Raw genomic sequence first — 72,089 nt, forward strand, 5'->3', positions numbered from 1 at the left:
TTGAGGTCACTGGCATCTAGAGCTCTCGCTTGTAGGCATTATTTCCTAAAGTTAATGTGAGTTAGAGGAAAGACACATTTTCTATATTAATGCTATGGCTCTTGGCACCAACTACAGCCAAAAAAAAGAAAAAGTTAGATAGAATGCCTGTATTTTCTACTTCCTGGACTTCCTCCAAGTACATTTACACTTTCATGCAATCTTTAGAATAAAATAAATATTAATGACATGTATCAAAAAAAATTTTTAAAGTGCCTCTGGAAACAACCTAGCACACAAACAGGTATTTCCACCTTAATAGCCAACTCACCCCCAAATCAGCTCATAATCACATGATGTTATAAGAATTTAGGTTATGTGAGATTTTAATCATCTCCCAATGTTTTTAGACTTTCTCATAGAGTTGAGTCTAATGTCAGTTGATCAATTTGACTTATGTAGAATGAGTCATTTATCAAGTCAGAGGAATCCAGACATGCAAGCTGTTTTGTATACCATTGACCAAAGGAGAGACCATATGGTAACTCAGGGCTGTACCAACATGCATTTAAGATACTTACTACTGCACCACAGTTACATATTTTCATGTTAAAGAATGAAAATGGTTAAAGAAGTCCAGGCACATTCTATGATGGGTAGTAAACTAAAAACCACCTTGAAGAGAGTCCAAGTCTTTAAACTCACCTTTTTTTTAAGTTCATCAGTACCAAGGGAAAAAACTGATTATGTCAATTTTCTGTTCTATAAGCATAGTACATTCCAAAATGTCTAACAGCAGATTTTGAGAAGGACTGCAGAGATCAAGCTGTAAGCCAAAATCTTGCATCTGCATCATTTAATGATCATGGATTTGCTGAGGTGAGGAATGATTGCCTATTTACACTATTAGATAAGTTTTCTTACTGTTAGAATATTAATCACAAAATTTCAGGTTTTACCTTTTCTTTTACCCAATCTACATCCAAGATAACTCTGGCTAAGTTTTTCTTTACTATATTACAATAGTTTATAAAATAATAGGTAGTCAGGTAGGGCTTAAACGAATACCTGAAATTGGCAGCAGGAGCTAGAGAGTGGTTAAGAATTCTTCCAAAGTCTATCGTGTATCATCTTACACAACACCAATTGGTTAGGAACTTATGAAATAACAATATTTTCAATAGTGTTAAAATAGAAAGTCAATGTGTTTTACAAAAAGGAGCTATTATTAAAAGTCAGTAATTGAGAGGGCATAACACTCATTAATTTCATGGTGAGGGAATAAAACAGTGGCCAAGTATACTTAAATATAATGTCAAAACATAAACCATTTAATATTTCACATAATTTCATTATCCCACATATTATCTCATTTTCATCGTTTCATTAACAAAAGTCAAACTCATGTACAATTACATAAAACATCCAAATGCATTTCTTTTTCTTTATATAAAATTTTAATGTGATTTTGCCTTGTTCTATTTGACACCTGGCGAGTCTAAATAATTTTTCTTTTTAATCAGTTTTGGACTTTGGCAGCTTCTTTAAAAATTTGATTTAAATAATTCTTTTCATATCTTTTTTTCATTTTTGTTACCTTGACAAGATTTGGACAAAAGAAAAACCACAAAGGATGCAAAATAAAGCAATGTCATCAGAAATTAAATTAAGAATTGTAATAGATAATATACAAATCTTTGAGAATTCCCTAATAAAATAAACGGAAAACCCTGTTTATCTCAAAATGATAATTCATTTACAGTGAAGCTCAGTCAATTACAGTACTAATAGGAGAAAAATAAGATGGCTATCTTACTTTTTATTCTCAAGTATCCTAATGAGTTACGAGAAAAAAACTAATAACAATTCAAATAGTCAATGTCTATTCTACAAATGTGAGGTCAGAACTGAGTCTCAAAGGTGATGAGAATTCTTAAAAGCAAAACATAAGACAACAAAATCTTTCAAACTGGGAATGTACTATATTTAGCACTGCAAACACTGTGTATATGGGCATGTGTTTGCAATAACATATATATTTTTTCCATACCACATCTTTGCAGATTTCTTTCTATCAGTAACAGGAAATTTTCCAAATATTACACGAAAGATATTTCTCAAAGTCACCATATACAATTTTTACAAGAAATTTTAAAAAATGTAATTGAGTTTATATCATCAGCCTATTTCAGTCCCATGAACTGGCTTAAAATATAATCATTTCAAGACTATATAATATTTTAATATTGAAAATATATTAATATTTTTGGCTTTGAAAGAAAATCTAAAAATTTTAGGACAAAAACAAAATAATTACATTAAAGTCATCTTCCAGGATATTGACCATACCATATTAATTCCCACACACAAATATACACATATGACAATAAAAGCCTCCAAGACTTTGAAGGTCATTTTCCTACAAAATATTAATTTAATATCTTTATGTATCAGTTTCTAGAAGGTTTTGTTAATTCTTGTTATTTTTATAATGATAAAGTAAAACACTCTTGATATCCACATATAGATTAAAGTGTGAAGAGATTCAGGAAACATTCCACTAAAGATTGACATTTTGATAGATTATAGGTCCCAAAATATCAAAATATTTATTATTTCAAAAAGAATAGAATTGCCAAATTATCAACTTACCAACTTAGTCTCAAAGGATGTTAATGAACAGCAGTATTTTTTCATGAATTAGTCTGAAAAACATGAGAGGAACATGTAAAAACCAGAAAGAAAGATGCTGGCTCACTGGGATTCTAAAAATAACATAGCAGGCATTTCCTGCTGAACACCAGCAAATTTTTCCTGAAAATTTAGACTTATATATAAAAATACTAATTGGAATATTATTTCCAAGCAGGTAATTTATACATTGACAGCAAACTTCCCATCTATTTCCCCAAAATACAATTAAAATAGCAAACCATGCATATAGACACACATACACCTACAAAACTATCTGTTGTGTTTACTCTGACCACCAAAGTATCTATGCTGTTAACAATTGCTTTGTATGTTTATAATAACATTTCTCTTTTCCTTTGCTCTCTTCTCCACAAATTTATCCAGCATATTTGAGTTTTTTGATACTCGCTGTACACATTAACAAAAGTATGGATTAAGTGTGCAATGAAATGTGGAAATACATTCTGAACAAACACACATTTGCAAAAATCATGACACAGAGTATGACACTGTGATGCCTTTCTTAAAGCAAACAACATCCAAGACAGACACACCTTTGTGGATACACAGTGAGTTTTTCAAATAGCTACATACAATTTCTAGTTGCTACCAACTGAATTTAGAATACAATTCTAGACTTTTCCTCTATATATATTTAATATTTTATATATACTTTGAGACAAAATATAAATGTTTTCATGTAAACATTAGTCAAAAACACTGAACTGAGAGATATGTATGGTCTATGATATATTGTTATAAAAATCCAAGCATTGGTTTACTGGATTAAATACTAACACAGAAGGAAATTTTGGTCTACTTTTATATCTGCTCAAGGATTTGGAACTGACAGTACATACATACATCACATTGAGAAAACAGAATAATAGGGACAGAAAGTTAAAGCCTTGCTAAGGGACAAAAAGTGGACATATATTAAGAAATGCTTGGACATCAACAAAGATATTGATATTTAATTTTACACACTGTGATAGCAATAATGCCAGCTACCTCCCTCGATTCAAGTTTGACATGTTCCAAAGCAATATTTACAAATACTTATCTTACAAAGCAATTATTAGGAGCATTTCTCATAAATATGTTTATGTATTGTAAAATTTCCCTCCTCAAGTCAGACCACCTGGGATAAAATCCTATGTCACATGACATTCAATAAACTGAGAATTTACCATGCCTTTGTTAAATAGCCTATACTTTACATAACAACATTGAGCTCTCAAGGTGATTCTGAATATTAAATTAGCTAACGAGGGTCTGATTTACAATCCAACAGGATAATAGGTCTCAAGAAACATTTCCCCCAACCCCACTTATCCTCTTCCATTTTAGCTATGCTTAGCTTGGAAGTTTGCAAACAAATTTCATAATTTGTTCTACTGAAAGTAAATTCTCATTCATCATTATTGCAAAATTGTTTAAAGCACCATATCTAATTGTATGTAAATGCATATATGTCTCTTCAGTTTCCAATTTAGGGAATAAAAGCTTTTTTACCACGCACTTTTCTATGATCAATTAAGCAAAATACAGTTTTTCCGAAGCCTATTTGAAGTACAGCCTTAGTGGAATTTTTTTTTTTCAGTTGTTGCACAGATTATTTTTCTTTTCAAGAAAAACAAATGTACTTCAAGTTTCTAGTTCTGCATATAAGGAGCCTGGAAGTTGTCATGCTACCCTAACAACAGGTTTAAAAAAACAAAACAAAACAAAACTGAACAGACTGAAAAATCTACAACTCTTCTTGGATCCAGAAGAGACGGTAGAACACAAAAAAACTACTACCCTCAAGACAGGAGAGACAAACAGGCAAATGCATACAGGCAGGCACATCTTACCAGAGCAGAAACTCAGGAGCAGAACCATTGAAGGAACCAGTGCCAAGGTAGGAAGATCTGTACCGTAATTGATGAATTGCTGGAGGCTCAGTGCCAAGTCTGAGAGTTAAAAACTCCACAATATTGTGAAATTTATCTCTAGGAGCTTAACAAGGTTCCCATTTTAAATATCAGAGAAAAATCCTTTCCAGCTTCTGTCAGGAGGCTGAGGAAAGAAACCATTTTGAAATACGTCAGAAGATTCTGTTTTTCTTAATAAGGAGTGTCCTCAGCAGAAACTAGTTAACCAGAGCCTAACCTACTGGGGTATTACCAGAGCTTATCTGACCTGGGGAAGGGAAATAAGCAACTGCAGCTGGTTCTAGCCTTACATGCGGGGAAGAGGAATAAACAACTCTAGCCCACTCTAGCTATCCTGACCCAGCTGAGAGGGAGAGAAAAAGCTGAGAAACACAGTTTACGATCTGTAGGCATACACTAAAAACTAAGACCTAATCAGCATAGCACTACAGAATGCTTCATCTCCTCTCACACCTCACCACCACATTACTAAAGGTCTATTGACAGCAGTTCCATTTACCCAGTGCATCACATCTGGTTATCATGAAAAACAAAAAATGGAAATGCATACCAAAAGGCAAAAACACAATTTAAAGAGAGAGAGCAAGCATTGGAACCAGGCATGGCAGGGATATTGGTATTATTAGACTGGGAATTGGAAAGAACTGTGATTAATATGCTAAGGGCTCTAATGGATAAAGTAGACAGCATACAAAAACAGATGGAAAATATAAGCAGAGAAGTGGAAATCCTAAGAAAGAACCCCAAATAAATGCTAGAGATTAAAAAGAGTGGAACAGAAATAACGACTGCCGCTGAAGGACTTGCTAGTAGATTGGGCACAGGTGAAGAAAGAATCTGCACTAGAGAATATATCACTAGGATCCTCAAAAACTGAAAAGCAATTAAAAAACTGAAGTGAGATTCCAAGGACTGTGGGACAACTACAAAAGATATACATGTAGAAGGAGAAGAAAAAGAGAAATAAAAAACAGAAGAAATATTTGAACCATAATTGATAATTTCTCCAAATTAATATCTGACACCAAACCAAAGATCCAGAAACTTGGAGTGTTGCCAGAGCTGCTCCGGGAGTTTGTTCAAAACCCTGCAACTCCCACCTTTAGCAGGAGTTAACATAAATCTTTAAGTTAAGGGGTCCAGAGACAAGAAAGGAAGCTACAAACAAACAAACAAACGAAAACCCAGATGGAACCAGCTGGAACGAGACCCTGAGTCTCATTATATACAATTTTACTACATGAGCACATTAAATGACACACGTACCGGTGGCCAGGACTGGACATTAAGGACCATAAAAGTATACAAAGATGGTGGTGCCCACTCCCTCAGGGAAAAAGCCCCACCCCTGTCCCATAGACGAATGCAGTTGCCTCCCCATCATCAGTCTCACTCCTCCTCTCTTTGGCTTTACTCTTTATGACTAAATCACTCTCTCCAGGTGAACAAGAAGTTGATCTGTGAACTTAGTTCCTGAGTCTCCATTCTTTGGCCACTGAATAGAGTTTGTGCTGTGTCGATCTCAGCTTCAGTTTTGTTATTTGCCTACTCAAACTCCAAAGGAAAAAGAACCCTCCCACTCAGAGGCACAGAGCCTCGGCTGGCCAGGCTGGGGCCCAAGCAGGGTCCATTTGACTCAATTTGGTAACAAGAGAACACCAAGAAGGATAAATATCAAAAAAAATTATAACTCAGCACATCTTTTTCAAAAATAAAGAAAAAATCTTCTAAAAGAAGCCAGAGGAAAAATACGCTTTATCTAGAGAAGAATAAAGATAATAACATCCAACTTCTCTTCAGAAAGCATGAAAGCAAGAAGAGAAAAAACAGAAATATTTAAGGTGTTGAGAGAAAACAACCACCAAATTAGAATTCTGTACGCTGTGAAATTATCTTTCAAATGTAAAGGAGATATAAAGATTTTTTTGGACAAACAAAAATAGAGGGAATTTGGTGCTAGTGGACCTGCCTTAAGAGAAAAGTTAGAAGAAGTTCTATAGAGAAAAGGAAAATAATGTAGGTTAATAGGTTATTACCCTGGATCTATATAAAGGAAGAGCATGAAAGGAATACATAAAGATAAAACAGAAACTTTTATTTTTCTTATTCTTCATTGATCTAATAGATAACAGTTTGTTCAAAATAAAAACAGTTATAATGTATTCAGTTATGTATGCTTATGTATATATTATATATATATGCTTATTTATGCTTGTATATAAGTGAAAGGATGACAGCAATGGTATAAGGGATGAGAGGAAATCAGGCTTATTTTGTTTTTAAAAGGTGTGCCTATTACACATGAAGCGGTATAGTACTATTTGAAAGTGGACAGGGGTTAATTGCAAAGATATATTGAAAACTCTAATATATTGAAAAATCTAAGACAACCACTAAAAAAAAGTGAAAAAAGAAATATAAGTGAAGTATTAAAAGGAGAGGAAATAGAATCATATTATATGCTCAAAAAAGCAGATGAACAAGGAGAGAAAATGGAATCATATAAAACTATAAAAGGCCCAAAAGGAGTGAAGGACAAAAATAGGAATAAAGAATAAGAGCAACAAAGAGAAAACAGTAACAAATATGGTAGGTATTAATCCAACTGTATTAATAATTAGTTGGAATGTCAATGGTCTAAATGTACCAATTAAAAGACAGAGATTGCTAGAGTGGATCAAAAATATGACTTGACCATATGTCATCTATAAGAAACTCACTTTAAAAATAAAGACATACATAGATTAAGAGTAAATGGATGGAGAAAAATATACCATGTTAACACTAAGGAAATGAAAGCAGGAGTAGCTCTATTAACTTCAGACACAGCACACATCAAGGAAAGCCATCAGGGATACAGAAGGACACTACGTAATGATAAAGGGGTTAACTTTAAAAAATTTTATTGGAGTATAATTGCTTTAAATGTTGTGTTAGTTTCTGCTCAACAATGAAGTGAATCAGCTATATGTATACATATATCCCCTCCCTCTTGACCTCTTTCCCACCCCATCTATGTCATCACAGAGCACTGAGCGGAACTCCCTGTGCTATACAGCAGGTTCCTACTAGCTACCTATTTTACACATGGTAGTGTATTTAAGTCCAACCTAATCTCCCAATTCATCCCACTCTCCCTTCCGCCTCCCATGTCCACACATCCATTCTCTATGTCTGCGTCTCTAATCCTGTCCTGCAAATAGGTTCATCTGTAGCATTTTTCTAGATGTCACATATATACATTAATATACGATATTTGTGTTTCTCTTTCTCACTTCACTCTGTATGACAGACTCTAGGTCCAACCACATCTCTACAAATGACCAAATTTTGTTCCTTTTTATAGATAATATTCCATTGTATATATGTACCATGTCTTTTGTATCCATTCATCTGTCGATGGACATTTAGGTTGTTTCCATGTCATGACTATTGTAAATAGTGCTGCAATTAACATTAGGGTACGTCTGTCTTTTTGAATTATGGTTTTCTCAGGGTATAAGCCCTGTAGTAGGATTGCTGGGTCATACAGTAGTTCTATTTTTAGTTTTCTAAGGAACTTCCATATTGTTCTCCATAGTGGCTGTATCAATTTACATTCCCACCAACAGTGCAAGAGGGTTCTCTGTTCTCCACACCCTCTCCAGCATTTATTGTTTGTAGGCTTTTTGATGAAGGCCATTCTGACCAGTGTGAGGTGCTACCTCATTGTAGTTTTGATTTGCATTTCTCTAATAATTAGTGATGTCGAGCATCTTTTCACGTGCCTCTTGGCCATCTGTATGTCTTTTTTGGAAAAATGTCTATTTAGGTCTTGTGACCATTTTTTGGTTTGTTTTTTGGTTTTTAGTTTTTTTTTTTTTTTTTTTTTTTTTTTTTTTTTTTTTTGCTGTTGAGCTGCATGAGCTGTTTGTATATATTAGAGATTAATCGTTTGTCAGTTACTTCGATTACAAATATTTTCTCCCATTCTGAGGGTTGTCTTTTTGCCTGGTTTATGGTTTCCTTTGCTCTGCAAAATCTTTTAAGTTTCATTAGTCCCATTTGTTTATTTTTGTTTTTATTTTCATTACCCTAGGAGGTGGGTCAAAAAAGATCTTGCTGTGATTTATGTCAGAGTGTTTTTCCTGTGTTTTACTCTAAGAGTTTTAAAGTGTCTGGTCTAACAGTTAGGACTCTAATCCATTTTGAGTTTATTTTTGTGTATGGTGTTAGGAAGTGTTCTAATTTCATTCTTTTACATGTAATTGTCCAGTTTTCCCAGCAACACTTATTGAAGAGGCTGTCTTTTCTCCATTGTGTATTCTTGCCTCTTTTGTCATAGATTAGATGACCATATGTGTGTGGGTTTATCTCTGGGCTTTCTATCCTGTTCCATTGATCTATATTTCTGTTTTTGTGCCAGTACCATACTGTCTTGACTACTGTAGCTTTGTAGTATGGTCTGAAGTCAGGGAGCCTGATTCCTCCAGTTCCATTTTTCTTCCTCAAAATTGCTTTGGCTATTCGAGGTCTTTTGTGTTTCCATACAAATTATAAAACTTTTTGTTCTAATTCTGTGAAAAATGCCATTGCTAATTTGATAGGGATTGCACTGAATCTATAGATTGCTTTGGATAGTATAGTCATTTTCATGTTGATTCTTCCAATCCAAGAACATTGTGTATCTCTCCATCTGTTTGTGTCATCTTTGATTTCTTTCATCAGTGTTTCATAGTTTTCTGATTACAGGTCTTTTGCCTCCTTAGGTAGGTTTATTCCTAGGTATTTTATTCATTTTGTTGCAGTGGTAAATGGGATTATTTCCTTAATTTCTCTTTCTAATCTTTTGTTGTTAGTGTATAGGAATGCAAGAGATTTCTGTGTATTAATTGTGTATCTTGCAACTTTACCAAATTCATTGATTAACTCTAGTAGTTTTCTGGTGGCATTTTTAGGATTTTCTATGCATAGTGTCTTGTCATCTGCAAACAGTGACAGTTTTACTTCTTCTTTTCCAATTTGTATTCCTTATATTTCTTTTTCTTCTCTGATTGCCATGACTAGGACTTCCAAAACTATGTTGAATAAGGGTGGACATCCTTATCTTGTTCCTGATCTTAGAGGAAATGCTTTCATTGAGAATGATGTTTGCTGTGGATTTATCATATATGGCCTTTATTATGTTGAGGTAAGTTCCCTCTATGCCCACTTTCTGGAGAGGCTTTATCATAAATGGGTATTGAATTTTGTCAAAAGCTTTTTCTGCACCTATTGAGTTGATCATATGGCTTTTATTTTTTAATTTGTTAATATGGTGTATCACATTGATTGATTTGCATATATTGAAGAATTCTTGCACCCCTGGGATAAATCTCATTTGATCATGCTGTATGATCCTTTTAATGTGTTGTTTGATTTGGTTTGCTAGTATTTTGTTGAGGATTTTTACGTCTATGTTCATCAGTGATATTGGTCTGCAATTTTCTTTTTTTGTGTTATCTTTGTCTTATTTTGGTATCAGGGTGATGGTAGCCTCATAGAATGAGTTTGGGAGTTTTCCACCCCCTGCAATTTTTTGGAAGAGCTTGAGAGGATAGATGTTAGCTCTTCTCCCTATGTTTGATAGAATTTTCCTGCGAGACCATCTGGTCCTGGACTTTGGTTTGTTGGAAGATTTTTAATTACAACTTCAATTTTGTTACTTGTGTTTTGTCTGTTTATATTTACTAATTCTTCTTGGTTTAGTTCTGGAAAGTTACACCTTTCTAAGAATTTGTCCATTTCTTCCAAGTTGTCCATTTTATTGGTGTAGAGTTGCTTGTAGTAGTCTCTTATGATCGTTGTATTTCTGTGGTGTCATTTGTGAATTCTCCTTTTTCATTTCTAATTTTATTGATTTGAGTCCCCTCTCTTTTTTTCTTGATGGGTCTGGCTAAAGTTTATCAATTTTGTTTATCTTTTCACAGAACCAACTTTTAGTTTTATTGATCTTTGCTATTGTTTTCTTCATTTCTATTTCATTTATTTCTGCTCTGATCTTTATGATTTCTTTCTTTCTACTAACTTTTGAGTCTTTTTGTTCTTTTTTCTCTAGTCTCTTTAGGTGTAAGTTTAGATTGTTTGTTTGAGATTTTTCTTGTTTCTTGAGATGAGATTGAATTGCTATAAACTTCCCTCATAGAACTGCTTTTTTGCTGTGTCCCATGGGTTTTGGGTCATCGTGTTTTTGTTGTCATTTGTTTTTATGTATTTTTTTATTTCTTCTTTGATTTCTTCAGTGATCTCTTGGTTATTTCGTAGTGCATTGTTTCGCATCCAGGTGTTTGTGTTTTTTACATTTTTTTTTTCCTGTAATTGGTTTCTAATCTCATAGTGTTGTGGTCAGAAATGATGTTCAATACAATTTCAATTTTCTTAAAATTTCAGAGGCTTGATTTGTCACCCAAGATGTGATCTATCATGGAGAATGTTTTTACAGAAGGCCTAAAAATTCTTAACATGTATGTGCCTAACAGCAGAGCATCAAACAATGTGAGTCAAAAACTTATAGAGTTTCAGGATAAATAGATGAACCCACTATCATAGTTGGAGACTTTAACACACCTCTGCAAGTAATGGACAGATCCAGAAAATCAATAAGGACACAGCTGAAATCACCAACACTATCAATTAAATGGATACAATTAACATCATACACTACTTTATCCCAGTACAGCAGCACACACAGTTTTCTCAAGCCCACATGAAACATTCACAAAGATAGACCACATTGTGAGCCACAAAACACACCTTAACAAATTTAAAAGAACAGAAATAATGTAATGTCTGTTCTTAGACTACATGGAATTAAACCAGAAATAAATAGCAGGAAGATAACTGGATGATCCCTAAATACATGAAGATTAAACAATACACTTCTAAATAACCCATGGGTCAAATGACATCTCAAGAGAAATTTAAAAAATATTTTTAACTAAATGAAAATGCAGAAAAAAACTTATCAAAATTTGTGGGATGCAGCAAATAAGTGCTTAGAGGAACTTTTATAGCATTAAATGTACACACTAGATAAGAAGAAATATCTAAAATCCAACTATATAAGAACTTTTCACCATAGAAAACTAGAAAAATAAGAGCAAATTAAATTCAAAATAAGCAGAAGTTGAAAGCAGAAAATCACAAGAGAAAATCATTGGAACAAAGAGCTGATACTTTGAAAAATTTGATAAAATTAATAAATTTTAGCCAGAATATCCAAAACAATATTAAAGGAGAAGAACAAAGTTGGAAGAGTGACACTATCCAACTTTAAGATTTAATATAAAGCTACAGTAATCAAGACAATGTGGTACTGGCAAAAGGATAGATTAATAAATCAATGGTTTAGAATAGGAAGTCCAGAAATAGACTCTGAGAAATATAGGACACTGATCTTTTACAAAAGAACAATGGCAATAAAATGGAGCAAAGAAAGTTCCTTTAACAACTACTGCTGGAACAACGCAACATCCACATGCAAAACAATGAATTTAGAAACAGACCTTACACCTTTCTCAAAAATTAACTCAAAATGTATCATAGACTTAAATGTACATGAAACTATAAAACTCCTGAAAGATAATGTAAGAGAAAACCTAAATGATCTCTGATATAGTGAGGCTTGTACAACATCCATACAACCACAGGTGATGCCTATGGTGATGTTTTGACACAACACTAAGGAACAATCCACAAAGTAAACAAATGATAAGCCAGACTTCATTAAAATTAAAAAGATTTGCTCTGTGAAAGTCAATGTAAAGAAAATGAGAAGACACGCCACAGACTGGGAGAAAATCTTTGCAAAAAGACACATATGATAAAAAACTGTTATCTAAAATATACAAAGAACTTTTAAAACTCAACAGTAAGAAAACAGACTGCTGAAAAAATGAGCCAAAGACCTTAACAGACACCTTACCAAAGAAGATATACAGATGGCAAATAAGCATATGAAAATTTGCTCTACATCATATATCACCAGAGAAATGCAAATTAAAATAACAATGAGATACCACTATATATCTATTCTCTATTAGAATGCCCATATTCCAAAACACTGTGACAACATCAAATGCTGGTGAGGATGTGGAGTAACAGAAACTCTTACACATTGTTGGTGGTGATGCAAAATGTTACAGCCACTTTGGAAGACAATTTCTTACAATATGATACAGCAATTGTGCTCATTGATATTTTCCCAAAGGAGTTAACAATCTGTGTCCACAGAAAAACCTGTATATGGATGTCTATAAAAGTTTTATTCATAATAGCCCAGACGTGTTAGCAACCATGATGTCCTTCATTAAGTTTATGGTTAAACCGTGGTACATCCAGACAAGGAATATTATTCATGCTAAAAGGAAGTGACCAAGCCATGAAAGGAATGGAGGAAATTTAAAAGCACATACACAGTGAAAGAAGCCAATCTGAGATGGCTTCATACTGTGTTATTCCAACTACGTGACATTCTGGAAAAGGCAAAACTATGGAGACAATAAAAGATAAGTGGTTGCCCCAGGTAGTGGTGTGTGGGGAGTGGAGACGAATAGGCAGAGCACAGAGGATTTTTAGGGCAATGAAAATACTCTGTATGATATTATAATAATGGAGGTGTGTCATTACATATTTTTCTAAGCCTATAGAATGTTCAACACTAGAAGTAAAACCTAAGGTGAACTATGGACTTTGGGTAATTATGACGTGTTAATGTAGGTTCATCCTTGGTAAAAAATGTACCATTCTAGAGAATAATATTGATAAAATGGGGGAGGCTGTGCATGTGTGGGGGATGAGGGAATATGGGGAATCTCTGTAGCCTCCTCTCAATTTTATTGTAAATCTAATTTTTTTTTTTAAAGTCTTAGAAAATAACAAATTCCAATTGATATTCCATATAAAGTAAAATAACAAAATCACATATTTGACATTTATATTTAATGTTTAATTTAAATTTATTAAATTTAATTATTTGATCTTACTAATTATTATAAAAACTGCTATTACTTATGTTGGATATATAATATGGACTTTATTACAGTAAACAGTTCTGAGTCTTAATTGAAATGTAATTAAACTTGTAATGTAACCTCCGTGCACATAATTATCTTTAGTATCTAACTGCCAATTTAAAAAAATTTCTTAACAAACTAACATTTAATGATTGTGTTTTAATAGTAATTAAAAATTTTTAAATATAAATTTTCACAAGTCTACCTGTAAAAAATAAATGAAATTACAACAAGTGGGAGGAGTAAGTTCTGGTGCCCTTTTATATTTAAAGAGGATTTTCCTTATTTAAAATAATATTTTGGCATGTTAAAAGGTGCAATTCAATTCTTTTAATATAAAACTATTCTGCTTAATATAGAACTAAATTCCTATGTTCAATAATATTCTCATCTGAGAGGGTAAAGAAGAAAAAACCCACTAATTTGCAAGCTAATGACACATTGACAAAATAACATAGCATGATATGAACTGCAAAATGTTGAGACTTTAAATCAGTCAAAAGATAACACGTTATTTAAAACCAAAATTTTCCAGGCATGGTATTACCTGATACTCTAACTTTTTGGAATGTGTAAAATAAAATAATTTGTCAATCATAGAAAGTTCAGAGTGCAATTTTTAACCCTTAAGAGAAGATAGGCATACTAGCAATGTTTCAGATTTATGTGGGACTTAAATGGAATATGAGCAATTTAGGTCTAAAATTGAACTTCCAAAGCTTTTTTAGCACAATGTCCATGATTGTCTAGAGATTTTCATCAAAAGATCAAAATGATGAGGTGATTATGCACAGATTCAAAATTTCAATCACACCATCTGTAGGTAGTCTCAATAATGAGCTCCTCATTGACTAAAGGGAATGAAAAATCGGCAGGCTGGTGTCTTGCAAAATTAGGGGAAATACTACATCTAGGGTAGTTTCTCAAATCATGAAATTAGTTTTTTAAATAATTTCTCTCAAATAATTAGCCCTTTTTAAACATGAAAATAAGTACTATGAAGATAAAACTAAGGGAGTATTTTCAGTGTCACACATTACATGATCAAATGTATAATTATGTATCTGAAGTTTTGCAAATTATAAATAATTTTCACATTTCAAATATAATCTTGATTTACAAAATCTTTACTAATAAACATATTTTAAACCTGGTATAGCGGAGATGGCAGTTAGAGTGTCCACTCACCTTCCCTTTCTCCTATGTTGCTCAGCCAGCACAATGACCGTGATTGAAAGATCATTAGATTTTGCAGGTGAAATGGATAATCTTTAGGCCTAAAGTTCTTTGGAAATTTTTTTTTTTATGGGCTATAATTGGTTAGACTACAGTGAAGACTAAGAACTACAGCATCCTGCTAATAAATTGCCAGGCCTGTGTATCTTACAGCAATGATCATCAATCAATCCATTTAATAGTTAAAGTGAACATATTCCCTGGAGAAATGATGGGAGAGAGTACTAATATAAACCACTCAAATGATTCAGAGTTTGCAAGATTAAAAAAAATCATTAAAAATTATAGTATTTGTCACAGGTCAATAATATCCACAGGCACCTATCAAAATAAAATTCAGAAGCACTTCAGAGGCACATTTCCAAAACTTAGGTAGCACAACAATCTTGTTGACTGTAAGTATATATTCCACTGAATACAATGTTAGTTTAAATCATGGATAGCAACAGCTGGTGATTATAGCACATGGAAAGTAAAATGAATGACAGCAATGAATCAAAAGATGGGAGGGAAGGATTGGGAACATTCTGTTGTAAGGTATCTATGCTACCACATGAGATGATCTGCTACATTAATAAAAAATGAATACTATCAACTCTAGGCAACTGATATGCTAGAAAGGAGATTAAAATGGAATCATATAACATGTTCAGTTAAAACCAGGTAAGAGAGCAAAAGAAACCTCTGTCAATAAATAGAAAACAATTACAAACATGGCTTATGCTAATCCAACTTTAAATGTGAATGGTCTAAAGATACTAATTAAAAGACAGAGATTGTCAGAGCTTATTTAAACAATAGCAACTATATGAGGTCTACAAGAAACATACTTTACTTATAAAGACTAAGATAGATACAAGTAAAGGGATGAACTTCTGTTTCTTTCTGGAAAAAAAAAATGTCATACTTTTCCCTATTCCTCTTCACAAATACAATGAAAAGTCCTGGACAATTATATATAAAACAAGTCTAAGAAGATTCTGAAAGGTGCAGGAACTTCAGTGTATACAGAATAACATGGTGATGAGTTCTTTGGGTTTTCTTTTTACTTCATATATTCCAAACTTGGGAGTTGAAGAACCCAGCAAACTGAGAATGCCTAAAGGCACAGGACAAAAAAGATCTCCAACAAAACCTGCCCTTTCTGGATAAAGGAACAGCCTAGCAAGACAGACATATGAGACAATACAGCTCTACTGCAGTAAAACAGCACAGGAAAGAGCATGACCCTCAACTCCACGTATGCCAGCAAGTACTGAATGGAGAGCCTATATCACCTTCCTGAGACTCTCATGAACTTCTCAACGCTACTGCTAGAGTGTTTTCAGAGAACTCCCAAGACAGAAACTGGACTTTCATGTCCAATTACCAGTAATAAGGTTCTTTTTCCACTGTGATATCAGTGGAGATCATGTGGAGAGCTTGGACTTTTTGACCCATCTGGGTACAATGTGCTGCCCTTTATCCCCACCTTTGGGGTGGTATCAAGGGAGGCCTAGAAAAGTGTCAGGACTTTTAACATCACCCAGTGGAAACAAGGTTACTTCTGTAGAGATGTCAGTGGAGACCAGGTGGGGAACCCAAATTCCCATGCCTGGCCAAGGGTAATGAGGAGCTCCCTCCTCACTGGGTATCAGCTGAAAACCAGCAGTGAATCTGGAATTCTAGCCCCACCCAGGGACAGTGAAGTACCCTCCTTCCCTTACCGAAGTGCTAGTAGAAAAAGCCAGTTTAAACACCAAGTTCAGATAAGATCCAGAGTCTCACAACATAATGCCGAAATGTCCAGGTTTCAATCATTTCATACATAGAACCAGGAGGATCTCAAACTGAATGAGATGAATCAATCATAGATACCTACACCAAGAAGAAAGAGATATTGAATAATTTCACAAAGATTTGAAGGTAGTGATCACAAAAATTGTTCAAGGAGCAATTACAAATATGACTTAAACAAATAAAAAAATAGAACCCCACCCCTCCAAAAAATAGAAAGTCTCAGGATATGAAAAGATATAAAAGAAAAAAATACAACTTTAGAACTGAGAAATAGCATATCTGAAATAAAAATCTCAATGGATTTTTTAGAAGAAAGATATTGACAAGGTGGATCAAAAAATATGACTCAACTATATGCTGACAGCAAGAAACTCTCTGCAAATATAATTACATGGAAGATTGAAGTAAAATAATAAAAAGATATTATGCAAATATTAATCAAAGGAAAACAAGAGTGGCTATATTAATATCAAATAAATTCAACTTCAGAGCAAAGAAAATCACTGGGGAGAGAGAAAGAAAGAGAGAGAGAGAGAAAGATTGTATCGTGATGAAAGTGTCAATCCAGCAGAAAAATATTAAAAACTTACGTGGGTATGCACCCAGCAGTAGAGATGAAAAGTATGCAAAGCAAAATTTGATAGAACTGAAAGGAGAAACAGAGATGTCCATATTTGGTTAACGTTAAAGATTTTGATACTCCTTGCAAAACAATTGATAGGACAACTAGAGAGAGATTCAGCAAGTATATAGAAAAACTCAAGGACACCATTAATCACAAGACTCCAATCAAAATTCATAGAACACTCCATGAAAAGGCACAGAAGACACATTCTTTTCAGGTGCTAACAAAACTTGTAACAAGTTACATTATATCCTGGGTCATAAAATAAACTCAAATATTTACAAGGATTGAAATCATACAAAGTGTGTTCTCTACCCACAGTGGAAATAAATTAGTAATCAGTAACAGAAAGACAACAAGGAAATCTCAAAACACTAAACAACAGATCAAATTCATTCATGTTTCAAAGAGATAATCTTTAGGGAAGTATGAAATACTTTGAAATGAATAACAGTGAAAATATATCAATTGTCAGAGACAAGGCTAAAGCAGCCTTGAGAGGGCTATTACAGCACAAAGTGCATACATTAAAAAGAATAGCCTGCCATGCATACAGAGGCTTCTTATTGTTGAAAAGTGAGTTTCCAGACCCCTGCCTCCAGCCCCTGCTCCAGATGAGCAACCTATGTCCCCATCACGGAGGAGAAGATTCTGGTAGCAAAGTGCAGAAACCCTTGCTCATTAGGCTTCCAGATCCCTGCTGGCTGCAGCAGTGAGACTTCTCCACCCTTGACAATTAGAGCGATGAGGTATAAGAACCAGGTCTGGAAATGGAGAGCAGCTCGAAACAGTAGTCTGAGCAGCGTTACAGACATCTTTGGCATAGAGGAGATGGTCATCCATGAGAGGTGCAGCGAGGAAAAGATCCAGAAGCCAGATGACCACTCAGGCAGCACAGCCCGGACCCAGCCACCTACCCAGGCCAGTATCACCCCAGGAGCTGACTGAGCTCTTCACAAGGCCACGGGCCTATTGCTGGAAGCTGGTACCAGAGAGAAGTTTGGCCCCAGCAAGCCTCTTGAGGTCCCCGGCATCGACCACCTGCATATTCAGCCATCAACATCCCCAGCTCTGCCCCACCCGTGACCTCGGTGCCCTGGTCACCCATGATGCCACCTCCTCGTGAATATTTTGGATACTACCCCTTTATCAAATGGGTATCTTGCAAATATTTTGCCTAGGCTGTGCTGTATCTTTTCTTTCTCTTAATAGAGTCTTTCAAACATTCAACATCATTATTTTCCCATGGATTATGCCATGCTTTTGATTTTGTTATCTGAACTCTCATTACAGAAGCCCCTAAATTAATTATTTTGTTGAAGCTTTCACTGTTTTTCTCCGACTATACAAATATGCAGTGCTGTCTTATTTTAGAATGCCTGTTTTTGCATCAGAGTAAGTGGAGAAAATAGGCAAATTCATTATTGAGTAAGAAACTAAGAAAATGAACTGTTTTTGTTGAAGTAACATCCCATTCTTGAAGATGAAAAAGATTCTATGCTCTCACAGGTCTGGTTATGCTCAGCTGGCAAGGAGTCTAAAGTAGCCTCATTAGGAGGCTATATCAACATTAAGTTAACTTTTTTCAAAGCCTCAGAGGAAGTTTGGCCAATTTATAATAGTTTAAGGGATCCTCTAGTGTAGATTATAATGTTCTTGGTTGTATTTTCAGTTAAAAGACAAAAAGGTAATATTGCTTCAATGAGCTTTGCCTCCAGAAAAGTGGAGCCTCTACAGAACTACATATCAGAATTGGGACTTATTATCATTAACTGGAAAATTAAGAAATGTAGATAGCAGATGAAATAATTCTAGGAGCAATCTTTCTAGTTATTGTTCTGCTTTCCTATTATTTAGCTTAGGGTTACTTAGGGGCAAAGATTTTGAGTCACTCTAAGCACACCTTCCTAGCTGAGGCTGAAAATGATGACATTCTGCTTCCTGTTTCAGCCCTTACACTATAAACAAATGTTCTTTTTTCAGTCTATTTAGTGCCAGTTTTTCACATTTTTCTGCATTTTTGTTGGTAATTTCACTGTCTAGTGTCCCTAAGCACAGGAAGGCTGTTATTGTAACAGAGGATATATTTTGGATATTCATTGATAAAATCCACATCCATGCGAGCCATGGATAAAACTGAAGCCCACAGAGTTTAAATAACTTGCTCAGGTTACACAGCTGGAGTTGATATATAAACTCTCTTGCACTTTCAGCTACTGTGTTATACAAAATGTTAATAAAACCCTCCAGGAGAAAGATACTGCCCTCTCAAGTGATGAGCTATGTTGATCATTCTAAATAAAATGAAAGAAAGCAAAAATGAGAAAAGAAAAACATTTTATCTTTTTGCAATTCAAAATGTATCTATTGTCACACCATGAATTCATTTTAGGTGCAATGCATTACTTTTAGGAATAAAAGTAACTTCAGACATTTTTATATTTTCAGGATTATTGGAGTAATTTTACTTATGTATAATTGATTTTAAGTGGATTTCACTCTAAAAATTGACAATTACAGAAATAGTTTTACTATTTTTTTATTATGTTTACATTAGATGTTTAACATGAAAATCAGTTAGACATTTGGATTGGTGAAATTATTAAGGTATATTATCGTGTTTAACGTCACTGATTTGACTATGGCACCTTAAATTAAATATATTAAATGAAAATCTAACATACTATATTCATTAACCAATTAAATACTTGCTAAGATATAAAATGATTCTATAAAAAGCAAAGTTATTCTGAGCATAAATCACATTTGGCTCCACACCTCTATTCAGTCTTAATAAAGCCTTACCAAGCACACTAAGAATCAGTGAAGGAGTTTACCAGCAGAATACAATAGTTGTACAATTATCTCGTTTATTTAGAAGATAGCCTTGCTTTCTTTCATGGAAGTAATTGCATGGCTATATGCCTGTGAAACAATAAATTATATTATTTTCCCAGTAGAATCACAAAGAGGAAACAAGATACATTAAATCAATTTTAGTTTTCCGTTGTGCAAAAAAATTTAATCTTCCTTTCAGGAAATCATGACCTTTTATTTGCATTATTAACTAGTTATATGTCGGGGATGAGTCAATTCTCTTTGGAAATTACATTTGAGCTCTAAACATCTTCCTCTTTATGTTAGATAAAATATTAATAGCGTATGAACTAAATTGTGTTTTTATGATCTTCTAGTTTATGAAAATAAGTTTAATTTCAAACATGCTAAGTTACTGATAAGAGCCCTGAAATTATGGATATGAATTTCCACTGGCATAAAAATCCACTTTATGTGTAACTGTAAAAGTATTCTGAATTTTTAGGGCAAAACCATGCACTTTGATTGTCCTTTGAAAAGATGAAGTCATTGCACAGAACTGTTAATGTCCTGCCAAGTAGTTAGAGAAATTTTGATATAACCCTAAATTCTTCCTATATTAAAATGTACATTAAATATATATTTTAAAATTACACACACACACACACACACACACACACATAGTGGTAAACCCCATCTACTCCAACACCCTACAATACTACTGCTTTCTGAGAACAAGGGACAAGGTTGTCTACTAATTCTCAGAGAAGTAGAGGTGCTTTAGGTAATTTCCAGGGTGAAGGATCTTGGTGAGTGTACAGAGAGAGGGTACAGGGAGAAAGTAAAGACAGCTTACACATAGTTCAGAAAACTAAGTTTCTCCTGGAACTGATCTATATTTGGTTTCACCTAAAAATTTGAAATAACCCCCAATTTCAAACTAGAGTGAATTGAACACATGCAGCGTGAAAAATTAGATGTGAAAATCCCTAAATCTACGCTCAGCTAGGTCCACGGTAACCACTGATTATCTGGGGTGTCTAATATCAGAGAGGCAGCTTCCTTTCTTTTGATAGTGAAACCTTGAGGTGAATTAACATACCTGAAGCTCTTATTAGGAACAAAGAAACACAAATCGGAATTTTCTTTCCTAGTAAAATGTGTTTACTGAACGTAAACAATCATCATGATGAGAAGAGAAGAAAGGGTAGATACTCTATAGAACAAAGGATCTCTGCAGGAAAATACTGTCTCTACAGAAATGTGTAGGGATATTTTCAGGGACATCACTTTGATTTAGTAGTCTGAGGACAGAGAAGATAGAAAGTTTGTAAGCTATGGAACCTCTTTCCAAATCAAAGATTTGTTCTAAGTCCCACATAGTATTTAAATACCTGTCAACTATTCAAGGCACCTGCCAGGCCGGCATAAAAAAAACCACTATTCTACATTTAAGCACAAGACACTCTGGCACAGTTTTAATATGCAGTGAATTTCCCAGGGCTGCAACCACTATGTAAATTGAGGACAGACTTTTTTTCTATTTGCTACAGGGTACATAGTGGGAACTCATTAAATATTTAAGTAATTGATTGAATAAGATACAGGGAAAATACACTAGAACAGTGAGGTGTTTTTCAAAATAGGCTAAATAACATAAATCAGTAAGAACAAAATATATACATAATCTATAAAAGAACACGTTGTATGTTATCATGCTAATGTTTTTAACTTACCCTAGAAAGTGATCAATTTGAGGGTAGAAGTATTCCTTATTAAACTCTTGGTTCCCATAACTTAACCTATATATGATCTATTTTTCTATCAATCTACCTATCTACCTATATAAACGCTAAAGACATTGAACAAAAAATAAATGGGAAGGACAGATTAACATCTAGGCTCCTCTGCTTATGTTATGCGTCGTGCAAGCATATAAACAAATATGTCAAGCTGCACACCTATTTATACATATTTATTGGTATTTTTAGTCAGAAAACTAGTTAAAAGTCTTATTTACAGCAGTATGAGTCTCAGATTATTCCTTGTTTATACATACAGAAAAAAAAAAGGAAAGCATTAATTATAACTAAAATACTGTTATTTAGACCACATTATTGAGATCTGGCAGTTTTCTTTTCCTTAGAAGGGAATAACTCCCTTTGATTTGGGCTACCAGTATCCAGGACATACTAAAATTGCAGGTTTTTAATTAAAATATAATTATATTTCCATCAGATCTTCTACATTGTGTATGGTTTCAGAAGGGCTGTTTCTAAGGGATTTTGAAGTCCACATAAAAATTATAAAGATGGAGATGATCATAAAACTGCATGCATGATAATTGTAAATGTTCCTATTGCCTCAGAATGTTAATTAGAGGTTCTTTTTTTTTTAAGTGCTATGTGTACCACCATGACTCCTAAGAGAGTAACAGAATGCCAGAGATTCCTTAGAGAGAGTATTTTTTAAAAGAAATGTATAGGAGTAGAGATCATCAACTGCCTCCTACTTCAGCCAGATGAGAATTAAAAACAAGAAAGTCCCTGGGATAACTCTGTGTGTGTGTGTGTGTGTGTGTGTGTGTGTGTGGTCTTTTTTAATAGCTCTCCCTTTCTGCCTGACCAGAAGCAGGATAAACAGAAGACAAGGAGAGGGGCAAAGGGGGTGGAGAGGAGAAACGCAAATGCAGAGACAATATTCCATCCTACCTAGAGCCATTCCTTTGCTACTTGTCAGGCCTCGGATAAGGAAAGGGAATGAATAGAAACTTTAAATTGGATGTGAGTTCAAAATTTGATTTATACGAGACAAGTTTTCTAAATAGCTATAAGTGATGAAGCAACTCTCTTCAATTAACTAAGCCCCAAATTGGGATTATAGATTTGCTTTATATTAATATCTGCTCCTTGTTAAAAGGAAAAAAAAAATTATCTTCATTAGTCAAAAATTTCAAACACATGTAGAAGAGGGTTTTGAGACTTCAATGCATAGACATGAACTATATCATGCATAAAAGAGTGCTTGTTTGTTGCAGTCTTTTCTGACACATAAATATGGTGTGATCAGGCAGATCACTAGGAATGCGTTGATTTGACAGAAAACTGCTCATTTATTTTCTTAAAAAAGGATCTGATTTGAAACACACTTTAAGATTTTTCATACTATAAATGTGTTTAAGCAACTTATCATTTCGAAACAAAACACTTCAAGAATCAACAAACCTCTTTTTAAAACAATATTTTTAATTGAAGTATAGTTCATTTACAATGTTGTGGTAGTTTCAAGTGTACAGCAAGTGATTCAGATATGTACATATATATATTCTTTTTCAGATTTTTTTTCCATTATAGGTTATTACAAGATATTGAATATAGTTCCCTGTGTTATACAGTAGGTCCTCATTGTTTATCTATTTTATATATAGTAGTGTATATATGTTAATCCGAATCTCCTAATTTATCCCTTACCCACTTTCCTCTTTGGTAACTATAAGTTTATTTTCTATGTCTGTGAGTATATTTTTGTTTTGTAAATAAATTCATTTGTAACAATTTTTAGATTCCACATATAAGTAATATCATATAACATTTGCCTTTCTCTGTATGACTTACTTCACTTAGTCTGATAATCTCTAGGTCCATCCACGTAGCTGCAAATGGCATTATTTCATTCTTGTTTATGGCTGAGTAATAGTCCATTGTATATGTATACCTCATGTTCTTTATCCCTTCATCTGTCAATGAACATTTAGGTTGCTTCCATGTCTTGTTTATTATAAATAGTGCTTCTATTTGGGGTGCATGTATCTTTTCAAATTAGTTTTTGTCTTTTTTGGATATATGCCCAGGAGCAGGATTGCTGGATCATATGGTAGCTCTATTTTTAGCTTTTTAAGGAACATCCAAACTGTTCTCCATTGTGGCTGAACCAATTTACATTCGCACTAACAACAGAGGAGGGTTCCCTTTTCTCCACACCCTACCCAGAATTTATTATTGGTAGACTTTTTGATGATGGCCATTTTGACAAGTGAGAGGTGAATACCATATTATAGTTTTGATTTTTATTTCTCTATTAATTAGAGATGTTGAGCATCTTTTCATGTGCCTGTTGGCCATTTGTCTGTTTTCTTTGGAGAAATGTCTATTTCTATCTTCTGCCCAATTTTTGATTGGGTTGTTTGCTTGTTTTTTTTTTTTAAATATTGAGTTGTATAAGCTGTTTGTATATTTTGGAAATTAATATCAATATTTCTGAAACTATTAAAATTTTTTTCATAGGAAAGAACGTGTCCAAACTCATTCCATGAGGCCATCATCATCCTGACACCAAAATGAGGCAAAGATAGCACTGAAAAAGAAAATTACAAGCCAATATCACTGATGAACATAGACGCAAAAATCCTCAACAAAATTCTAACAAACCAAATCCAACAATACATTAAAAGGATCATACACCATGGTCAATTGAGATTTATCCCAGGGATGTAAGGATTCCTCAATACCTGCAAATCAATCAATGTAATACACCACATTAACAAATTGAAGAATAAAAACCATATGATCATCTCAATAGATACAGAAAAACTTTTGATAAAATTCAACAAATCTTTTAAATAAGTGAATAATAATCGACATGCTCTTCTCAAAATCCAACAATTAAAAATAAATTTAAATTTGTAATATAAGGGTTATTTTCCTCTGTATTTTTTTATTCATGGAAAAATTACATGAGGGAGGTAAATGTCTTAAAGAGGCTTTCTTCATGATTCAGTGTAATCTCTACTGTGGCAAAGAATAGGGAAATATTCTATATTTCTTGTGGATTTCAAAAGTGGTTCCTGCAGTATAACCAGTGGATCTGTAAATACTGTGACATGAATGATGTAGGTGAACAAGCTGTTTGAAGTTCCATTGGCCACTGGAACTCAGCTGTTTTCCCATCTGAAAATTCTGATCCGCTTCTTCCATCCTAACGACAACAGACTGTATCCCTGGGCAACTGTGCTTAGGGTTTTTCCTTGGTTTCATAGTAAATACTTTGATATATATCTTGTATCCTGTGACAAATGATAATGACCCAGTAAAATTGAATCCGTTTTTTTTTTCTTTTCAAACCACAGGGATGTCATCATCATTATCATCACCACCATCATTATCATCATCATTATCATCATCACCTTGTCATCAGGGCAGCATCTAATTTTAGTTGGTGCTACGCTCTGTAAAAACAGTCAAGGTTTTTTTGCCTTTTTGCCTTGGAATGTGTATATAGATTTGATGATACACATCCCATCAACCCAAACATAAGTTTGTTCTAAAATCATCTCAGAATGTATAAGCAAAGAGTTCAATAAAGCTGTTGCCCCAAACCTTCAACCTGGTCAAACATCAGATTGTAAGCCCTTGGGAACAAGGATACCAGAGACACCTGTTCCAATGACTTGAAGTCAAAAATTACTAGGAATCATTGGTCCAAAGACAAAGGCTAGAATGTCCATTGGCAGCAAACACTATGTGTGAGTCTGAGACTTGCTTTCAAGTTCAGGCTGACCCAATTTGAGCAGAGACAACTGACATGTGAGTTGCTGATGGAATTAGGACAACAGACATGCCACCTTGCTATCATCATTATCTTCCATCTAGCTGTTTTCCAACACCAATGACACTCAGAGACTGAGTATGGGTGACAGTGGACTCTATATCAGCTACCAGTTGCACAGTCCTAGAGAAATCTTGATGGCTTTTTGGCGAGCTTCATTTTATTCTGCTTCTTTTTGGAAAATGTTCTCACCTGCCCCCCCCTCCCTCTCTCTCTCCCTTCCTATACCAGTTCTTGCTTTCATTTGGTATCTGTGGCTTTTTAAAATGGATAGTGCTTACAGCACAATGGAATGCAAACATCCGCTGAGCTCAGCACATCTGTAGTGGTGCTGACATGTGTTTCTGCAACGATTTGAAGGCTCTCAGTGCTCTGAGGATGAGGAGCTTGGGCCCAGAGTGTCTCCCACAGCCTGTCTACAGGATAAGGCTTAAAGGAGGTCTGGCCAGAGTAGGGTAGCATCTGTGGGATTCAGCCACCAGCAGCCTTCCTGAGACACAGAGGCCAGAGCACAAATACCTATAAAGTGGCCAAGTGCCTCTATCTCAAGATCCTGTCAAGGGGTTTCCCTGGTAGCAGAGTGGTTAGGAATCCACCTGCCAGTGCAGGGGGCACAGGTTTGAGCCCTGGTCCAGAGGATCCCGCAAGTCGCAAAGCAACTAGGTCTGTGAGCCACAGCTACTGAACCTGCGCTCTGGAACCCATGAGCCACAGCTACTGAGCCCGCGTGCCAAGAGCCCAGGCTCCACAACAAGAGAGGCCACCGTAATGAGGAGCCTGCGCACCACAACGAAGAGTAGCCCCTGCTCGCCACAACTAGAGAAAGCCTGCGTGCAGCAATGAAGACCCAATGCAGCCAAAAATAAATAAATAAAATACATAAATTTATTTTTTAAAAAAAGATCTTGTCAAGGGGCAGACAGAGAGTATTCAATAGACAAGAGTGGTGAGGAAGAAAGATCATTTGTTATTTTGTCTTATTGAGTTTAGTCAATTTAAACAGACCAGTTTCTGGAGTAAAAATGAGCATAACAATTATTATTTTGGAATGCTTACTAGATAATTTTCTTCAGTTTTTAAAATGGGTTAGGCTCAAATGCTATAAGTCCCATCTCATCCATTCTGCTTATTAGCTACATTACCTTGGACAGATGGCTTTAACCGTTTAAATTTCTCAGTTTCCTCATCTGTAAATGAGAATAATAATAGTGCCAACTTCACATGATTATCGTGAAAATGAAATTGAGATCCTGTAAGTCCTCAGTTAATATTAACCACTATTGTTAATCCTTGAAACAACACTAGGAAGGATATTGTTTTTACAAGTAGAGAAACATATGTAGAAAAATGTATCTTTCAAAAGCTTCCATAGAACTCAGTATTTGAACTCAATTTATGTTATGCCTGAGCACAAGTTCTTAACCATTGAACTATAGTCCCTCTCCTTTCAGGTCAGGTACTCCTTGGATGTGAAGCTACTAATCCTGATCAGAAAGCTATTTTCTAATGCTATGAAGTTATCATTTCAGAATGAAATATAAGCTGAAACAACAAGGAAAATAATCCAGAGAGCAGTGTTTAGAGCATTAATCTAGAAATGGATCCCCCAATGGCATCTTTTTAAAAGCGAACTAATTTCCACCCAATCCCTTGTTTAATCCCAGACACTCTAATAATCTTTCAAATTCCCCCATTTCCTAAAATAGATAAGATGACTATAATCAGATATATTACCTTGAGACTGGTGTGAGGAATAATTCAGTATAAGAGATTTATTAAAATATGTAGGATAGATTTTGTTATCCTATATGTCTAAAGGTTCATAATAGAAGTTGTTAAACATGTTTCTAATTTTCCAACGATTATTTATACAGTGAAACTTTATGCTATCAGCATGGGGGATATTGCATCTGGAGTCAAACTGATTGAGGTCACATATTTCATGAATGTTCTCTTCCTATGTTTTATGGTCAACTAATTGTTTTATTTAAAAAATTTTTAAATTGCAACCAAATTTCAACAGAATAAGACATTTTAAAATAGTGTATACTACATTTAAAGGCATTACATTTTAATTTATATTTCATTTATTTATATTTTCATTATTTAAAATAAAAATATAGTTTTTATTTAAAAACAATTAAAAACTAGTTTTATTTTATTTAATTCTCATTGCCATCATAAAAATTATATAGGTACAAATATGTTTTACCAAAAAAGCCCTCCAAACTTCCACCAAAATATATGGAATCATATTCTGGCTCATGGTAGTTGAATTTCTAGCAGATTTTCTATGATGTTTAAATAAATAATCCATTAATAAAATGAGTAGCCAAATATTTAGGGAAACTTTAAAATATGCCAGGAGCTGTACTAAGAACTAAGGGTACTAAGATCAATTAGAAGTCACTCTTGCCTTGAAGAGATCCTATTCTAGTTGTTGAGAAAGACACTTGAAGTACTAATTAGAATCCATCGTGTTAAAGGGTAGGATTAGTTAAAAAGAGAAAACTCTATGGGAAGACACAGAAGGGATTGTCTGACTCATTATGGGTGTACTCTGCCCTTAAGATAATTAGATCTCTCTTAAGGAGATGAGAGGAGACAGAAGTCCAAATGGAGAGCAAGAAATTTAAACGTACAACATGATGATTCTGCAGTTGCTAGGAAAGCTCCTGAGAGCTGGAGAAAGCCTGTGTGAAGAGTATGATACAGTAGGAAGTGGTAAGCCTGGGGCTGGACTTCGGTTTTGTGGTTATAAGAATATTAGGCAGGACTGAGGTCCCTCCTGGTTTTCAAATGTCAGATCCCAGTGCATGTTTTGAGATGACCTGCAGAAATCCAGGCTGAAGTCTTTCCTTTAGACTACTCTGGGACTGGTTTGGAACTTGTTCACACTGGGAGGACAGATGTGAATATCTACAGGGTGAGATGTACTCATGATGGAGAATCATGCAACTGATGATGACTTGTACATCCCGACACCCAGCTAGTGAGTAGTGAGAATCCCTAAAAGCCTCTCACAGGAATAGTCACAGGAGTACAAAGCCCCTCCTGTCTAACACTTTAAGAATGTCAGGTTGAGATTCTTACAAACACTTGATGGAATTCTCATCCCACTCAATGTGTGTGTGAGCTTAGGAGGGAATTTAAAGGAAAGAGAACTTAGCTCCCAAAAAAGAACACATTGTATCTACTAAACAATGTAACCATTTACCCAGACAAAATGCATTGCTTCTCAATATTTTCTCCTCTACAAAGTACAAATACCACCCCCACCACCACCACCACCACTACTACAAATAATAATGTGTACTTGCAGAGTGATTTTGAGATTTAAATATCTTAATCATGAACAATGCTTAGAACAGTAGCTTGTGCAGAGTAAACAAGATATGTTAGATGTTATTACTGTTATAAATTATCAATATTATTATATTAAGGGAACTTTTACTTTTGCTTATCTGCTGATGTCTTCCTGTTATTTTTCGTGAAAATTATAGTCATCATTTGAGGCATAAAAGCAGATAGATCCAGATCATAAAGTACCTTTGGATATTATCCTCTGTTAGTAGACACAGATGAGCTTTAATTCTAAGAAAATGACTCCTGGAAGCCTGCAGACAGAGTTATATGTAGAAGTGACAATGAGCAGATAGTCTAGTAGGAAAAAGTCTAATAAGATAATAATTGAAAACATAATGAAAACCTAACGTGAGGCAGTGGAATGAAAGCTGCAGTGGTTTAGGACTGCTTTATCAAGCCCGGGGAGAAAGGCCCAACCTAGGAGATGTAGAAAATGGAGTAGATGGAATAGATAAAGCTATTGAGGGCGCCTGGCCAGGGGGCAAGCTCTCTAAGATTAAGGACCTTTCCTAACTTTATCAAGTATGTTTACAACATATAATAATATTTTATCAATTATTTTACACATAATTATTAGTGCAGACTATATATCTATGTCCCAATGAGGAAATGTTTAAAATGTCTTTCCCTTATATGATTTAGAGTTTAGTATTAAATGTTGAGTGTGGGTTCTGATTTTATCCCATATATAAGGCAATGAGTTAACCAATTGCTCTTTCATGGATGGTAGCAGAAGACCCAAGGCTCATAGGTGAGAGTCAAATGACTTTATTCCTCAGGGCAAAGTAAGCACCGTGATTGTCATGTTTGCATTGGTTCCTTTTGTACCCTATGCCCTGTGTGAACCAGATGGATGTCTTGCACACCCAGCAGGTTGCATTATGGGAGAAACTTGCTGAGCTTGGCAGTAAATTGAAATTGCTGTTTGCTCCAGAAAGAGACACTACTCCCGTCCTCAAGGTGCTTTTCAAACTCCAAGAAATGGCTTGGGTAAAAAGCAGTCAAGGCCTTATATTCTTGTTATTCTAGAAAGACATGCAAATCTGTGAGAGACCAATAGAGGACTGTCTCCCAATGGTAAAATACGGAGAATAAACAGGTATTTACAAGTCACTGTGATAAATTCTGTGAATGTGACAGGTTAGTGTGCCATAGGTGTACACAGGAAGTATACAACCCGAGTGCTGTGTACATCAGGTTTGCAAAGAAGCTGATTTCTAAGTGAGAACCGTAAGTCTGAATAAAATCAAGTTAAATTAATTTACAGACAGTAAGAACATTACAGAGAGAGGTATCAGAGAAGACCATTTAAGACAGTGAAGAAAAGTTAAATATTATTTTGTCTGGGTATCAGAGTGCCAGAGTAGGGATATAGAAAAAAAAAAAAAAAAAACCCAAAAAATAAGCAATTGCAGAATCACATAAGAATCTGTAAGCTATATTCAGAAGTTTAGAGAGTATCTTAAAAACCGTAGAAAACCACTGAATGTTTACACTTATCCATGCATCCATCTATCCATCTACACATTCAATATATTCACCTTAGAATTTTCCATTTTAGAGAGTGTGATTTCAGCAGAGAGATAGACACTGAACCTATGGAACAGATGAGAGAACCCAGAAGGAGAACCACACAAAAAGCCCACCTGGGGACTTCCCTGGTGGTGCAGTGGTTAAGAATCCACCTGCCAATTCAGGGGACACAGATTCGAGCCCTGGTCTGGGAATATCTCACGTGCCGTGGAGCAACTAAGCCCATGGGCAACTAAGTGTGCCACAAGCCTGTGCTCTAGAGCCCATCAGCCACAACTACTGAGCCCGTGCACTGCAACCACTGAAGCCCTCATGCCTAGAGCCCATGTTCCACAACAAGGGAAGCCACAGCAACGAAGAGTAGCACCCATGCGCTGCAACTAGAGAAAGCCCGTGCGCAGCAATGAAGACCAAACACAGCCAAAAATAAATAAATAAATCTATTTTTCAAAAAATCCCACCTGATTTTCAACAAAGATGCAAAAGCTATTCACTAGAGGATGTAGAGTCTTCGGCAAATGGAGCTGGAGCAAGTGGACATCCATAGGTGATTAACAAACCTTCAACACCAACCTCATGTTTTATACAAGAATTAACTCAAAATGGATCATGGACTTAAAAGTAAAATATAAAAATATAAAACTTTCAAGAAAAAAGAAAGAAACATGGTCTAGAATCTTGGGGATCTATGGTTAGAAACAGAGTTCTTAGATTTGAAAACAAAAGCATGATCCATAAAAGGAAAATTTGATCTATTGGACTTCATCAAAATGAAACTCTTCCTTTGTGAAAGACCATTTTAAGAATAAAAGAAAATCAGCTCCAAAATGGACAAAACTGTTTGCAAACCATTTATCCAACAAGGGGCAAGTAGGTAGAAAATATTTTAAAATTCTCAAAACTGAGTATTAAAAATACACAGTCAGATCATCAGCAAAAGACATTAACAGAACTTTCACTGAAGCGTCAACCTTTCCAGAGTACTTTGTTGAAGTGTCTCTGAAAACTGATAATCTCATGGTCTCCTGTCACTCAGTTTCTTTCAGGAACCAGAGAATAAATTTTCTAAATTCCCACTGTCTATATCTTCTTATAAAGTTTTAATTGTAATAGTTTGGCTATCATATTTCTTTTTTATTTCTTATTTAAACTCCTGGTCTGCTGTGCTAGTCCACCATTTTGCCACATAGTTAGTATGAAATAAGTTTCTATTCAATAAGCGTGTTTATGTGTGTGCTCCTCCCCTCCTTGCCATGGTTTAGTGACATTTTGGAGAAATAAGGTGATGGATATCTTGTCCCATGATGATTTCATCATAATTTTAAAATGCCATCAAGGTCCTTGAATTGCACTGCAGTCATGTGTGAATAAAGCAATGCAACTAATTTATTGCATCCAGTAAAAAAATGATAAAACTAAACATGGAAATCCATGATCTACTGGCAAATATTCTACAGCTGATGACTCTTTAAAGGAAAAGATATAAACAGGCTAATGATAAATAAAGCTAAAGATAATTGACCACATATATCAAAAGCTCACCAGATACTCACCAGTAAAGACAACCCACATAATGGGTGAAAATATTTGCAAACTATGTGACCAACAAGGGATTAATCTCCAAGATATACAAATAGATCATGCAGTTCTATATCAAAAAAACAAACAACCCAATCAAAAAAGGGCAGAAGATCTAAATAGACATTTCTCCAAAGAAAACATACAGATGGCCAAAAGGCACATGAATAGATGCTCAGTGTCAGTAATTATCAAAGTAATACAAATCAAAACTACAATGAGGTATCACCTCACACTGGTCAGAATGGCCATCATAAAAAAAAAAAAAGAAAAAAGAAAAGAAAAAAGAAAAATTCTACAAACAATAAATGCTGGAGACAGTGTGGAGAAAAGGGAACCCTCCTACACTGTGTAGGAATGTAAATTTGTACAACTACTATGGAGAACAGTAGGGAGGTTGCTTAAAAAACTAAAAGTAGAATTACCATATGATCCAGCAGTCCCACTCCTGGGCATATATCTCAAAAAATAAACATAATTAGAAAAGATTCATGCACTCCAACATTCACTGCAGCACTATTTACAATACCCGAGACATGGAAGCAACCTAAATGTCCATCAACAGAAGAATGGATAAAGAAGATGTGGTACAATGTACAATGGAATATTACTCAGCCATAAAAAATAAGACAATAATGCCATTTGCAGCAACATGGATGGACCTAGAGATTGTCATACTAAGTGAAGTAAGTCAGACAGAGAAAGACAGACAGGAGTTTCAAGATGGCAGAAGACTAAGATGTGGAGATCACCTTCCTCCCCACAAATACATCAGAAATACATCTACATGTGGAACAGCTCCTATGGAACACCTACTGAACACTGGAAGAAGACCTCAGACCTCCCAAAAGGCTACAAACTCCCCACGTACCTGGGTAGGGCAAAAGAGAAAAGAAAAAACAGAGACAGAAGAAGAGAGACAGGACCTGCACCTCTGGGAGGGAGCTGTGAAGGAGGAAAGGTTTCCACACACTAGAAGCCCCTATGCAGGTGGAGACTGCAGGTGGCGGAGGGGGGAAGCTTCAGAGTCACAGAGGAGAGCACAGTAACAGGGGTGTGGAGAGCAAAGCAGAGAGACTCCCACACAGAGGATCGGTGCCTACCAGCACTCACCAGCCCAAGAGGCTTGTCTGCTTACCGGCTGGGGCGGGGGGGGTGGGTGGGCTGGGAGCTGAGGCTCGGGCTTCAGTCAGAAGCTGGGAGAGGACTGGGGTTGGTGCCGTGAACACAGCCTGAAGGGCATAGTGTGCCACGGCTGGCTGGGAGGGAGTCCAGGAGAAGTCTGGAGCTGCTGAAGAGACAAGAGACTTTTTCTTGCCTCTTTGTTTCCTGGTGCGCGAGGAGAGGGGATTCAGAACACCGCTTAAAGGAGCTCCAGAGACGGGCGTATGCCACGGCTAACAGTGCGGACACCAGAGAGAGGCATAGACACTAAGGCTGCTGCTGATGCCACCAAGAAGCCATTAGAAGCACCAATATTTGAATTATAGGGGTCTCAAAAGAAGAGGAGATAAAGAAAGGGACTGAGAAAATATTTGAAAAGACTATAGTTGAAAACTTCCTTAATATGGGAAAGGAAATAATTAATCAACTCCAGGAAGCACAGAGAGTCCTATACAGGATAAATCCAAGGAGAAACATGCCAAGACACATATTAATCAAACTATCAAAAATTAAATACAAAGAAAAATATTAAAAGCAGCAGGGGAAAAATAACATAGAAGGGAATCCCTATAAGGTTAACAGCTGATGTTTCAGCAGAAACTCTGCAAGCCAGAATGGAGTGGCAGGACATATTTAAAGTGATGAAAGGGAAAAATCTACAACCAAGATTAGTCTACCCAGTGAGGATCTCATTCAGATTTGATGGAGAAATTAAAACTTTTACAGACAAGCAAAAGCTAAGAGAATTCAGCACTACCAGACTAGCTTTACAAAAAATGCTAAAGGAACTTCTCTAGGCAGGAAACACAAGAGAAGGAAAAGACCCACAATAACAAACCCAAAACAATTGAGAAAGGGTAATCAGAACATACATATTGAAAAATACCTTAAATGTAAATGGATTAAATGCTTTAACTAAAAGACATAGACTGGCTGAATGGATACTAAAACAAGACTCATATATATGCTGTCTACAAGAGACCCATGTCAGACCTAGGGACACAAACAGACTGAAAGTGAGGGGATGGAAAAAGATATTCCATGCAAATAGAAATCAAAAGAAAGCTAGAGTAGCAATTCTCATATCAAACAAAATAGAGTTTACCACAAAGACTATTACAAGAGACAAAGAAGGACACTACATAATGATCAAGGGATCATTCCAAGAAGAAGATATAACAACTGTAAATACTGATACACCCAACATAGGAGCATCTCGAAACATAAGGCAATGGGAACAGCCATAAAAGGGGAAACCAACAGTAACACAATCATATTAGGGGACTTTAAAACTGCACTTTCGGGCTTCCCTGGTGGCGCAGTGGTTGAGAATCCACCTGAGGATGCAGGGGACACGGGTTCATGCCCCGGTCCGGGAAGATCCCACATGCTGCGGAGCAGCTGGGCCCGTGAGCCATGGCCACTGGGCCTGTGCGTCCGGAGCCTGTGCTCCGCAACAGGAGAGGCCACAGCAGTGAGAGGCCCGCGTACCACCAAAAACAAAACAAAACAAAACAAAAAACCCAAAAAAACAAACAAAAAAAACCCCACACTTTCACCATGGACAGATCATCCAAAATGAAAATAAATAAGGAAACACAAACTTTAAATGATACATTAAACAATTAATTGATATTCATAGGACATTCCATCCAAAAACAACAGAATACACTTTCTTCTTAAGTACTCATGGAACATTCTCCAGAATAGATCATATCTTGAGTCACATATCAAGCCTTAGTAAATTGAAGAAAACTGAAATCATATCAAGTATCTTTTCTGACCACAACACTATGCGACTAGATATCAATTACAGGAGAAGATCTATACAAAATACAAACACATGGATGCTAAACAATACACTACTAAATAACCAACAGATCACTGGAGAAATCAAAGAGGAAATCAAAAAATACCTAGAAACAAATAACAATAAAAACACAATGACCCAAAACCTATGGGATGCAGCAAAAGCAGTTCTAACAGGGAAGTTTATAACAATACAATCCTACCTTAAGAAACAAGAAACATCTCAAATAAACAACCTAACCTTACATCTAAAGCAATTAGAGATAGAAGAACAAAAAAATGCCAAAGATAGCACAAGGAAAGAAATCATAAAGATCAGATCAGAAATAAATTAAAAAGAAATGAGGGAAACAATAGCAAAGTTCAATAAAACTAAAAGATGGTTCTTTAAGAAGATAAACAAAATTGATAAACCATTAGCCAGACTCATCAAGAAAAAAAACGGAGAAGACTCAAATCAATAGAATTAGAAATGAAAAAGGGAGAAGTAACAACTGACACTGCAGAAATACAAAGGATTATGAGAGATTACTACAAGCAACTCTATGCCAATAAAATGGACAACCTGGAAGAAAGGGACAAATTCTTAGAATTACACAATCTTCTGAGACTGAACCAGGAAGAAATAGAAAATATGAACAGACCGATCACAAGCACTGAAATTGAAACTGTGATTAAAAATCTTCCAACAAACAAAAGTTCAGGAACAGATGGCTTCACAGGTGAATTCTATCAAACATTTAGAGAAGAGCTAACACCTATCCTTCTCAAACTCTTCCAAAATGTAGAGAGAGAAGAATACTCCCAAACTCATTCTACGAGGTCACCATCACCCCAATACCAAAACCAGACAAAGATGTCACAAAGAAAGAAAATTAAAGGCCAATATCACTGATGAACATAGATGTAAAAATTCTCAACAAAATACTGGCAAAGAGAATCCAACAGCACATTAAAAGGATCATACACCATGATCAAGTGGGGTTTATCCCAGGAATGCAAGGTTTCTTCAATATATGCAAATCAATCAATGTGATACACCATATTACAAGTTCAAGGAGAAAAACCATATGATCATCTCAATAGATGCAGAAAAAGCTTTTGACAAAATTCAACCCCAATTTATGACAAAAACCCTCCAGAAAGTAGGCGTAGAGGGAACTTACCTCAATGTAATAAAGGCCACATATGACAAACCCACAATCAACATTGTCCTCAGTGGTGAAAAACTGAAACGATTTTCAGTCAGATCAGAGACAAGAAACGGTTGCCTTACTCTCATCACTATCATTCAACATAGTTTTGAAAGTTTTAGCCACAGCAATCAGAGAAGAAAAATAAATAAAAGGAATCCAAATCAGAAAAGAAGTAAAGCTGTCACTGTTTGCAGATGACATGATACAATACATAGAGAATCCTAAAGATGCTACCAGAAAACTACTAGAGCTAATCAATGAATTTGGTAAAGTAGCAGGACACAAAATTAATGCACAGAAATATCTTGCATTCCTATACACTAATGATGAAAAATCTGAGAATGAAATTAAGAAAACACTCCCATTTACCATTGCAACAAAAAGAATAAAATATCTAGGAATAAACCTACCTAAGGAGACAAAAGACCTGTATGCAGAAGATTGTAAGACACTGATGAAAGAAATTAAAGATGATACAAATAGATGGAGACATATGCCATGATCTTGGAGTGGAAGAATCAACATTGTGAAAATGACTATACTGCCCAAAGCAATCGACAGATTCAATGCAATCCTTATCGAGCTACCACTGACATTTTTCAGAGAACTAGAACAAAAAAAATCTCACGATTTGTATGGAAACAAAAAAGACCCCAAATAGCCAAAGCAATCTTGAAAAAGAAAAACAGAGCTGGAGGAATCAGGCTCCCTGACTTCAGACTATACTACCAATCTACAGTAATCAAGACAGTATGGTACTGGCACAAAAACAGAAATATAGATCAATGGAACAGGATAGAAAGTGCAGGGATAAACCCACGCACACATGGTCACCTTATCTTTGATAAAGGAGGCAAGAATATAAAATGGAGAAAAGACAGCCTCTTCAACAAATGGTGCTGGAAAACTGGACAGCTACATGTAAAAGAATGCAATTAGAACACTCCCTAACACCATACACAAAAATAAACTCAAAATGGATTAAAGACCTAAATATAAGGCCAGACGCTATTAAACTCTTAGAGGAAAACATAGACAGAACACTCCATTACATAAATCACAGCAAGATCCTTTTTGACCCAGCTCCTAGATAAATGGAAATAAAAACAAAAATAAACAAATGGGACCTAATGAAACTTAAAAGCTTTTGCACAGCAAAGGAAACCATAAACAAGACAAAAAGACATCCCTCAGAATGGGGAAAATATTTGCAAATGAAGCAACTGACAAAGGATTAATCTCCAGAATTTTCAAACAGCTCATGAAGCTCCATATCAAAAAAAAAAAAACAACGCAATCCAAAAATTGGCAGAAGACCTAAATAGACATTTCTCCAAAGAAGACACACAGATTGCCAACAAACACATGAAAGAATGCTAAACATCACTAATCATTAGAGAAATGCAAATCAAAACTACAATGAGATATCATCTCACACCGGTCAGAATGGCCATCATCAAAAAATCTAGAAACAATTAATGCTGGAGAGGGTGTGGAGAAAAGGGAACCCTCTTGCATTCTTGGTGGGAGTGTAAATTGATACAGCCACTATGGAGAACAGTATGGAGGTTCCTTCAAAAATTAAAAATAGAACTACCATACAACCCAGCAATCCCACTACTGGGCATATACCCTGAGAAAACCATAATTCAAAAAGAGTCATGTACCACAGTGTTCACTGCAGCTCTATTTACAATAGCCAGGACATGGAATAACCTGAGTGTCCATCATCAGATGAATGGATAAAGAAGATGTGGCACATATATACAATGGAATATTACTCAGCCATAAAAAGAAATGAAACTGAGTTATTCGTAGTGAGTTGGATGGACCTAGAGTCTGTCATTCAGAGTGAAGTAAGTCAGAGAAAGAAAAACAAATACCATATGCTAACACATATATATAGAATCTTAAAAAAAAAAGGTCATTAAGAACCTAGGGGCAGGATGGGGTGAAGATGCAGACCTACTAGAGAATGGACTTGAGGACACAAGAACAGGGGAAGTGTAGCTGGGACAAAGTGAGAGAGTGGCATGGACATATATACACTATCAAATGTAAAACCGATAGCTAGTGGGAAGCATCTGCATAGGGAGATCAGTTCGGTGCTTTGTGACCACCTAGAGGGGTGGGATAGTGAGAGTGGGAGGGAGGGAGACACAAGAGGGAAGATATATGGAGATATATGTATATATATAGCTGATTCACTTTGTTATAAAGCGGAAACTAACACACTATTATAAAGCAATTATACTTCATAAAGATATTTTTAAAATATTGAAATTTTAAAACAATATAAAGAAATGCATTATGGAATTTAAAGTATTGGGTTGTCCAAAAAGTTCGTTTAGTTTTTTCCATAACATTGTATGGAAAAAACCCGAACGAACTTTCTGGCCCACCCAATATATTGTTTATTGTAATTGCCAGTGCTAAAACAGAAATATGTAGGTGGTAAATGGAATATCATGTTTTCAGTTTCTTGAACTATCCAGAAAATGCTAAAAGTATCAATGTAAGGTAGACTATAATAAGGAAATTTTTTTATTGTCTTTTAGTAACCACTAAATGAATATCAAAGGTATAGGTAGAAAAAAGAAATTGATTAACCATGAAGAAAGCAAGAAAAGTGAAAAGGGAACAGAAACATGAGACTAATAGAAAATAAATATTGATATGGCAGATTTAATCCAAATATATGAGCACTTACACAAAGATTGTAGGAATGAATTGAAAAATAAATATATGTTGCTTACAAGACTGATCTGTTTAATATGATATGTCAGAAAGTTTGAAAACGAAAGAATAGGAAAAAAGATATTCACACAAAAGCATATATAAAAAATCAGTGGTTCAAAGAAATATTCCCTCCTCAGAGAAACCATGTTATTTTATTTATTTATATCTCTTACTGTCCCACCCCACTAATACAAGAATATAATCTACCTGAGGAGATACGTTTGTTTCCTACTCAAAGACTCTTGAAGAGCACTTGGAATGAAAGAAGTATTTAATAAGTATTTGAAGACATTTCTTTATTTGTTATTTTCACACCAGTCTAGTCCTCACTTTACCCCAAGGTACTACGTCTATGTACTAATGACCTGAACATTATCAAGCAGCCTTGTCTTGCCATAAACTACACTTCTCATGTGACCCTTTGTTCTTTCATTGCATCGTTAGGGCTAGACCTTTATCCTAGATAAAATCAAGCTTGCCTTTCCCTACCACCTGGGTGAACTGGTACAAATGCCTGATGATCTTACTCTGTTCTATAACCAGTTCAATCTGATTCGCTTTTCTGAAGATCACATTAATTTCCTGTAACTGACAAAAGAATAAATAGAAAACAAAACCATAAAACTATTATCTAAATATGGCTGGAGACATTCATATCAGATTTATATGCATGTAAGTAGAATTTAAAGCATATGGGAAAGTTCCTATAGCCTCTATCCACAGTAGGTAAAAAGTGCTCAGAAAACATACAGTTCAAATAAACTGAGAGAAAAACCAAACTGCATTCTCCTTAACCAAGACAAAAATCAAGTTTCAGCAAAGTGCATGGTCTCCTCTCCTATAACAGAGGTATAGAGAATGACATGGACCAGGCTTAGCACCTGCCATTCAGAATAATCAAACTCTAGGAAAGCTTAATGCCCTATCAAGGAAGGTCAGTTATGCTAGTGTGAAAACCCAGTTTAGGATGCCTGAGAAGTTTTGAAACCCTAGACCTCTCCAAACCATTGAAGCTTGAAAAAGTGGCTAATCTCTCCCTTTTAAGGGCTAGACTTTCTAGAAACTTAATGCACAAAGAGACCTCTATCTTGTGAGACAATACGTTCACCACATAACTGGCCCCATCCTTCCCTGCTACACACACTACACATATATCTGATGTTAAGTTGTGTCAAAATCCCATCGTAGACTACAGAAGAAAGGATTCAAAGGCTTGGGGAAGTGGGACTGCTGGAGGGGTACTACATGTAAGGCTGGAAATGTCACCAGGTGGTTACATTCCACAGGAAGGACTGAGGGATTCAACACTTGCCATGGACATAAGAAACATGCCCATAGAGGGGCACCAGCATTATTAAAATGTTCATTAGTTCCTCTCCTCAGCAAGCTAGGGCTGATTGTAGGAGAGGCTGTTACAGAATTAGGAACAATAATAGAAATGGAGATGACAACACCCCCAAACTGTAGATATGCACAACCACCGGAAGCCAGGAAGACATGATTATTACAATGAGTAGCTGGGTTAGATTAGCAGACAAAAGGCCTGTCTAATCCACAGACATTTATGGAGATAGAAGGAGAGCACAGTGCCCATAAATGCAAAAATGTAGGCAGCCCCAATGGGTACTATGTAACTTATAATATCAGAAGAAACCAGTTATATGACTTGTGGTTGTAATCTCCTAAAGAATTATAATTATATGCTCATATTCCAGACCTGAGCTTATTTTCAGATCCAGAAGCCTTTTACTAAAAGCCAGATCTCCAGGAGGAAGGACCTAGCAACATCCCAGAAACACATGTGAATAGTACCTCCAGACTTCCTCCAACGGAAATTTATGGCTATTAACTTGGATAACTGCTTTGGAAAAAGGAGAGCATCCAAAGTTTAGAGGATTGTCTTTCATGCTCTGAGTTGACATGAGCACCAGGAGATCTGAAGCATCATCATGGTCCCCTGCTTGACTGGATGGGACCAGGTAATAAATAAATATCTTCACATAGTTCAGCAAACAGTTTACCCAGTGGGTAAACTGGGTTCCTAGACCATCTCATAATCATTTTCTAGGCTCAGGAGAGTATGATTGGGATTGACATATCTAGTTGTTGAAATTCCCATATTAGGTTGTGGACCTATAGAATAAACATTATCAGATTGAGTGATACCAAATGCAAGCCTCTGTAACTGACTCCCAAGATAATGAATCAGAAGTAGTCTCACATTATGGGTTAAGATGGCAGACATCAGTGGACGCTCTAGGATCTAAAGGATACAGATGTTGTGTCCCTCAACATTTCTGTATTGAATTTACCATCTTGCCTCTGCAGACACCAGGTTGATCCTGAAGAGTGACAATAGACTATCCTGAATTCAATTAAGTTGTAGCATCAATCGCAGCTGTGGTCATAGGTGGTATTTTTTTTCTAGATTTGGAAAAGAAATTATTTTCCATTCTGATAGGAAAAGAGATCAGAAACAGTATTTAAATGAAGTGGACAACTATATATATTTACAGTTTTTTTGTTCTCTCCCTCCTGACCCACCAGGGCTATACTAACCCTCACTCATAACATAGTTGGAGAGAACTGGATTTCTGGATTTCACTCAGAGCATCACATTGATCCACATCACATTACTCTAGTAAGAAGAAAGGAACAACAAAATGTGTATGTTTGGACTTTTTCTTCTAGGTGTGATTGTACCATGTAAAGATTTTACATAGAGTGATTCAGTCCGAATTTCAGTTTAAATAAATCACACTGGTGGCTTCATGGCTGGGCTCAACTTGAGATAAATAATGCCAAAAAAAGGCATTGCAATAGTCCCAGTGAGACATAACAGATGTTCGTCGGAGTCTTGGCAAGACAGAGGACCTGGCACACTCAGCTTGAGGAGGATTTCATGAAGTGACAATTTTCAAAGGTGTGGGTAAAGGTTATGGAAACCCACAAGGGTTACTGAGGTACCTAAGGGCTCCTACAAATGAGAAACACTACCATATTTGGCCAGGAGGCAAGAGGAGGGAACAGTGTTAGTGCAGCTTGGATGGGAGTTGGAAGAAAAATCACTAGAAAGAAAAGACTAGTCTTGGAGAGCCAAAACCTGTCAAGACCATGTAAAATCTAAGGGAGGAAAAAAAGATCTATATATGTTTACTCTCTAATTTCTAGTAGAAATGGACACTGACTGTAAGGACGCTATGAAGAAACAGGTGTTTTCTCTCTTCCGTGCTTACCTTTTCCTCTCCAACATGATGTATTTAGGAAGAGTCAGCCAGAAAACCAGTCAGCTGGGAGAATACAGCAGCCTTGAGGAAGACGGTGTGTCAGAGGAGTTCTGCGAACAGGGTCATGCATCAAAGCCATTGCCAACTGTGAAAAGCGGGAGACCCTGGCAGCTCTTCTCTGCCACTGGGTAGTGTGTGGTATCATGTACGGTGGAACTAGCCCAAGTAACTGGCTATCTCTAAGTCCTTATGTGCTGAAATTCGGTTTGTTGACACCACCTTAGATTATCTATCTTTACCATATAGCATTGTTCTGAGAGTTTTCAAGCAGGAAATACTGAAATATGCCATACAGTGTTTTGGAACAATTGTTGAATAGGGTCTTAGACTTAAGTTTTGCTTGATATCAACAACACACTAATAGCTCTTTTTCATTGAGTAGCTACTGCGTTTAAGGTACTATAATGGATGCTTTATAGTCTTTATTTGATTCAATATTCATCATAAATAGAGGTAGGTGATATTAAGTCTAGTAATTTCATGTGAGAAGACTAAAGCCAAGAGAGGATAAATAATCAAAGGCCATATTGAAAGTAAGTAGATGAGCCAGTGTTGAAACCCACGATTGTCTGATTAAGAATATATAAGTTTAAAATGCAGATGACCAACAGGCACATGAAATCTGCTCAACATCACTAATCATCATGGAAATGCAAATCAAAACCACAGTGATATCACCTCACACCTGTCAGAATGGCTATCATCATCAAAAAAAAAAAAAAAAAACCCACAAATAACAAATGTTGGTGATGGTGTGGAGGAAAGGGAACCCTCCTACACTGTTGGTGGGAATGGAAATTGGTACAGGCACTGTAGAAAAAATTATGGAGGTTTCTCAAAAAATGAAAAATAGAGCGGCCATAAGATCCAGCAGTTCCACTCCTGTATATATATCTGAGAAAAACAAACACACTAATTCGAAAAGATTCATGCACCCCAATGTTCATAGCAGCATTATTTATAATAGCCGAGATATGAAAGCAACCTATGAGTCCCTCAACAGACGAATGGATAAAGAAGATGTGGTGTAAATACACACACATACACACACACACACACACACACACACACACACACACACAAAATGGAATACTACTCAGCCATTAAAAAAGAATGAAATCCTGCCACTTGCAGCAACATGGATGGACTTGAGGGCATTATGTTAAGTAAAATAAGTCAGAGAAAGACAAATACTATATGATATCTCTTACATGTGGAATCTAAAAACATACAACAAACTAGTGAATATAATAAAAAGAAGCAGACTCACAGATATAGAGTACAAACTGATGGTTATCAGTGGGGTTGGGGGGAAGCGGTAGTACAGAGAATTTAAGAGGTACAAACTATTGGGTGTAACATAGCCTTAAGGATGTACTGTACAACACGGGGAATATAGCCAATAGTTTTTAATAACTGTAAATGGAAAGTAACCTCTATTGTATAAATTTTTTTTTAAAGAAACTTAAAGCCCCCCTCAAAAAGAATATATGGGCTTAGCCACAGACAACAATGCTCATGTGAACAGATTATGCAAAGTAGTTAGAAAGATAAATATCCCACTCAGAAAAGATTTATGCAAAGCAGTATGTGATGAAATATATACAGTTTTGCACAATAATCAAATGGTTACTGGAGTAACACTGATAAAATTGGAATTTATAACTGACAATAATTAACCTTGCTAAGAATAATCAATGAAGTATTAAAAAGCAGAAATATATTTATCTGGATGTTTAACAGTGGGTAGATTGCATAAGAATCTTCAAAAACAGAATAGACAGCATTATTGATCAACTGTTTATGACATACTTCATAAAACTAAGCTCAGCTGAGGTACAATTTCATGTCTGTGGTTCCATGTTCTATTGTAATGATATACCTCCTTATTTTCTTACCAAAATTATTTATTTGTTTTTGATAACTAACAAACCATTTATACTCTTGCAAAATTGAGATATTTCTAATTATATATAAAAAAGAAATCTATTCTCTCCACTTCTAGCTATTTTGTGGAGTCCAAAATAATCAGAGACCTTTCCTAAATAGTAGATTACAATAATCATAATAAACTACTTGCTATTTAAAGGAGTTTATATAAGGTCTATAAGCTATAGCATTTAATAATGACAGGTTTAATTCTGATGTTTTTATGAGTAAGAGTGTTTTCAAAGTTGAGATTGCTTTCCGAAGTCTTTGTCTTCACAACTACCTGACAGCTGATTTGTGAGTCTGTGTCACAGTTGGACGGTGTGCATCCATCTAAGAAATAACAAACACAGGGACCTCTTGGAACAGACGGAAGGCATTCATGGATGGTTTCAGCTACTTAGCGAATCGGCAAATTAACCAAGGAGTCTGGGTTCTGATATTGAAATAGTTGCTTGCTAGCCTCACTGCAGAAGTCGTTAATGACAGCTGCTGTCTCTAAGTATTTTCAACTCTTAGTCAAGCCTCAGTTCTCAAGACTTCTTTGTGCATTTGGAAAAATAAGTCCCAGTAATAAATATTGGGCTTTTCTTGCATGCTTTTTTTTTTTTAAATTTTCTTAGGAAGTGTTCTTATACTGAAGAGGAAAACTGTTCCAGGTAGAAGAACTATATTATAGATAAGGAAAAGAGGGGGCTATTTATAAAATAAATACCAAGTTTTGCACTTTCACAGATTTTCCATGAAAATTACTCATCATGTATAATTCTCTTTCATTAAAAAATAGTCACATTTGACTGAAAATATGAACACCTGCCTGACCCATAGTTGTAATCTTCAGAAGTCCAGGATATGTAATTTGGGTTCCCTCTGCTTCCACCATTTCCTTCCTTTTTTTCTCAGAATGTCAAGAATTCTTTCTAAAGTGAGATAAATTATGTTATTAGACATCAATCCATCCTTGTTTTATTTTTTTAAAGACTTTCCTAATGGTATGAGTACATTCTGATTTTCCTTTTGGATTATTTTTTGTTGTTTTTCCTGAAGACTGATTTAGGTCAGGGTTTATTTTACTTTTCCTTAGTTAAAAAAATTAATCCCTTGAAAGTTGAATATACGATTTTAAGAGAAGTACTTTCATTTTCTTCAATTATTGCTCTTATGAGCCATATTTTTACTGATATTCCATATGCATTTAGACCACATCTAAAAACTGATACAGAAAATTTTTGTATTTTAGTTCTTTACAGTCTCTTTTTAAAGTTCTTAATGAATTAGGGTGCTGAGAAATTTAAGCAGTTTTTAATAGTTGTTCTGCCACAGCTGCTTCTTTATTTACCATCCCAATTAATAATATATAAAACTAAATTATATAGTAATTAAATCCATGGATAACACTAAATTGGGAGCAGTTGTAAACTGAAGAGCAGTCACACAAAAGTGTTATGATATATAAATCTGAGAAGAAAAAAAGTTTAAAAAATGTTTAACTTGAGGAAATGTAATTTTTCTTAGGTAGAGAAAGTTACTAGGCTTTTTGCCTGTCTTTGCCTCTATTCAACATGTATGTGTTGGTATAAATCCTGATTAGGATCCTAGGAAGTAATGATTGTTTATTTGAAGCTTTGGAAAATAGGGAAACTTTAGCTTTCAGCACCTTAATGCCTTATCTGCATAAGACCATGTGGAGTAAATCATAGCTCTCCTGTACTACACTGTTTATTGTTTTCTTTTAGGTTATATTTAATATATAATTTATCTCTAAGCATAAGCCTTTCCTTCTATTTGAGATGATGTATAAAATCTTTAAGACAGGCTCTGCAGCTCACAGCTTTTTAAATTAACTTGACTTGTGTTAATACTAGTAACATTTATTTTTGCCTGGACTTCTGTATGGAAGTTGATTTAAGGAAATACTAAGGGAACTCATATTTTATTTACTAATTTTCCTCATCGTAGTTATTTCAATCAAAAAACCTTAAGAGACATCTAAATGAGCAGCATATTTTTCTATGTTTATTGAGATGATAAAATGGGTAATACTGTAATATCACAACATAGTAAGTACTGGTATGTTAAGAAATTATGTATAATGAGAGAGAAGATGGATGAGCATAACACAAACACAGCAAATACATATAAATTGAAATGAATAAGAATTATTCTTCACCTAAATGTGAATAAAAAAGTAGGCTCATATAATGATATGAGAGCCATGGCATTTTACAAATTAAGTAGGTGATTTTTGAAATGAAGAAATTTGAGGGCTGTAGAGATACCCTAATCATAGAATAATAAAATATTGTGTCAGTAAATAATCTGAGTTTTTGGCAGAGATTATTTACTTGTGACAAAGAAAGGGGTGAATTATCATAGACTATGGGTAGAACTAAAGCTAGAACTTAAGTATTCTGATTTACATTTTGGTGCTATCATCACTGTACCCTATGGCCAGTGAACTGCATTTATCTGGGCCAATAGTTGACTTATATTAAGATATTAATAAGCTTTCACTAAAACATGCATTGCTTTTAAACAGACTGGAACAGAGACCAATCTATCAGCCATGAAAATATCAAACTTTTGCTCAGCAACTCCCTTCGGATTACAATGAGCATTGTCCAAGGAATGGAGACATTCAAGACGATATTTCTGTTTTGAGGAACTTACAACTGGGCTTTACAGATTAAAAAAACATACTCAGAAAGAGCACAATAATGAGAAGCACTGTTAAATGCTGCTGGAGTATTAAAGACAAAATATTCTACTGCATTTTAGAAGAGAAAGCATTTACTGAGAGTCATCTGTTAAAGCATTATTAGATGAATGAGCTTCAAAGCACAAAAACCTATAAATCAATAGAAAAACAAGAGAAAAACATTATACTGGGAGGGATTCTCAAATAGAAAATGCACAGATATAGAAAGAATGTTTTCTTAAGGATGATTAATTTTACTGAATTAGACATTGCTTTAGATATAGCATGAGGACAATTCAGAAGACACTTTTAATTATGAAACCATTTATTACTTTAAATATTAAGATTATTTTTAAGCAAGTTTTTGATATTTACAAGGCAATGTTCTAAGGACTGAAAGTAACTTGAGAATTTCTTTGTAGGATGAATTTGAGGATAAATTTTATACCCTGGTCAAACGTACTACATGGTCTTTTAGCATTATGAATGATTTCAACAGCTATGACTTTAAAACATACAAACAGCTCATACAACTCAATAATAAAAAAACAAACAACCCAATCAAAAAATGGGCAGAAGATCTAAATAGACATTTCTCCAAAGAAGACATACGGATGGCCAACAGGCACATGAAAAGATGCTCAACATCACTAACTATTAGAGAAATGCATATCCAAACTACAATGAGGTATCACCTCACACTGGTCAGAATGGTCATCATCAAAAAGTCTACAAATAAGAAATGCTGGAGAAGGTGTGGAGAAAAGGGAACCCTCCTATACTGTTGGTGGGAATGTAAACTGGTGCAGCCACTATGGAGAACAGTATGGAGGTTCCTCAAAAAACTAAAAGTAGAGTTGCCATATGACCCATCAATTCCACTCCTGGGCATATAACTGGACAAAATTATAATTTGAAAAGATACATGCACCTCTATGTTCATAGCAGCACTATTCACAATAGCCAAGACATGAAAACAAACTAAATGTCCATAGACAGATGAATGGATAAAGAAGATGTGGTACATGTATAGAATGGAATATTACTCAGCCATAAAACAGAATGAAATAATGCCATTTGCAGCAACATGGATGAACCTGGAGATTATCGTACTAAGTGAAGTAAGTCAGAAAGAGAAAGACAAATATCATGATATCACTTATAAGTGGAATCTAAAATGTGGTACAAATGGACACAGAAACAGAAACAGGTTCATAGACATAGAGAACAGACTTGTGGTTGCCAAGAGGGAAGGGGGTGAAGGGAGAGATGAATTGGGAGTTTGAGATTAGCAGATGCAAACTATTATATATATATATATAACTGAATCATTTTGCTGTATACCAGAAACTAACACAACATTGTAAATCAACTATACTTCAATAAAATAAATTTAAGAAAAGGAAATTTTAACTATTGTTGGGCTGTACCCTGCAGGCCTACAAGGCCTGAGACATCAATGGTTTAATGGATGGGGGAGCTTACATGTTGGAAGCAAGGTCCTGGAGCAACAGCCCACCGTGTGCTGCAGACCATGGGCAGGACTTTGTGGCTGTCTTTGCTTCCAGGACAGGAGGAGGTTACCAGTTATAGGGGAATAGATGTCAGGTTGGCTCATCAGTTACCAGGGAAACCAGCAGAGGGGCACGCCCCACACCTCCCCTTTGATAAACATAGTGGAGAGTTCTGATCTAAAGCTGGAACCATCAGTAGCTGGGGCCTGGGCAAATATGTAGGGAGACCAGTCATGTGTGTAGGGTGTAGGTGAAGCAGGCACTGATCAAGCAGGGGACGTACAGAGAGAAAGAGAACAGCCATCTTGAGTGGCCTGACCATACACCTATGAAGGAAACCAAGTTCTTAATTAGGTAGTGGCATTGCCACAGGAAATCAATCTTATAGAGCTTGGTGAGTTAAGTAGATATATAATCTGAACCTTTGGTATTTAACCTGATGGTTTGTTACTCATTAAGACCAAACAGAATTCCCTAAAATGAGACTTGCAAAGGGATTCCATATTGCTTCAATAAATTGTGATATTTAAGAGCAAGTCAATCAGTAAAACTCACTTTGGGAACATATAAGAATATATAAGAAACTATTGCTTCTCATCATAATTTAACAAACTCCTCACCTTCTAACTTTCTTCAATATCATCCTTGACTTGATTACCCCACTATCTGGCTCATTTTTATTGGCTTGTTTTGGCTCCCACCATCCTAAATGGAACTTCTGGTACAAGTTTTTTATGTATAACTATTAAATTTCAAAACCTGGTCCCATAGGCCAAGACTGAAAATTGCATTTGACATATTTATGACTTGCTTTCTTCACCTGCCTACATGTACAAGCACAGCTAAATCTACAGACATTGCTCATTATTCAGCCACTAAACCAGACTTAATAATGTGGAGTCTTTCCTTATTTATGACCAGACAACTTTAAGTTTCTATCAGTAAACTGTCCTAGTTTGAACCTTGACATTTAATATAGATATCAAAATGTTGTAGGCAAGAGTATGGAAACAAAAAGTGATATTTTATAATATTAATGTATCTACAACATGCAGAAAGCATTGGAGAAGAGTGGAAAAAGAATAAAGGAACTATTATAATAGTTCAAAGCCAGGGTGACATTGGCCCAAGATAGAGTAAATACAGTGATTGTTCTCAGAAAGTATATGTATTATTATGCAGATGCATAATAATTTGAAGAGAAAAATCAACAGCTCCTAGTGACTAACTAAAGGAAGAAAGAAAGAAGAAAAATGCTGCATTGTTCTAGAACTCAGTCTTTAAGAGACAGCAGTATCACTAAAAGAAATCAGAAAACCTAGAGAAGAATGGATTATGATAAAATTAATGCTTGTTTAATTTGAGGCTAAAGCATCCAGGTGGAGACATTCTGCATGGAAAGTCAATATCAGAATTTTGAATAAAAGTTCAGGACTAGATATTTTGGAAGTTATGAATGCAGAAGTGATATATGAATCCATTATGGTAGATGACATCTAAAAATAAGAGAGAATAATGGAAGGGAGCTGAAATCTCAGGGTTTCATGGATATTAGGTGTAATTTTGCACAGGAAACCATAAACAAGACCAAAAGACAACCCTCAGAATGGGAGAAAATATTTGTAAATGAAGCAACTGACAAAGGATTAATCTCCAAAATGTATAAACAACTCATGCGGCTCAACAACAAAACTCAAACAACCCAATCCAAAAATGAGCAGAAGACCTAAATAGACATTTCTCCAAAGAAGATATACAGATTGCCAACAAACACATGAAAGAATGCTAAGCATCACTAATCATTAGAGAAATGCAAATCAAAACTACAATGAGATATCATCTCACAACAGTCAGAATGGCCATCATCAAAAAAATCTAGAAACAACAAATGCTGGAGAGGGTGTGGAGAAAAGGGAACACTCTTGTACTGCTGGTGGGAATGTAAATTGATACAGCCACTATGGAGAACAGTATGGAGGTTCCTTAAAAAACTACAAATAGAACTACCATATGACCCAGCAATCCCACTACTGGGCATATACCCTGAGAAAACCATAATTCAAAGAGTCATGTAGCAAAATGTTCATTGCAGCTCTATTTACAATAGCCAGGACATGGAAGCAACCTAAGTGTCCATCATCGGATGAATGGATAAAGAAGATGTGGCACATATATGCAATGGAATATTACTCAGCCATAAAAAGAAATGAAATTGAGTTATTTACAGTGAGGTGGATGGACCTAGAGTGTGTCATACAGAGTGAAGTAAGTCAGAAAGAGAAAAACAAATACCGTATGCTAACACATATATATGGAATTTAAGGGAAAAAAAGGTCATGAAGAACCTAGTGGTAAGACAGGAATAAAGACACAGAGCTACTAGAGAATGGACTTGAGGACACAAGAACGGGGGAAGTGTAGCTGGGACAAAGTGAGAGAGTGGCATGGACATATATACACTATCAAATGTAAAACTGATAGCTAGTGTGAAGCATCTGCATAGCACAGGGAGATCAGTTCGGGGCTTTGTGACCACCTAGAGGGGTGGGATAGGGAAGGTGGGAGGGAGGGAGATGCAAGAGGAAAGAGATATGGGAACATACGTATATGTATAACTGATTCACTTTGTTATAAAGCAGAAACTAACACACCATTGTAAAGCAATTATACTCCAATAAAGATGTTAAAAAAAGAAGAATGGAGCCAGTAAAATATAGAGAGAAGAGACAAAAAGACAAGAGACAAAACAAAGATAGTGTGACCTCAAAAAGAGAGGGAGATTGAGAGAAAGAAAGGGAAAAGGGGTGCGAAGAGGGATAGAGAGGGAGAGAGGAAGGAAGGAAAAATACAATTTACCAGCAGCTGGGATGTTTTCAGGGAATGTGAGCTAAGGAAGACTAGGGTCTATCTAGACACCAAAAATAACACTGTAATTTTGAGTATAACAGTTACAGTTATGATTAACTTTCTCTGTTTGTTAGTGATCACAGGAAAAAAACAGCATTAAAAAAAACAAAAAACACAAACACCAAATGACAAAAATAAAAGCCCCTATTTTGAGACATTAAAAAACTTATCAGCAGTTGCATGGTTGGCTGTTGTCCTAACATCTATAGCTCTACTTATTTAAGAAGCTCAAGGATGTCCAGTAAAGGCCAAACAACATTAGATTTATGTTAAGAATGTGTCTTTTTCTGTGCTTTCTTTTTCTTTAAAAAAATTGATTTTTAACAAGATTGTGCCCTATAAATTTTGAAATTAAATATAATACATTGGAATTTAAAACAAGCACATGACGATATGAAATATAATAAATAATAAAAGACATTGTCACCTGGAAAGTAGCTAACCAGTTTGATGTTAGGTTAAAATCAGACAGTTTCTGACATGTTTTGAAAAACAGAGGCCATTAAGCTCTCAATATTTTAAATAAAATACTATATTGTCCTTAGTTTGAGAAAACATGTATTCAATTATTGAAAATTATATAGGATGACTAAAACAATTAGTTCTAGCAAGTAAGAATAAGAAAAAGGTTAAATGTATCCTAGTCAAGGCAGCTTACAAAGCTGTTATTCAAGCCTAATAAAGATCTACCCCTTGCTTCACCTTCAAACCCACTTTAAAAACCAAGCACACTCATAAGAACATGGGTAAGATTTTAAAAGAGCAGACCAATGGAAAGGCTAAAGTCATATCAGAATCTTCAAATTTGATTGCATCTTAGGAAATGATCATATAATTATTTTGGTAATTAAAAAGAATCAAATTTCTGATACATGCCACAATATGTATTAATCTCATACACATGATGCAAAGTGACAGAAGTTGGACAGAGAGGCTACCTACTGCATGACTGCATGTAAAGAACATTCTAGAGAAGAAAAATCTCTGGGTACAATGACAGAATAGTCATTGCCAAGAGATGAGTTTGGGATGAAGTACAGAAGAGCACAGTGGAAGTATCTGTGGTGATAATCATATTCTATATCTTGATTTTGGAATTAGCCACACAACTGAATACATTTGTCAGAACCCATTGAAATCCCCCCTTAAAAAGCAATAAAGTTTATCACATGTAAAATTTAGTTCAATAAAGCTGATTTTAAATAGGGAATAAATATCATGTGCTATCAGCCATGAACAAGGATGGGTTATCTGAGTATTTAATTTTGGATGATAGTTATTAGTGGTTATCTTCACCAGTGATGTTGTACTCATTATGATTTTGATGATTATATAAAAACATAGAGAAGAGATAAATATATATGTTTTATATGTAAGATTTAAATGATCCTTTTAAGATTAGATGGTAGACTAACACTTATAATCATTTTCCTTAATGGCAAATACAGTGAAAGGAGCTAATCCTTAAATTACTGGACCTGTATTCTCAACTCTTAGGTATATTTCCTGGGTTAACACAAATGATTGACCCTAAAGCTTAATCCAAAATTCTGTGTTTCCTTTGCAAACTATTTTTTTTCTACATGCTCTGAAATTTCACTCAATTTTCCTGTAATGTCCCATAAGTAGGAAATGCCGTTACTTTATTTTCTTTTAAAGATGAGTAATTTGATATTGAAAATAGATGTGCCATTTGTCCAGGGATTGTTACATGGTTAAACAGCATTAATATTATTACAAAGGCTTCATAAAGCAGATCAAGGCTGGGTTTATTACCATCCACATAATTATATCAAAGACACTTCATTTACTGCCTTTTTCCACTGTGAGAGTTCTTTTAGTACTGAGGCAGAGTGGAAAAGGTTCTTTCCTAATTTATGCCACATTTTATTTTCAGCGTGAAGTGCTAAAACTATTGAACCATAGACCTTTGGTGAATTGATTTCTTCACTCACAGTATTTACCACTCCGGTAAATTAGGTGTACATAATAAGCAGCTGTCGACCTCCAGATGCAGTAGAGTCAAGCTGCATAAATTGCCATCCTTCCAGACACACATATTGATGCCTTTATCTGAGAACTTGGTCTACTCCTGATGTAAGTAATTTCATACTGTGGAAACTAATTTCACACCATTTTTGTTTTTATTTATTTACAAATAGGGAATATTTGTGATAAAACTGCAACCACAGTAGCAATATTATCAAAGTTTTTAAAAAAATGACATTTTGTCAAACAGAAGTTCACATTTTAAATTATTTATTTCCACTAAAATTATATATCTAATAAGTAAGGACCACCTTTTCTTAATAAAATTATCTGCATCCTAGAGAGAGTATTGTCCATTAACTGAGGCACAGTATCGCTTATACTTTAATTTCAACTTTGGCAATGAATAAAAAAAACAGAAGAGCATTTTTTTAAAAAAAGGTTAGAAAGCTCAGTCCCTGAATAATGTTGATTGGAAAAAATGGATAATATAAATGAATCTGGCCAATAAACTCAATGACCAAGGAAAGAAAATTTTCTAAATTTAAAATTTTCTTAAGTTCCTAGGTACCATAGAAGAAAAAACAATGCATCACACACTTGCACACACGCATACATCAAATAGTTTGGGTAGCCACTAAGGTATAAGGAACAAAATAGGAGTAAGCGCAGTTTGATTGAATCAAAAACTGTCAGAAGATACACTCACACCCAAAGAGGAGCCCCACTGAATCTGCTGTAGCTCAGCTGAGAAAGAACCTATCTCAGCAAAATGTTCACCACGTGAAAGACGGAGGTCAGCAGAAAGGACTTAAGTAATTATTGAAAAGCCCCAACTTGCCATTTTGGGACTGTATCTTAATTTGAAAAATTGATGATATTACAGTTATAAATAGGTTAATCAATAAGAAGCAAAAGCTGACTGAGACAGTCAAGGGCCACTTGGTCTTTGCTTGGTCAGGATGATAAATGGAGCACAAGACTCTATTGGCAATCACTCCAGGAGGTTTTAGGATTGACAAAGAAGACATGATGTGAAAAACACTATTACAGAGGGATTCTTGATAGTTGTAGAAACAGTCTTCAAGTTCTAATTGTGCTAACAGTTTAGAACAAATGGAATTATTAGCACAGTGGTGATTAGCAGTGTCATTTTAAGTAATGGGTTCTAAAATAAGGACATTTTATAAAATTCCGAGTATCAGCTGGAAACTAACAAAACCGAATAAAGAAGCAATGATGGAATAATATCTTGATTTCAGCTGCTGGTGGAAGAGTAGAAGCAAAGCCACGAGCACGTTCGTACTAACAGACAGACCTGTCTTTCTACCAAATATGATCCTTCTCATCTGTAGGTCATGCATCACTGCCTCCATCTGGCAGTATAAATACAAACCACACTCTACTCTCCAACAGAACGTTAGACTGGTGGGGGTGGGGTGAAGTGGGCCATTCCTGTCACATAAAGGTTACCACAACAAAACAAACACACACACACAAAAACCACAAAACACCTAGACGGATAATAATTTCCTGAATGTGCTCAGCTAATTTTTCTAGTTAAGCCAACATTTTCTCCCCAAGGAACCGATAACTGGAAAGTTATAGTGAAAGATATGGGCTGGTTGTCACAATAATAAACTGATTAACTATGTACACGGAGCTAACCAGAGAGATGTCAGTAGCCAATGGTTAAGTTTTATGCAAATCAGCTCAGATGCCTGATTCTCACAGAAATCCACTATATTGTCACAAATGTCAAACTGATCTTGCAAAGGTAGTGACCACAAAATAACTCATATGGACAGGGAATAACTTAGTACCTCTCCCCTTATTTATACAACATCTAATTTTTAAAAATTTAAACTAACAACATACAGGATTGTCTTAGAGACATCTCCTTCAGCCCACATTTCTCAATCAACAGGATCCTGAAGGTCTTAGATTAAGAATTCAGACTTTTTATAAAACACTATATAAACACAAAGAACCATCCACAATTTTTTTGTTGTTTTGTTTTAAACACTGTTTTTTACTATCACTTTCAGTAAGAAACACATTGACATGTCAAGAAAATGCACACATACTCAACCACACAAAAATGAATTGAATTAATCAATGAAAAAAGTGAATTAATGAATACATATGCACGCTACTTGGTAAAAGTAGGTAAGTCCTGGTTTAATTTTGTGGAGGTGTAGATACAGATTTATAGATATATACACAAATAATTCCTAGAAAATATGCATTAAAAGCCTTACAAATATTTACAACTCCAGATTTAATAAAATTACTTGAATAAATTTTTAAATTTTTTTTAATTGGAGTAAAACTGCATTACAATGTTGCATTAGTTTCTGCTTTACAATGAAGTGAATCAGCTATATGTATATCTACACCTTCTCCACTTCTATGCTCAGATAATAATTAGGTACTTCTAAGATCTTGGTGAAATCCTATAAGGACAAGGAATGTTTACTCCCACCAAAACAACAACAACAACAAACCTTCCCCCTAACTATAAATATCATTCCTAAAATAGTTTGAATTTTTAGAATTATATCAATCCATATTTTCTCACCCTAATTAATGATCTATGAGCACACACTGTACAAATCAATATAATTTTTACTTTTTTTTTCTAGTCTACGAATAACTTTTGTGTTCTGAGGCATCAGATAAACAATGAAACTGAAATATTTTAACCTACCTAAAATACACTGACTTTGATGAGAGTTATACAATTAGATGAATCCTTTAATCATTACACTACTCATATGAAAAACAGCAGCTCTAGTTTAAAAAGAAACAAACCCTTTGGACGTATATTATTGGAAGGAAGACATGGGAAAAAGAGGTTCAGACTGAAAAATATCTCAGTTCTTAGAAATGTACTATCATATATACATGATATCAATGTACAATACTTTATATATATTATTATATATATAACGTATATATTACTTTACCTTGCTATCAGTCATGGCTTTCTGAGTTCTGTTAGAGATTTTGACAAATATGCTTCCATTTCACATTTCATTATATCAAAATGCTATCACAAGCCAGAAGAGCTTCAAGATATGAAACCATCTTGTTTGTAGTTAGATAAGGCTATATTATTGTTTGAATTTTTGTATTTCTCTGATTGTAACCTGTGGATTTTTGTGGGAAATTGGAAATGAGGTAGTAAATTGATCTTAGGATGTCTGGTTAGCCCACCCCCTTATCAGATAACTAGTTAAATTCCAGAGCCCCTGTTGAAGTGTGTGTGAGTGGATATTACAGAGAGAGGACTCTAGCCTCCATGTTAATGTCACAAGACCATGATTCAAACATCAAAAATGGATAGCTGATAGACACACAGTCTAAGAGGGCTCAGACAATCTCTCTCAGCCTTTTGGTGTTGAAGCACAGAGACATTTGACAAAATTTTGTCCTTCCACGTTCTCACTTTGGAATCAGACCACAAGAAAGATACATTCTATTTTTCACCAGCTTCAACATGGCAGGTATACTCAGGTCCAAGAATACATTTGCTCTATTTTCTTAACTTCTTTATAGTTTTCTCCTTTTCCATACCATATTTTGGTGCCAGATATGTAAAAGACATGGGTAAGGTCACATTTGAGCAGAGACCTAAGTAATATGAAGAAGTAGGGCAATGAGGCACTTGAGTATCTAAAGAACGTTTCATGTAGGGAAAACTGTAGAGGAAGGTCTTGAAGTAGGAGCATGCTTGATGTGTTAGCAAAGAGCTAGTAAGTCAGGAGACAGGACATGAGGTTGATAAGGCATTGGATTGTTCCATCATAACAGTAAGTTGCAGACCATTGTAACTGCATAGGCTTTTACTCTTTCTGAACTGTAAAACCAATGTAGGATTTTGAGCAGAGTAATGATGTGATCTAAAATATATGCTCAGAGGATGACTGCTTGGGTGAAAATTTACTGTAAGGGGCCAAGAACAGAAGTAGGGTGACTGATTAAGAAATTATTGAAATACTCCAATGGTAATAGAGGATGGTGTATTGGAGCAAAATCCTAGCAGGAAAGCAGATGAGATGTAATCAGGATCTGAATAGATGTCATACCTAACAAGATTTAGTGATGAATTAGGGTGTGAAGACAGAAATTACACAAAAATTACTGTCAGATTATTGGCTTGAGAAAATCAGAGAATGGACTTACTTAACAAGGTATGGAAGACTGCATTGAACCAAGATTACAGTTTAGGAAGGGGTCAGCTGTATAATTAAAAAAAATTATTGTGAGACTCTTATTAGAAACCTGAGGGGGAATTTTGAGTATCCATTAAACATATAAGACAAGATTTCATAATAGAGACATTTATACACTGGGGAATTTTTAAAACTTAGTATTTTATGTCAAAAGACTAGATGAGTTTATGTAGGTTTTTAAAAAGTATACAGAAATTAGAAGTTACTCCAGTATTTAGAGAAGAGAAAATGTATAAATGAGATGGAATAAGAAGCAGCAAATATTTTAATGGACTGATAAGCCACAAGGAGTGCATGATATACCTAAATAAAGTGATAAGTAAATAGTTCAAGAAGGCAGAGGGGATAAAATTTGCCAAATTTGTTATGCTCAGTAAGATGCAGCTTTGGGGAAGTTATTAATAACTTTTACAAGAGCTGTCGCCATTTTACAGTGGGGATGAAAGATTTATCAGAGTATTGTTCAAGAAGAAATTGAGCACAGTAATTAGAAGCTGTGGATGTGGAGAAATCTTTCAAGGACTGTTATTATTTTTTTTTTAGAAAATAGGAGAAGTCAATAGAATTTTTGTTCTTTTTTTAGCTTAAGATTGTCAATATCGTTTTGTTTGAATGAGAGAGGATAGATGTGGTAGAGAAGTAAAAACAATGATACAAAAATGAGAAAATAATTGTCGGAGCAATGTCCTTGGGAAGGAAATAGTGGAGAATTGAATCCAAACAGTAGTATGAACGATTACTTTATACTTACAACAGGGAAGGGAGATTATGTGGGCAAAAATGCAGGTACATTGGTCATTCTGGTGGTGGGAACACAAGGGATTTCCTATTGATTCATTTCCTCAGTGCAGTAGTAAGCAGGGTCATTGATTGAGGCTGAAAATTAGGAAAGTGGTTGCTGGGGCCTTATCTTTCCTCAAGATTTAAAATCAGGGCCCTTAAGTGCCTTATCTTCAAGATTTAGTCTTTATCTTCAAGAAAGAGTAAATTTTGACACAAAGAAGTCAAGGGAAGATTCAGAGAAGAGGTTGATGATGTAAAAGATATGACTGATGGACAGTGAGTCCTAAAAGGCACTGTAAAAGGGGCATAGGAATGGGGGAAGAGTATATTAAGTGACCACATTAAGGGGATAAGTCTCTGTAATGAGGGATGATGCAAGGGTCTTTTTTTTTTTTTTAAGTTTCTTTAACATCTTTATTGGAGTATAATTGTTTTACAATGTTGTGTTAGTTTATGCTTTATAACAAAGTGAATCAGCTATACATATACATATATCCCCATATCTCTTCCCTCTTGCGTCTCCCTCCCACCCTCCTTATCTTACCCCTCTAGGTGGTCACAAAACACGAAGCTGATCTCCCTGTGCTATGCAGCTGCTTCCCACTAGGTATCTGTTTTACATTTGTTAGTGTATATATGTCCATGCCACTCTCTGTACAATCTGGGACTAAAGAAATACTCTTAGTAGTGGTATAAGTCAGGGCCCCACTGGACCATCTGGGAAGCAGGCTCAGAATAACACTCTATAAAGCATGAAACTTCACTTGTGGCTGGTGTTGCAGTTTTCAGATATAGGTATCAACAATACTTTATAACTGCATGGAAATTCCAAACTTTTCCTTTTCTTAATAAATAGTCACTTTGTAAATGACTACAGGTCCTACTGTGAGAAACTTGAAGGAAGATTCATTGTGGCTACATGGCAGAGTCCTTCTTCAAAGAGATCTTCTATCCCCTCACTCAAGGGGATGCAGGTATGAACTGGCTTCAGTTTGGCAATGGGCTAAGAAATGAAATGAAATGCCTGTATAGTCAACTGAATCAGCTACCCCCCCCCCAACAGACCTAGAATATTTTTCTATTTCCATAGGTTACATAACACTTTAATATACCACCCTATGATAAATCATACACAAGAGTCTAGTATCCATCCCATCCATGTGTCTTATTATGATAGTAACCAAGCTCACTCCTCTTATTTCCTCAGACCTCACCGTGCTCGCATTAACCAAACCAACTAGAAGGCACAGAAGTCAGCTTGATACAGAATAAAGAGATTGATTCTCAGGCCACATAATATTGCAAGATGGAATATAGAAATGCAAACAATACCATCCAGCCCAGATGTAAGAATTCTCTTGATAACTACATTTTCCATTTTAATTAAACAATTCTTCAATGATCCTTTTGTATTTTCTTCATTATGATGCTTTGGTTATGGTAGAAGAGGTAAACATAAATCATTTTTTTCATGTCCTATACTGAGAATTATTTTCAGATCTGTTTTATAGGGGTGAACACCACACCAAGATACTATCATAGCTAGATATCCCATCCTGGATATGATTTTAAATTACATATAGGATAATTGAATTTGGTTATTTGGGACATTTTTGAAATTGAATTTGAGAGGGAAATAAATTTATGTGAATGTATGTTTCTTTGCATACATGTGTATGTATATGAATGGCCAAAGGGTGAACAGCGTTAGACATCTCTATTTAATTGGTTTTTAGAAACGGAAATGCATACAAAATGGAGAATTCTGATCTGGTGTTAAAAACATGGAAATCTGAGCCTAAGTGCTGTTGCTAGTATGGCTTCTAACATTCTGAGATGCTCATTTGATGAAGTAAATGAAGTCACAATATAAATGGGGAAGAAAAAAAGAGATGGAGAGAATATGCTTCTTCTCCCCCCCCCCCCCCCCCCCCCCCCCGTTTAAGTGCCTGCTTCCAGTAATCATTGTGGCCAAATGATCCCATGCTGTTGCCTGGGATCAGTACACATTTTACTTAATCCCCTGTTAACCTAAACTAGTTCAATATGGATATCTGCCATTTACATATGGATAGTAACAAGTAATTTTTAGGAGGTAATTTAATCAATATTCCTAATTATAATTGCTCAACATTATTTCTGCACTTCTAGGGAACTCACCAATGTATTAAATTCCTTCTAATAGATCTCCAAGAACAGAAGTGACAATTAATGAGGCTTTGCCTCTGATCCTTGAATAACTGTTTTTAGTCTTTGACTTGGTGCATTTTGTTAACCACTACTTGTAATTAAAATAAAAGATTATGTCATTTTTAATTAAGAATGAATAATCAAAATGTATTTACAGAAAAAGTATTGTCTCCACAGAACAGAGTTTCACAAAGAAGCCTACTTTTTTCTTTCCTTAAACTATGTGAATAAATGTTACATCCGTTTCAACAGTCTTCACAGTAGGAATGCAGACATAGCAGGAGGAAAACCACAACTTCTTCCACTTGTGTATGTAGAAAATGATTTGTTTATCTTATTAGTAAAATCAACTGAGTGAAACCAAGCTGGCTGTGCCTGAAAGATTCTGTTGGTATATTTTTCAGGAATAGTACATATATGGTAGTGCAATAGACTGAAACAATTAAATGTTGTGTTTATATTAGATTTTTTTACATGCATTAACAACTGCATAGAGATCTAACCTAAATCATTAATTTAGACCTCATTGAATCCTTCCCAAGTTGTGAAAATATATTACAATATATTATAGAATTCTACTTGGAAACAAAAAAAGTTCCTATCTGTGAAATATAAAGTAGTATGTTCATTAAACAAAATGTATCGGGAAAATAAATCTTGAAATTTATAAAATTTGCAAATTTTGATTTTATTTTATATGCTTTTCAAATAGCAGTGGATAACAGAATGGCTATAAATCTTCCATAATTAAATGGGATTTAATACATTTGTATATATTGTATTAATATTGATTGAACTACCATAAATCAGGATAAATGCACATATCTATGTATTTATGTATATATGTTTGTATTGACATATATGCATGTGTTTGTTTATAGTAGTTTAATCAATAATTATATAATTTAAATTGTATCTGTAACTTTTACTTCTAAGTGGGAATATCTTGTATTACAAGCCTTCTAATATAAAACAACAAAAATCCAACACCCTGATTGTTTTAATTTCTATAAGGACCAGCCTCAGAGATGACGGTGCAGTCAGTATTGTTGAGAAGTCCATAGTGGTTGAAGGATGGGGGCAGGAGGTGGCATGGATCTGGGAGGGGTCAGGATATGATGTCTGTTACAATTATAACTGTATCATCATCATTAAATATTGATACATTATTTTTTAAATTAAATAATTAAATTCCAGCAAAGAAAGACCAGTCATCCTTATTGACACCAGGATAGGTAACAGGGGATTCAACTATGATTGTGAGATTTTGAGCATTTGTGACATCACTTAGAGGAATTTTTAAAAAGTGGAGAAGATATTGATAAGACAATAGTTATTGGAATTTAGATGAGTTAATGCTGGTTATGAGGTAACGATGAGTCCCATAGGGGCTTAGGTGTATCTCTCAGTGTCAGTGTATTCTCTCAGAGGTCAAGTCTGGAAACTCATTGTCAGAAGCAATAAAAAATACAGAGAAAAATCATCACAGATTGAGAATAAAGTGTAGGTCCATGGATAAGTAAAGCCAAAGGAGAGAGAGTCAAGGAGCACTAGGTTGGGTGTCCAGTAATATAAAGATTTCTAGAAAAATTTTAAAAGTGGATATTACATTTAGGAAGTGGCTCAAAAATTGAGGGAGACTTTGTTTGTTTTTTTTTCCTGTAAAGTGATAATGGTTGTGGTTATAGCTCAGTATCATGTATAGTTTGGTGGCTAAAGTGTAGAGACAGCAGATATGTATAATGAGGACCAAAAGTAAAGACAGAGCCTACAGAAATCTCACAATAAAGTCTTGTTTTAAAATAGAGGTAACCTGGGGTTATTTAATGCAGAGAACACAGAGGTAAGGTGAGGAAAGTAACTGAATGTAAAGAAAGAGGATTGAGGTGGATGGACCTAGAGTCTGTCATACAGAGTGAAGTAAGTCAGAAAGAGAAAAACAAATACCATATGCTAACACATATATATGAATCTTAAAAAAAAATAGTTCTGATGAACCTGGGGCAGGACAGGAATAAAGACGCAGAAGTAGAGAATGGACTTGAGGACACGGGGAAGGGGAAGGGGAAGTTGGGACGAAGTGAGAGAGTAGCATTGACATATATACACTACCAAATGTAAAACAGATAGCTAGTAGGAAGCAGCCGCATGGCACAGGGAGATCAGCTCGGTGCTTTATGACCACCTAGAGGGGTGGGATAGGAAGGTGGGTGGGAGACGCAAGAGGGAGGGGATATGGGGATATATGTACGTGTATAGCTGATTCACTTTGTTATACAGCAGAAACTAACACACCATTGTAAAGCAATTATACTCCAATTAAGTTGTTAAAAAAAAAAAGAAAGTGGATTGAATATGTAATCCTTGTCCCAGGGTAATGGAAAAAGACGGGATATTAAGGAAGTTTACATAGGAGGAATCAGATTCTTCCAACCGATAATTGAAATGTCAATGGCAAATGTGGTAGTAGGTTATTTTCAGAATCTAAGATTAGCGTTAGGAAATCTATATAACAACAGGCTTTAAGAAACTGAGCTAGATAGCAAGGTTTTGATCTAAGGGCTAGGCATCTAGCAAACATACAATCCTGAAAAACTAGTATTGTACACTAAATAATACCTAGGCACATGGAATAGACATCTATTTACATAATGTCAGCTACAGGATTCACATATAAAAAATAAGCCCATTTGATAGAACCAAGTTGCAAGAACAAAACTGAAAGACAAGGTCTTGCTCCTTCTATCCCAAATTCTTCCTGTCTGTAATATATTCCCCCAACCTCAAAGTCTAAGGACACGATTAGTATAGGCTGAGCCTGGGGGTCCATAGGGAACGCCTTAGGATGAACAAGAGAGGCGTCAAGCAATATTCTGTCCTCTATCAAATTAGAGAGTATGAGCTTGTAGTGAGGCAGCATTTAGAAGTTCTTTTTGCTGCTATTATTTGTTTGGACATTGATATCTGTTTGCAGGTGTATGTTTAAAGAGCCAAGGCAGTGTAATTCTGGAAAAATGCAGTAGTGCTAGTAACAGTTTTGGGTATTTCTGATTACCCCATTCAAATAAGCAAGCACTTAAGTAGTAAAATCAACATCCCCTCCCCTCACCATGGGCACCATTTACAATAATCACTAACCGTCAGGAGACCAGCATGCTATTCATGTTGATTTGGGGGAAAGCAGACAGAAGTGATGGGACATCGGATGAGAATAGGAAAACTATAAAATAGCTAAAAGATAATCACAGGAAGGTGGAACGGTCCAAAGGAAAATAGCAGCTGAAAGCAGAAGGTGCTTTGCCCAGTCTGGTAGTAGATGAGTGCAGTGGGCCTGCAGTGAGAACTCATGAGCTAGAACAGTCTAGCTCTCCAGGAACTTCAGGGCTTAGGACTCCCATTCAGGAGTATGCCTCAAAAAGAGAATACATTAAAATTGCTAACAGTGGAACTAAAATTGAGTCTTACAGGGAAATAGAGTCAAATAAAAAAGAAGGTCCAGATAAAAGTGGTAGAGAGAAATAGCCATCACATTTCAGAAAGCAATTCACCTAAGAATGACTAACTAAATCCACATAGGAATGAAAAATATAAAAGTATCAGGTCAAATCAATTTTAAGAATAAGCAAAGTAAAACAAGACTAAGAAGGGAAATAAAATCCCTTCAGACAATGAAGGTGCGTCAGAAAAACATACTCAACAAAGAGATCAAATATGTAACAGAATAGGAAAGTTAGTTAAAAGTTAAGAAAATGATACGATATAAAAATATAATTAAACAATGTAATGGCAAAAATTTAGAATTAGGGTTAAAAGAAGAATAATTATTTAGAAATGAAGACTAAATTAGAAGCATGTCAATACAACAGAAAATGCATTATAAACAGTAAAGGTGAAAAGGAGGAAAAGTTTAAAATTTAAAAATAAAAAAAGAAGTAAATAAATTATACAGGAAGTGATAATAGAAAAGATAGGAAGAGAAGATCCAGCATAAATATAGTAGCGTGCTCGAAGAGAGAGAAAGATGTCAAAGGAACAGAACAGATACTAAAACTAATTCAACAGAATTTTCTAAAATAAAACAAGATTTTAAACTGTATATTGAAAGAGCAGTATCTACATGACAACATTGACCAAGAACAGCCAACACTAAGGTACATTCTAATAAAATTATTGGATTCATGAAAAAGAAAAAAAAAAAAATTGGGGTATTTAGGCCAAAATCTCAGGTGCCAAAGTGAAGATGTTCCTACTGTTTAAAACTGGGCCACTTTTAGATTTAATAAACATAAGAATTGTAATATGTTTAAATTCATGAATTTTAAAAAATATTAGAAAACAAACTAATCAGTAAGCTCCTAGGATGACAGAGAAACAATTCATTATCTTGAAAGCTGGTTAATTCCAGAAAAGAAGACAGCATTTATCCTGCCATTCCTATATGAGTTACATCGTTGCATAGCCAAAGAGTAGATGCAGAAAGCATATTCTTATTAAATTATTATAGCTAATAAAACAATAGGATTTGGATATAAAAAATTTTACCTCCTGCGCATCAGTAACTGGTCACAAAGAAACCCAGATATCCCACGCCTGTGATGCAAGAACACTACACAACTGCTCATCCGGCCATAGGGATGCAACCTGACAGCCTGCAGGTGATACAGAGAACAGAGGGATGTGTTGCACTGCATACTGGCTACAGAATTTGCGAAATCATGAGCACCAGAAACTCCATGTGTCAAATGTCCCAATTTCTCCTCCAGATAAAATTTAAGGCAATAACAGGTATGGGTAGAGGGAAATTCTTTAATGGAAATCACACCATGGAAGTAAAATGATAATAATAGTAATACCAATATTAATACTAATACTAATGATAATTTATCTGGGAAGATTATACAATCTTTATGTATTTAAAATATTCTTTTATTTTTGAAATAAAATATTAAATTATAAACTTTAAAATAAGGTATCCTCACTTCCAATAAGTTGTTTACTGCTAATAGAAAAAAAAAAAGCAGTATCACTTTTGAATCATTTAAAATAGATTAAGATTGTTTTTAATCTCTAGAACAGGAAAATTTGTTGGGCATATATCTGAATGTGATTCCTTGATGAGTGTTGGAGACTCAAGATTTAACAAAGATGTTTCTCAGAATTGTATCCTTTTAGTCAGTTATGTACTTTTATTTTGATATTTACCTGTAGGACTAAATGAACAAAACATAAAAGCAGTATGAAAAACAAAGGAATAATTTCAATACCTCTTTATTTATCTCAAAGAAAGTACTGAAAATTAGTGGGGAGGGCTTAATATTCGAATCTCATTTTTTGTGAGTAAACGTATTGAGCTACTAAGCAAATATCCTTGGTAATATATTACGAGGATAGTAAATATTTCTTTTTCTGTACCCTGTATTAAATTTTAATTTTGTATTTGACACAGAGACATGGCAACCTTATTGTAGGTTCCAAAAACATTTTAATTACTTAATAGATTAAAGAATAAAAAATATAAAGGTAGTTAAATGTCCCCAAAGTTAATAATCGTAAAGGAAAATGAGAGTGAAAATATTTCACTACTTTTTAAATTATGGAAGTAGTATCTCTATGAGTCTCAAGTATCACTGAATATTAGCAAGTGACAGCTCATCTTTAAAGGGAGGGAGTTGCCCTAAGATAGAAATCTGTTCATCGTTATAAAACCTCCAGACATTTGCTGAAATAAGTTACAAAATGCAATTCTAAGTTTTATACGGTATCAGACCATCATGCTGGCTTGATTATAATTGTTCTAAAATTGCATTTTGGAAGTGGAATTTGTATGCTAATGTCTATCGCTTTTAAGACTATTCTGCATTTTCCATTCTCAAAATTAAACTTATTGTTTAATTGTTTTGCCATTGTATTTTCTCAACAGTAAAATCTAGCTCTTCACATTTATGAGGCTTTTCCCACTCTTATTAGTAAGTACTTTGCGTCTCTCTTAAGATGTTGAACAAATATGTATTATTTTCTCTATCTCTGAAAATTTTTAAGGACTGAAAGTTAGCGCACATTCCACATGTCTTATATATAATTTCATAGGTGTATGAATTCCACATATATATGTATGCATGTATATATGCCATGACTACAATTGAGAGGTTTATTTTGACTGTAATTGTGTGTAATTTAAGAATCAATTCATAAAGATGATTCACCTAAACGCACAGGAATTCACTGGGATATTTATATCACTAAGAATGAATTAGAATTATTCTTCATGTGAATATAGTAATTTCCCAAAAGAGTGGGAAGTAGTTTGAATAGATTTCCATGATATAAAAACTCTCAGGAGTGGTTGAAGAAAGAATATCACTTTGAAGAATAGAGGAAATATTCCTTATCTCGTAGAATTACAAAGAAAAGAAAAATTATTGCCTGCACTGCTCATTTTCTCATACTGGGTCTGGAGCAAACACCACATGAACAGAAAATTGCTCGGTTTTACAATTTTCTAGGCCCGCTTCATAAACACCTTGACAAAAGGAGAGTTGCAGATTTTTTAACACAGTCATCGGCAGTGATTGTATTCCCTTCAGAAAATCTGAGGTATCAAAAAAGCAGCACCTGTCCACTTTTAGAAAACACTGCTATGATCTTCTCTCCGAATGAACTCACAGAACAAAAATATTCCAAAAAGCAGTTTAATGCTAATAATACAGACATACTTTGTAAAGTTTTTGGAAAATGGGTCCACTATATAAATCATATTGGAGATGGTTAAACTACTACCTTTGTCAAATAACAGATATTCATATTTCTAAGTATGCTCAAGATGTAAATGAATGATATTTTTGTCCTTTCTGAGTATTTTCTTCTTGATACAGTTCACTAAGTAATTGGATACCTCTATTAGATATTTGCTTTTTCATCTGTCTTTTCTTCTCAGTTCTCTTTGAGAGTCTCTTGATCCTAACCCTAAACTGCTGAGAATTTCATTGTGACCTCAAAGCATACACTTTCTCATTTCCAATTCACATATATTTCAATAAAAATCATTGGTTATATATAATTTGGATATAAGTCTCCATTACAGGTTCACACCTCTTGCCCAGGAACAATTGCTAATAGTACCATATTTCATTCTAAAAATATCCCAGTTTTATTGGTAACTTATACGGTCACCCTAGTTCATAATCAAGTATATCACTCCCAGACTAGACTTCTGAAATTCCACCACATTTTTTTCCAAGTGCAAGATCATACAGTTATATTCAATAGCTTGAGTGGGTTTTTTTAATACCTTCAATTACATCTAAGAGAAATACTTGGATCACTCTGGTTTTACAGTATTTTTCCATTCTCCAGTTTTTGTTGTAGTTAACTCAACAAAACTAGACCAAGCTTCTACATCTTTAAAGGACTATTTATTCACTCAACAATCATTAAATATTTCCCCATTTATAGCTCTCGTTCTCTAGAGAAGATATATCACAGTGTGATAGTCAAGAATTCATCCAGAATTATACCACCAGAGTGATTTCATATAAGCCAATGCTACTATGACATTTATATCTGTTTCTGATTTCTTTTAGAGTATTTGTCTTACATTTTATTTAGAGAAAAATTTAAAACTACAAAAAATAGGATAATAAAAATAAATAACCATATTCCTGTCATGCAGAATTGACAATCTTAACAATATTTAACTTAAACATGTAATTGTTTAAGTGAATAAGGTAAAATATTATAAATACATTTGAAGTAAAATTTGACCAATATTTCTAATTTTTTTTACTTCATCTCCTCATCAAAAAATCTTATCTTTTCCTCAAAAAAAAGAAAACTAAAATAAATTTGGGGGATATACTCATACTTTAATATATATGTGTATCTATGTATAATATATAACATTATATAACTGAATTTTTATGACTATTTTAGAAATACAGTTAAGGAAATGTGCCCTTTTTACTCACAATTTACTTTTGAGCTGCATCTTTAATTGATGGATGCTGGAGCTGGCTAGTACGGGCTTGAAAAAGCTCACTGTTTCATTTTCACATGGGCAGCTTGAAATCAGCCACAGTGTATTTATAACATGCAAACTGGCAAACACTACAAACCAGGACTTTATCAGATAAATTATAAACTGACTAATTTTTCATCTATCTCATTTTTCATTTTACTATTATGTTTTTTATAAATATGCTAAATTCAATGAGTCATTGCTTTATTCATAGAACTTCTTGATTTTTTCTCTTTCCCTTCTTTCATCTCTCTCTCCCTCTCTCATTCGGTATCACACACAATGTCACCTTGTATATATTCCCTGGAAGCTTGTATGGGAAGTAGAAATTGCTGCATTCCAGAGTGTGCTCCGTTGGGTTTCAACGTGACTACAGCTAAAGCAGCATCGGTACAGTAGCTCTCGTTTCTCACTTCCTTGACAAAACCTGACATTTTTATGCTTCCTGTATTGAGATAGTCTTATGGATGAATATTGTATCATTTTTGATTCATTGCTATAGCTCTTATAAAAAGGTTGATCTTCTCTTCATTCATTTATTTTAAATTTGTTTTTCTTCTGTTGCATAGAAGAAAATAACTTTCCTAGTGTCAAAATAGTTTCATTTTCTCTAAGCATATACACCTTAACTCTTCCCTTCCAAGATTACAAGAATTGCTTGAAATCAAGAAACATGTTTTTAGTTTAGTTTTATTTTCCATCAGGAGATCATGTTACTACATGAAACACACGCCTGCTATTCTTCATTCTCAAATAAAGTCACAATGATGTATCCCTTCATAGTTTGCTTATTCATTCAATGAATATTTAACGAGCAGTTTCTATGTCAGGCACTATTGTAGATGCTGGAGATTTAACTGAGAACAACCACAATAAAAAGGAAATCTCAGACCGAATGGAGCTTCCAGTTTGGTGGTGGAAATCAATCTATAAGTAAGACCCGTAAGAAAAATGCTTTGTGTCATAAATGGTAGTGAAATTTTAAGAGGAACATAAACTGCGAACAGAGGTCCTAAGGAGGGCTGCAGTTTCAAGTCGAGTGGCCTGGGAAGGTTTCACAATGAAGGTGACATTTGGGCAAAGCCTGGAAGGATGTAAGGGAGCAAAATCGTAGAACTGGTTTAGAACTTGCTGATAAGAACAATCAGTAAGTTTAAAGGCACTGTGTGTAAAATCTAGTTCTAGAATTTTCAGCAGTGCTATTTTTAACTTTGGTCTCAAAAGTTGTACTAAGTCATAAAGAACAAAATTACTTCAGAGAGATCAAAAGCCTAAGTGTAAAAGGGAGACATTTATTCATCATAACTATAGATATATTTGGAAAGAAAAATCCATCTGTGCCCCACTATACTGCTTCATATTATTTTACCAGTAAGTGATTCTTTTAGATGGACGTAGCTATTGTAATAAAACTAGTGTCAAATTAAAATATAATTTTAGTCCACGATGGTTAAGGTCAAAAGGAGTATAAACAGTTATTCTTTCAGAAAGTATCGCCATATGTGTTTTCACCCTTGCCAACCAATCTTCTGATATGTCCCCATTAATAGGCATCCATTAGGGATATTTACAGAGAAAGAAAACCACATATGAGAAATTAAGCTCCTCAAACTCTTGTTACAATAACACAAGAGGAAACTCCTATCTCCACGTTCCTATCATTTCTGGTCACTTAAGTTGCATTTACAAATGTTGACCTTTTTCTTCCCATTTCTTTGAGAATTATTGTCCAAGGGATAAGCATACCAAGGAAATAAAGATTCCCGGGTCTGACCTGAGTACTCAGGAGACCCAGCAGCCAATCATTCTTGCCCATAACTCTGCTCTGAATGTGTACTTTCATTCAGTGAACCTCTCCCTTCCCTTAAGTACATCTAGTCATTGGGTCTGGGTTTGGAAAATCTAATTTGTCCTAGAGTTCTTTGGGCTTTTAGTGTGTTCTTCCTGCTTCTTTCTCTTTAGCTGTATGGCTCCATTTCCACCAAGAAAATATGATTAAGGTACTGGTTGCTTGAATAGTTTAACTTCCAACCAGTCTTCCTCTCCATCGCATTACCTCTAGATGAACAAAATAACCGGCTAACGTGAATAGCTTTCTACTGCCTGGTATCTTTCTTTCCAACAGACTGTCTTGACCCTAAACACACTATCCCCCCATACCCGGAGACTCATCTAATTTTCAGGACATGGAGCTATTTTTGCCCTTCTTAGATCAGATACAAGATATTATACTGTCAATGGTACAAATGAACTTATTTACAAACAGAAATAGAGTCACGGGTGTAGAAAACAAACTTATGGTTACGGCGGGGGGAGGGATAAATTGGGAGACTGGGATTGACCTCTACACACTACTATACATAAAATAGATAACTAGTAAGGACCTACTGTAGAGCACAGGGAACTCTACTCAATACTCTGTAATGACCTATAGGGGAAAAGAATCTAAAAAGAGTGGATATATGTATATATATAACTGATTCACTTTGCTGTACAGCAGAAACTAAAACAACATTCTAAATCAACTATACTCCAATAAAATTTTTTAAAATTATACTGTCTTCCTATAAATTTTAAGGCATTCATAAATTTAAAGAATAAAGTGAATATTAAATCATATATTTCATAAAGCTTATTCTTATATTGAGCTTTACAAATAAAAATATTAATTACACTTGTCAATCAATAGGTCTGTTTTTAATATATGCAGCACTGGTTGGTTCTATGAGATGAGATGTAGCCCATCTTAGATTGCAAATAATATGGTTTATGAGATTAAAAACCTGTACACTAGAGATAATGAAAGAGCAATATAAATCAGTATATAATTTCGCAACTCTGTATGCATTAAAATGTTGATTGACTCCTTATTACGTATTCAATATTTTTCTGGGTTTTGAGGTGATAACAAATAAAGGTCAGAGTCAGCCATCAAGAAACTTAAAGAGGAAGATAGCAATTAAGCATGATCAGAATGGTGCGGAAACCCAAGGAGTTAAGTTCTGTATGCAAAAGCCATGTAGGAGAGGATGCCCTGTAACTAGAAGGCTGAGCTGGGCAAGGTTAGAGAAGATTTTCCCGGGTAAGCATTATCAAAACCAATATGGAAAGATTTAAGGCAAAGAGGATTTCAGGCAGAGAACTTGCAAAAAACAATGGAGTTAAGTTCATGTATAATTTCTACAAATACTGAATACACAATGCTCATTCAATCTTACCTCTAGACCTGGCTCAGACAATCAGTTACAGGCGCTTGGGCAAGTCACTTGAACATTTTGAAACTGAAGTTATTCAACCACCTAAAAAAGTGATTAGACTCGGCTATCTCTTCACTTCCAGTCCTTCCGCGGTTCGCGTTTCTATAAACAAGAAGAGAAAAGCAGATATTAAGACCCATGAAATTAATTTTAGCCTCTAGCTTGACCTTAGATAACCTGACACAACTATAATGA

The sequence above is a fragment of the Kogia breviceps genome, chromosome 1 (genome assembly GCF_026419965.1).
Source record: "Kogia breviceps isolate mKogBre1 chromosome 1, mKogBre1 haplotype 1, whole genome shotgun sequence".
Classification (NCBI taxonomy): Eukaryota; Metazoa; Chordata; class Mammalia; order Artiodactyla; family Physeteridae; genus Kogia; species Kogia breviceps.